We start from the raw sequence: 71,389 nt of genomic DNA, 5'->3' as shown, positions 1-71,389 counted from the left end.
GCAGCAGTTTTCAGGTGTTCTCTGAGCCAGAAGGGTGGGAACACAGTTTGTGCCTCTAAAGGGAGCCTGAAGGGGAGAGAAACACAAATGGAACTGAAGTAAGCAGAGGAACAACAAAAAACAACAGAAGACAGTCCCTTATGAGTGAACAGGTTCAAAAATACTGTGTGGAGGAAAAAGAAGAGTAGAACAGCTCGTGCAGCATTTGGTACCCGTGGCTTTGTGTTACTGATCTCTGTCAAGGGCACTTCCAGCCCCACACAGGTAACAACTGGATTTTAAGGCAGGACTTAACAATCAGCTTTAAGCAGGATAAGGGGAGAGGAAAGGGCTGAGTGAGTTCAGTTCTGTGCAGAGATTTCTCAGAGCAGCATTTTGCTGTTGTGCTCTGTGTGTAATTCTGAACCCTACAGAAAGACCCTTGTATCATCTTGAGTAGAATTATCCTGTGCCTTAAGGCAGCCAAAGTTTCCCGAGGTCATGGAGTTTCAATGGCCTGCTGTCTCCTCCTGAGAGGGAGAGCACTGCCTGTTACAGGGGAAGAGCTTCCATCTCCTCGGGCTGCAAAAGCACAGTGTGGTAAACATGAAATCAGAAATACACCTGTACCTCCTGTAAAGAAGCTTGGCTTCTTTTTGATTCTCTGAATTTATCTATGCTTTAATTCTCTTGAACTTATCTATCATGCATAATACTCTTTCAATTTTCCATCTCTGCCTATAGCCAGGGCTCCTTTAAGTGCAGAATTTTATAATGGAAGCCTCTTTCGCTTTTGGAGGCTAACTGCACTCCATTAAAACACACTTTCTGTCTCTCCCGGTTTAGCAAAAAATTTCCATTTTGAAAAACAGTGTCATTAAAGATAGTTAAATGCTGAAGCACCATAAATATACAGGGCACTTGCATTACAAAGCTTTTAGAAGAGATGTCCTTATATCTAGAAGACACAGTTACAACACTGGATCTTGCATGTGTGTTCCAGGAAATTCAGAAGATGTGAGAACTTTCTTAGCAGTTGGCTGTTGTCTTCCAAATTAAGCTGAAAGATTGAAAGAAGGGACATGGTGGACTTGACAGAGCTGGGTTAATGGCTGGACTTGATGGTCTTAAAGGTCTTTTCAACCTAAATGGTTCTATGATTCTGTGTTTTAATAACATTTTGTTTGCTTTTGATTCACACTCCCTGCACACAAAGAGTAGCAGTGCAGCAAAGGGGCAGCAACAGGACACCGACAGAAGCCTTGAGACTGTGGTCCTATTTCTGTGCTTCTGCCTTATCAAACACTGGTTTTCTGGTACAAAATTCAACATTATTATAAGATTCTTTAACTGATGTCCAGGATGATGGATGTGTTCTCACCACCACTGATCTGTTTGTGTTCAGGACAGGCAGCTCCACCGCAGCCTTTGCAGTGTGGCAGCATTAGTGGGGTACCACCACTTCCAAACTTGACAGTGCAGACCCAGACATAAGTGGCCAAACAGCCCACAGACAGTTCAGCAGGAAAACCACCATGAGCTGACTGACAAGACAAGGGATAAACCTTCAAGTAAAATCCCAGACAAGGATTTAAAGGCTTGCAACAGAGGCACGGTCGGTTCTTTGGCTGGATGCACCCAGGATTGTCTGCATTTACTCACCAATCTTTTCTGTGGGAAGAATCTCAGAAGGAAGAAGGACTGAGTTTGGCCCAGTGAAGTGTAATGGGGCTACAGCAGAGTTTTGATCCCATCTATGCTTTGAAACCAATGTTTTGCCTGATAAAAGAACGCAGGAAAGGCCCTTGGTTTCTGTGACTCCTGACTCTAAAGAGCAGTGAAGCCTCTCTGTAGTACAGACACACTGGCATCCTGGCTTGCTGCACAGATCCTCTGTAAGACACAAAATGAGAGCTTAGAGCCTGCAGAGCACCGACAGGTCTGCTACAGAGCACCGACAGGTCTGCTACAGAGGCCTCATTTCTCTATCCCCTGGGCAGAACTGGGGATGCTGCAGTGTGTGTCTATTCCCACCTTACTTAATCTTCTATAGAGCTGATTGTCAAAAAAAAGCAACCAAAACTTTGACTCTCCCCTGTGCATGCATTTAAAGAGTCCTGGTACTGCACCACTTCAGTAGCTTTTGCCTGCAAAGTGTCACGCTTTTCATCTACCATTTAATTCTCCTAAATGGATGTTACTCTTCTCCCCATTATGAATCTCTATTGCTTCCATGAAACATTATTTGCATAAAAGGAACTGAATAATTGATAGAGGATGTGAGCAAGAGCCAGCAGACAGCTTGGGAGGGGTTTGCTGGTAGTCCCAGTGAGTCCAACACATACCTCCTGGCTCGTTTAATGGGATGGAAGCTGACAGGGTTTCCTTGTAGCTTTGCAGCAGAACTCAGCGCTGCTGCATGACCTCCTTGTACTCAGCTACTTTGCTTGTTGATCTCACTGCTCTCTTCCTCCATTAAGGGGAGAATTCTTAAAGCATGGGATGCAGTCTGCAGTCTGTGCTCACGTACACCTTCAAACACCACTGCAGCCAAGGCCTGGCAGGTTGATTCCATTGCCTTTATAAAATAAAAAGGAAAAAAGTCTTAAATTCATCATATTATTAAGGGCAAAGTCTGGGAACAGCTGTAATTTATGACTTTGTTTGATCCTGAATTCAAACCTGAGTTTGATTTTGGGGCTCAAAAGGTGTGGGTTTTTTCCATATTAAGGTGTATTTTAAAAAAAACCAGAACTCTATTAAAACTCTAAAACTCACCCTATGCAGATTTTTGCTCCTATTCTGCAATGTAAGTCTTATACTGAAAGTCTTCTGCATTTTAGATGTCTCCACTTAGTGAGATGACTGTCAGAATGAATATTTATATTTCTGAAAAAGAGAAAAAGCCATAGAAGCAATACGTCTTGTAAATAAAATATGTTTGGCAGCTGTCTGAAAAAAAATCTAAAAATAAACCAAAATCAAATGATTTTTCTTTCAGAGCTTTTCACATTTCTAAAAAGTACATCTTTTTTAACGATAAGCAGCAGTATTAGGAGAGCCTGGAAACAGCTGGAATGATTAGTATTTTGTTTGGTGAGGAGCCGTTTCAGCTGCTCTGACAAGCAAGCTGCCATTTTCAATGTAATCACTTTTGATTCTAAAGCACTTGCTTTGCTTTTAACTTTGTGCAAATCCCTCTTGATATTTCTCTTTTTAAAGCAGATGCATTTCCATATGTCCATAAAAGTTTCCTTGACAATTCAGCACGCTGCTCAGAATGACTTCCCTGATTCCTGGTGGGGGATTTGTGAAATGAGGCTGCTTTGTTCATTAAGGATACATGTACATAATGTAAAACATATTTAATATCCTCAACCTCTGCACAGATGTTTTTGTTCTGAAAGGCACTCAAAGTTTCACTGATTTAATTAAACTTTTTTCCCCATTTATAAAGCAATTTATTAGTAACTCCTCCTATTCCTGATAGATATATTATTCCATGGTTCAAATGTTACTCTTAAAGAGTTTTCAGTACTCTCTGAAGAGAAACAATTAAAAGATGTTTTTTAAAACAGAAAATCATGAAAACAACTGATCCAGATACCTCTGCTCATTCTGTCATTTTCTGTCCTCAGAATTGTGCCTGATGGTTTTTTTTGGGAAAAGGCTTTCTGCAACAGCAAGCGACTCTCTGGCACATTTTATTAAAGTCTCAGTATTTTATTACTCAAAATGTTTTACACACACTTTTTTAAATCTTATAAAAATAACCAGCAGCCAAATACATATCAGTAGCATTTTTTAAATTTCAGTTCTTATTCCTTCCCACCAATTTGGCTGGAAACAGGTATTTGCAAACACTGGTAGCCTAATTTCTTGTGGCCTTTCATTTTTTATGAAGTGTTTTCAAAAGACTTCAATCAACCTTAATGGTGCGTTTTTAGTTAAGGAAACAGAATGGAGAGAAGTCAATTTAAGCTCCCCAATGAACAAGTGTGTACAGAAAAAAAAGCCATAAATGGGTTTAGAAAACAGAGCCAGTACAAGCAAAATGCAGCGAGCAGAGCGCTCAGGGAAGCCAAGATATAATGGAAAGAGTAAAATACTGCAGAGCTTTTTAAACTATATACAATTGGAACAACGGGCTGGACCCAGACATCCACGTTTAAACTGTTAGGAGATAGGTGAAAAGCAAGCTGCAATTCTGTAACCAGGGCTAGAGAATACGAGAATGGAAGGGCTTAAAGCTGAAGCAAATGAATGTGGGGTAGTTTAGCAGCATAGAAATCAAGTCAAAATTGGCATATTTCACTGTTTAATGTACCATGTGAAGAATCATCTCCTGGCTTTCCGTATTAAAGGACTATTAGTACCAAGCTCCTTAATGAAGCTGCTTTTATGCCACCTGTGAAATAATAATACCTTTATTTGCACACCTACTTTTACCAAAATACTGTAAAAGCACGGGGTAATTAACACAGCCTCTGTGAGAATACAGTATAGATCTACAAAATATCTAAAACAGGAATACACCTGGGAAACTATCACCCAGCGATCGTTTAATTGTCTCTCATTATTTAAACATGGCGTTAATAATGCATAGAACACATTTTTCCAAAGCATCACAACCTCCCTGGTAAAAGGGTAGCTGCATCAATATTAACAAGCCAAAGACTTAAAATAATTCAGCCCTGCTAAAGCAGAGTGAGGCACTCTCCCAGCTGCCTGGGCCCCACCAGCACTGCTTTCAAACAAACTCCTGTACAGGGTCCCGGCGATTATCGCCGCTTGTATCAGTTTATACGCGCCTTTTATGTGTGCTCACAGCTGAGTGCAGTTGTTTTTTCAGTCTCTGCCTCACGGTATGAGTCAATCCATTTGGGTGGCTTAATGCAAAGATTTCGTAATGTACACAGGGATGAGCAGCGCTAAGGCAACGAACATCGTGCTCATTATTCTTTTAACGGGAATGTCAACAAGAAGAGGAATTAGAGAGGAAATCGTTGTAACTCCAAAAGAACATCTGACTAACCACTACAGATGACATGTTTTTTCCTTTTTTATCCTCTTCATGATCCATAAAGCAGGATTTTTCCAAAACAATTAATTTGGTTGCCAAACCCTTCTTAATTCTAAGGAGATTTAAAACTCATCTACTTGGAGTCTGTCTCATGGAATTAGACCCACAACCAGATTACAAGCTATTCCATCATATGGCTGGTGTTAGCCCGGTTGCTGCTACGTGGTACATAATTGGACTGTTTAAAAAAAAAAAAAGGGAAAGAAATATAAACCTCCAAGTCTTCTTTACACTAAGCCCACTGGCAGCTCTGTGTTTTATTATTTGTGTTACTTTCTCCTCAAAATAAAAGCTCAGCAGCCTGAGAGAAAGAGTTCCCAAAAACTTCTTCTAAGTAATCTTGATATCCTTGATATACAGACCCCACAACGAATATTAATGCTCTTTAAACGAGCCAATCGACAGCACTGGGCATTCCAATTCTACAGCAAAAAGAGGTTTAAGTGGTAAAATGGTTCTTCTTTGTGTCTAGTGTTGGAGAGCATATGGCAAATTTCCACTTAACAACAGTCTCTTGGTTTGCAACACAATCTAATTCCTGTGTTAATTCTTTTAATTATTAAGTGTGTGTGTTTGTGTGTACACAAGTCTGTGTGTTATTTTGTTTCTTTAAAGAGAATCAGTGACCTTAAAAAAACCGAGGTGGACTTAAATCCTGATCCCCTCCTTTGTAACATCGACTTAGAGCTGGGGTCATGGTGGTGGCTTTGTCGTCTCTGCTGGTGGTGCACAATGGTCTGTGCTTGATCTTTGCAGCCAAGATAAGGCCAACAGTTAGATAATGTCTCTGCTGGTAGCTGTGGTCTTGGGCCTCTGGTGATCCAAACATCCTGAATACAACACCACCACCTAGCCTTTGTGCATGTTACCTTTATGGGGGAACTATAGTGGCCAGGGAATATGGAGGAATGTCCTGAGATGGCACTAGAAGGGTTGCCCCAAAGAGATGAACCCAGCAATAAATCAGTGCTCTTACTTCATAATAGTCTTCTAATTTATCAAACCTAAACCAATTCCAAAAACTAGAAGCTTTTGCCCTTCATCAGTCTCTTCACTCATCCTGTCCCCTTCTGACTCTGTGACTGGACATGATATTGACTGCATTGGATGCATCATCTTTTTCTTTTTCTTTTTCTTTTTTTTTTTTTCTTTTTTTTTGGTGTTGGCCTTTCATGTCTGTGATTCTCAGGATTAAACTTAAACTGAGTTCACAAGAGTAACACAAACAAGAGCAACCTGGAATGACCCGATTGCCCAATATGCATCACACTGGCAAAAAAAGACATGAGGCAACCCAGGAATTTGAAATAAAGAAGGACTCAATTACAGAAAATGGAATAGAAGAGGTGTTTGACCTGCAGTTTGGACTGATTGTTCGAAAACATAATATGGTGCAGTCCAGATAAAGTATCTGCCTGGGAAAACTCTTCCCCTTTTGCAAACAGAAAGGATGAAATATTGCAAGACAAAGGGATGCTGATGCATGTGAGGACCATCCATTCAAATTCCAATAGAGCAGCCCAATTTTTAGTTACACTTGAATAATTTAATTTAACTGTTTAACGTTTGTTGTGCAAGGATATAAACTGCTTAAACCTAGATATTTAAATTCAGATTAACTCCTTTAAACTATACTATTAAAAAAAACCGAAATGCACTGGTATCTGATTTTCACCTTTGGGTTTCAGTTTGTAATAAAAATTCAAGTTATCCTATGTCTACCCTTTCCCCAAGAAAAGAATTGTCCCCTTGGGCCTCTAACTGGACACTGATCTTCTTGGGAGAGGAAGGCTGAAGTGGGAGTTTATGATGAATTCCAGCTTCTGAATCCAAGCTGAGATTTCTCCTCCCCACTACCAACATGCAGCTTTGACACTCCCTCCGCTGCTCTGCCTAGAATTGTGTGGGATCTGTTTTGCCCTGCCACAGAAACACACAGGGAAATTCTATCCTCATTTCTCATCCTCACTCTCTCCAGGGCTCAGAAGGAATGCCCCCTTTACACTTCCTTCTCTTTGTGCAGCTCAGGCCATATTACGAACATTAAATAACAATACCTCTCTCTATCTCCGGTTTGTTCAGTGTGTAACATCATCCAGAACAAAACAAACTGCAGCATTTCCTAAAACATGAATTGTTTTTAAAAAATTCAGGCTGGCCAGCTGTTTGGAGTCTCCCAGCTAGGAATGCTGCCTTCAGAACCCCCACTTCATGCTCCGGCACAGTCTCTGTTGCTCACCACTGCGTCCATCTGTCTGCGTGGCGTGTCGCCAGCTCTTAAGTTGGCCGGATCTTTATCCAGGGTACCAAAACAACACGGATTTGGACTGACAGCCTCAGTAACTGCAAGTGTCACTTCTTCTGTTCCAAGTCCCTCTGCAGTGACAGCACTGCCTTCCTTGCTAGACTGCTATCTCAGGTTGGTGTATCGCTCCCGTTGGCCTTTCGGCTCTGTTTCAGAAAACAACAGAGCGATATTGATGCGGAGCCATACAGCTACCAGTGAAAATAAAATAATCAGCATTGTATTCTTATATGCATCATTTTTTATGTATATAAATGCATTTCTTCCACCTAGGAGCTATATACTTGAGGTCCATGAATGTAAAAAAAATGTAACTGTTGTATAGCACGAAAACTCAATCACAAAACTCCCCTTGGTCTTATTGTGACAAGAACTTGCCCTAAATGCAATTTTGCTAAAGCTGGTTTAAAACAAGCAGGTCAGGACCCAAATTTGTAAACATCATTTGAGCAGTACTGTGCTCCAAGGAAGTCCCACCAAAATAAATTAATTTCTACTAGAGACATTATCCATTGCAGTTCTGGGGACTGGGATAAAGTTCTGGGTGCAGAGAACATGCTTTTGCAGTATTTTTCTTTCTTTTGCATAGTTCAATATGCAAATGATCTTGCTGGAGGTGCTTTCTGACCCCACACTGTGAAAGGCTTCCTCTTGGGGCCATCAGAATTCATAATTACTTCTAAAATCCCTGGTTCAGAAGCAGGCTATTTCCTTTATAAATTCCTCTTAATTTCAGTGGGCTTATTTGCTCTACAACCATCACAAGGCAACAAAGCATTGCTTTTTTGTTCTGAGATCTGAGTAGTTTATGTTCTGGATTGAGGACAGTAAGAGCCAGATTGTCACTGTACCTGTAATTTATCTCTCAGACAATTGCTATATAGTGAAATGTAAAAGTTTAAATCACAGGCCTGGAGAAAGCTCCCTGTGTTGAAGGAACTCCCGGGCTGTGGAAACATCTGCTATTTTGTCTTTGTCTCAGTGGCACGTGGAATTGCACTGAGGTAATGGAGCACCCTTTGCATGTAAATCACCCTTTCGTACACACCGTTTTTTAAATATTGTTGCTGTTACTGTTTGTTTCTCATCCCATTGCTGTTAGTTTTCAGTAAATTGTTATCTCAACCCAGAGTCTCTGCCTTCATCCCTTTGACACCAGAGGGGAACAGGGGAAGGGGAGCATCTTATTTGGAGCTTAAGTTAAAATCTTTAAGAGAAAATAGTGCCCTGTGCAAAGAAAACAGTAAGATGAGATTGACACAGATACATCCATGGGAAAATTTTTCTAAGGCAAAGCTTGCACCACTTCTATGGCTGCACCAGAGCTCCTCAATTTCACAGCTTCCATGACAGCGAGCAGAGGCGTCAGGGCTGGTTAAGGGAAGGTTTGTTGGGCACCACCAGGGCAGTCAGACAGATGTGGGGTCCTCCTGCTTCCCTCTGCACTCCAACCTGTGCCTGAGCAGCAGCAGCAGCTGGGCCAGCACTGGGTCCCCCTAAGGAGCCAGGGACAAGGGCAGGGCTCATTCCCAGGTACCATCACTTTTGTGGCAAACCAAAACAGCTACAACAGCTGTGCAAGCTCATTGTATTCCCATCTATGGGGAGAAGGCTGCTAAAGTGGGACCACCTCAGAACTTCAGGAAATTTCTGAATCATATACTGGAACACTTCCCATGCTTAACAGAAAGCTCTTTTAAAAGTATCACTGGTGGGTTGTGCTTTCTGTATATGGACAGGGTTATAACTAGACATGGATAACTATTTCCAAATTTCCCTATTTTAATTCTTTCCATTTTTATGAGGGTTTTTTTGAGCTTGCTAGTGTGTTCTGTTCTATTGTTAACATAGGGTCTTGCTGAGATTCCTCATCAGACTAAGCTTTAAGAGAAAACACATGCACAGCATAGAGCAGTTCCTCTGCTGTTTCTGTAGAGAAACAACACAAAATCTGCAGGAGCACAGAGCCATCCTCAACTACCCTCGTGCTCATGCTGGCATTCAGCCTCTGTCAGCCTTCTTCAGGGGCAGTAATAACATTATAATGAGACCAGGAGACAAAACTGTCAAATTCTTTCCAAGACAATCTTCCAGGCTCATCAGCATAGACAATCATTCCTTTCACTTCTGGAGTAATAGGAAGATTTTAACCAATATCTTTTGATTTGAGTTGGACTTGAAAAATTACATAGCTGGGGGCCCTATTTGAAAATGCAATGAGACTGAAATGTAAAGTGCAATTTCCCATGCAGTCTGCAGGGAGAATGAGGCACTTGTCCCAGCTCTCTTAATTGTCTCTGATTGCTGTTTGTGTAGCACAGTCACTTTCTCGTCTTCAAAATCACCTTCAAGGGCCCCAACATTTTTCACTTCCCTGTTTTAAATCAAGAAGGGCTAAACACCCACCCATTCAACCATTACGGCTCTTTTATGTTATTTATGTGTTTTATGCTATTAGGCTTTAAAATTTTGTGTATTTAATGGGCCTTGACAAGTACTTAAGTAACAGGTTTGGGGACACATCAGTTGGACTTGGCACATGTTGATTAAGGTGTGCTTAACCTGACAGCTAATATTTTGCACCATTTTCCCAGCAGCCATGACTGTTATGGAAGAAGTGCTAATTTTCCAAAAATGGTTAGAGCTTGATTATTATGTTGGTTCTTTATTCACATGGCTTCATTATTTTGTTGGCGGTGCTCTGTGAGAGATGAAGTAGTGCTATTATTTCTACTCCCAGCTCCTTTCAATCTCTTGCAATCATTTAGGCACACGTGTGACATTACTCAGATAAGCAATTCTGTTTGCCTTCAGTGAGGCTGGGCAGCAAAATGCACTCCATAAAATGAGCTGCTGAACTTCAGGAGTGACTACAGGATTTTCTGGTATACAGCTGGGGAGGCAAACAAGAAACTGTAAAAATCATGGTTGTATGTCTCACTATGTCTTCTCTGTCTACACAAAGAGCTTGCATTTACAAGGGATGTTCTGTCAGCTGGAAGCCCCTAGAGCCTCCCTCATTTTTTGGGAAGCCCAAAGGAGCCTGGTTAGGGAAGGAGGGAAAGGTCAGGTATTTGAAATAAGTGGAATCCAGAGAGGCCACTTTGTCCTCTAAAACTGTTTCTGTCTGTGGCTGGAATATTAGAAGCTGGTATTCCCAAATTATCCAACACAGCAGAAGTCCAACTTAGCTTTTTACATCAAATTATTCATGGAAGTCAGCAGGAGGTGGAGATAAACTATTCATTCTGTGCATATCTATGTGAGCATCTCAGGAGAGATCCTCAAGGTCCTGCCAAGAAAACAAGTGAAAACATTTTAGGAATGGGAGGGAACATTCATAATTGAAATCACCAACAGCATAGTTTGATTAGTTAATTCTACCAGAATAAAGATTCCACCTTTCCTTAGATGATGGGGCAGCACAGAGGAGAGCAGAGGAAAGTATGAGAGCAGGAGGGAATGTGATTGTCACTCCAACATATTCTGCCAGCCTGATTTTACACACCACGGGACCTGTGTGACCCTGATGCTTCAGACATCCTGACCTGATAGAGGGTACCCAGGCACACCTGACACCTCTCTCCTTCACTTCTTCCCTTTTGTCAAGATAATACTATAATGTCATCATACCACCATCAGGTCCTCGTGGAGATGCCCCTAAACCAACACCTCCCTCCACCTCATACTCACCCAAAGTTTACAAAACCATGTTTTGAAAGGCCTCTGATTCCTTAACACACAGTTGCAAATGAAAGGCAGGACTGCAGACAGAAGCCAGCTCCCTTTTGCCCTTCTTTGCTGGAGAAATAAAAAGTGGAAATAATTATTTAACATTGTCTTATTTTTCCGTGGCTTTTTGTTGTTATTATTCCAATTGCCACAGCAATTCTCTCCAGTCCTGGGTCTGAATGTGATGCTCATGGTTCCTGCCTCAAGGAGCTGACAACAACAGGGGAAGAAACCACAGATGGACAGAGCCCAACAGACCACAAGGAAGGAAATAATAAAACAAGCCAGGTTAGCATGTATTTGGGCTGACTCAGAGCACTTGAAATTTCACCTTAAAGAAAATAAAACTCCATTAATATTAAAGATTGTGCTAGTTTCAGACCGTTTAATTTTTTTTTCTCTGCAACAAGAAAATAAATGCCACATAAAATGTGAAATTTCTTCAAAGCCCCTAGTCTAGCAACAGAGAAGGAAATAAATGATGTTTTAAAAATGAAAGCTTTTTCTTTAAATACCGTATTTAAAATGAAGAGTATTGACTGGTTTTTGTTCTTTAATAAGATGTTAAGAGGTTTCTTAGTGGTATTTGAGGCAATGGGAATAAGTCAGGGTTAACTTGGCAGAAACCCCAAACCACACTTAGCTGTTCCCTATTGTAACAGTGAACAAAGGTTTTATTAACATCTTACTCCTTGTTGAGCCCAAAAGTCCCTTTTCAACACAACCACAGCCTTGAGTCTTCAATTTGCAGCTCTGTGGAGAGGATTTATGCCTTCAGATCCAGCACATTGTTCAGCATTTGTTTACATTTATCCCCATCAAAAGTTATCTATGAATAGCAGAGATGCTTAGAAAAGGAGTATTTTAAATAAATCAGCACCATAGTTTGCTCATCTCTCAAACTGGATGTCCTTGCCCCAAACATTCAGCATCAACTCTATCCCAGCCCAGGCCGAAGCTAATTAATTCACTGCCTTTTCAAGACCCAGTGTATCACCAGTCCTTTCTCCTTGAGGAATTTAAGATGAAGCATTTTTGGAAGGACAATCTCCTGTCACCTGGAAAGATGTATTTCAAGACCACACATCTAATAGTCACATTTAAAAATAAATCAACAGTTTGCAGTCCTTCACAGTGATGTGGTGATGACATCCACATTTGGGTTCCTCCTGCCAGGAGGGACCAGCACCTCATCCACAGACCTCCCTCACAAGAAGAATTCCCTCTGTTTGACTTGAGCCCTAAGGTCAGCTTTCCTCATGTATCAAGTTTCCTAATCCACATTAATATCCAAACACGTCAGCATTTCCTGATGCATTTTGTGCTTTGCCTCAAGGGCACAAGAGCACGTCGTGGGAAATACGCTCCCTTCCTTCATGGAAATAGTCTTTAACCTTGTATGATCTGCTGGCTCATGCTCCAGGGAAATGCACCTTTGTGGCCTCGGGGCACTGCAAAGGAGCATCCCCTGTTCTTTCTGTGTCCTTTTAAGTCCTTGATCTCATGGAAAAGATGGAAACAAAGAGACTGGTATGCTTTTATAGATGGGAATAAAAACCTCCACTGATTTTGCATGGATTTATAGCAACTTTATTTTTTTTTTCCACAGCGGACAGCAATTTTTCAGCTTCCTCACCAGGGTCTGTGTTTCTAGTTCGTGTTGCAGCTGCCGTAAAAAAGGGAATAAAAAGGGTTGCTCTCCAACCTCGAGAGGGCACCACGAGCCAGCTGAAAAAAAGGAATGGAAGCAAACAAGCTTTACCTCAGGCACCAAATATTCCTGTCATGAGGATGTTCAATTACAGTAATTAGCAATAATCACATAAGCAACAGGAGCTTCCCTTACCTCCCTTCACCCCTTGGAAGAATGGAGTCTACTTCATTAAAACCTCTGCTTCCTGCCTAATCCCAGGGACCCGTTCAGGGGTACTTCCTTCGGAGACCGGGGGACCTGGATTCACCAGCGCAGCTTCCCAGCGCTGCTGCCAAGATGCCGGGACAATGTACGAACTGCAGAGGGGAAAAAAACATATTGTAGTGACTCATCTGACTCCAAAATGGAAGTTTTAAAAGGGGAGGGAGGAAGTGTGAAACATTAACAGGGCCTATTACATGCTGTGTGACTGTAGCCATGCTTTCCAAAACAACGCTGACCTACTTATAAGGGATGAGCTCTGTCCATGAAGCAGGATTTGGGGTTTTTTCATAAATAATTATGTTTTCCCTCCTACCACCTGGTATCCAACCAACTTAGTCAGATAGTACCTGATTTGCAGGGGGAAAGCTGAAGTTAGCAGATTTACTGAAGATCACAAGAAATCACATTTGTTTAAAGAAAACAATTTTTTACTATTTTAGCCTGGATGCATCTCAGTCCAGTATCTTAAGCTCAAAGCCATTTTTCCACCCTCCAAACTGAAGCATTCTGAAGAGGAAGCACAGGGCACTTCACCTGCTGGGAATGCAGAGAGCAAGGCAGCCCCAGGCAAAGCACTGGGCTACATCCATCCACACAAGGAATGGAGTTGAGGGGTTAAAATCTGCTGCCCTAATCTCCATGAACACAAAATGATCCATAATACCATGCCATGAAGACCCTCTACCCCAACCTGCTCCAACGGTCAAATTAGGAGTGAGCAGATTAATTGTAAAAATCAGAAATTAATTTTAGCAACATTTCTACTTCTTTTCTCTGCTACATTCCCTTTATAATAGTGTTATTCTAGTGGCACATTTTCTTGACAAATCTAATTTTTGGTGCTATTGATAACTTTGCAGTATAAAACCTGAAAGAAAACAAAGACATTTCAAACCAGAGAAGTAAAACAAAGAAAGTAAACAATGTTAAAAATTACTCAGTGAGTTTGGGTAAAGAAAGGTAGCTAGAGAGTTCTGAATGTGCTTAAATTCCTCAGTGTGGATGAAAGAACAGGCCTGGATTTTCCTGATCTCCAAATGCTTGAAAATACAGGCAGCACAAAGGTATCTTCCATACTGACTTTCCAGAAACCAGGATTGTGCTCTCAATGTCTTCAGTGCATTGTCTGAGCCATCCAATATAGATGGGAAAGTCTGGATTCAAGATATAGCACAAAGTAACAAATTTCACTAATGGCTGTAAATCCATGTTGTGAACCAATGACTGTCCCAAGTAAAAGGCAAAAGCAAAAGAAAAAGCCAGGAATTCAGTTCTATTAGCCTTTAGGTCCTTCTACCCCAAAATAGCATGCAACATGATAAAGGCAAAGAACAAATTGGACATATTCAGGACATTTGGCAATCTGATAGCAATTCCAGTCAGTGACATTTCACAACCAGCATTTTGCTGTATCCTCTGTACTCAGGAAACCAGATGGACGCTCTACATTCTCACCATTGGTAAGCTGAGGGCAGAGATGGGGAGGTCTTGTTGTTCGAAAGAACAACCATGCAGAAAAAAACCCCAGTATACAAAGGAAACCACGAATTTCAGTCATATAAAAGTACAGAAAACAAGTGGTTCATTCATGACCAAGAGGATTCCATTTACAGATCTTTATTTTGGGGCAGCACTGCTGTCATTTAAACAGAAGTGCTACAAATACAACATTTTAGGACTCACATTACAACATGGAGAATTAAATAACTGCAGTTTCTTGTTTCTGTATAGATTTACACAGGTAATCCTCGTATCGATTGGTTTTGTCCTCTTTTCAGACTTCTGACAGCCACTAGAGCTCAGGATGATGATTAAGTCTTACAGGTGTGAGGGCCATGAGTTAAAAAACGATGTGTGGGTTTTGTGGGAACCTCAGATACTTCAATTTCCATCCCTCCAGCTCTATCCCAAGCATTTATTTATAAACACTTCTAAATGGCAAACAGCAATCTCCTCAACGTCAAGTCAGAGAATTGCAAAGTCACAGAACCACAGAATAACTCAGGCTGAAGGGACCTCTGAAAATCATCAAGCCCAACCCCACTGCTAAGGCAGGGCCACCTGGAGCAGGTGACACTGGAATGTGTCCAGATGGGTTGGGAATATCTCCAGAGAGGGAGAATCCATGACCTTCCTGGGCAGCTTGTTCCAGTGTTCTGCCATCATCAATGTAAGAAGTTCTTCCTCATGTTGAGGTTAAACTTATGTTTTAGTTTATGGACATTGCTCCTTGTCCTGTTGCTGGGCACCACCAAAAAGAATCTGAAGACTGAAGGAGCTGGGACTGTTCAGTCTGGGGAAGGTCAGAGAATTACATCAATGTATATAAACCCATGGTGGGAAGGAATTAGAACACAGAGACCAACTCTTTTCTGTGGTACCCAGTGAGAGGACAAGAGGCAATGCAATGGACATGCATTGCAATAGAGGAAACTCCATTTAAATATGAGAAGTTTATACTGGGAAGGAAATCAAACACTTGAAAAGGTTGCCCAGAGTTGTTGTGGAGTCTCCATCCTTGGAGATACTCAAAATCTGAGAGGACACAGCCCTGAGAAACCTGATGTACGTTGATTCTGCTGTGAGCAGGGCTTGACTAGACAACCTCCAAAGGTCCCTTCCAACCTCAACACTTCTGTGATTCTGTGACTGCCGAGCCAGTTTTTTTTCCAAGTTACTGATGTGTTTGGACACAGGAAGAGCCACAAGCTGTATCAACAAACTTCTGCGACTGGAAAAGCGAATTAATTGCTAGAATCACACCAGTCAGCTGGAGAGGACACAAGTTTCTGTTCGATGGCCTGCCAACATAAACATTGTTGTTGCAGAATCTGAGCTCTAGCTGAGGGCTGGGTGCCAGATTTCTTGATGTGCCTCGAGAAATCTCGACTTCGTTAGCCACAGTAGTAGCACCCTGATAAGAGCTGCATGTGATAGCAGTGGGAGGGGACGGCTGAAATGGGGATTGAGCCTGCGCCACCAGATCTGCTGCACCAAAAAGGGTACGGATGCCTTAGCCCAGCCAGAAAATCACCTTGTGGCAAACAAGTGGCAGATATAGGAAGGAACTACGGAGATGGTTCCAGAGCACCCAACAGAGAGGCCTGGAAGAGCTGGCCTTCTCATACTCTGGGAAAAAACTGTCAGCAGCCCCCAGATCCCCCTGTTCATTTCTAGTCTTCCACCCAGCCCCTGGAGAAGTATTTCATGAACATTCATCTCAGCAGAAATACTGTCCTATTCTATGGCTGTAGGTGGAGTGGGAGTAACAGCCAGGCACCAGAGCAGGAAGAGGTAAGGGATAAGCAAGACTGAGCACTGCTGAAGGAGCAGGCTGGCAGCTGAGCTTCTTGGTGGAACTTCATGCTTCTTCATGGATGGAAAACAGGAATGGAAAAAGAATGGTCCTTCCCTTTCATTTCCTGGTTACATGATGAGCTGTTTGATTGTGATAAGGGAGATTTCGTTGCCAGCTTTGCCTTTCTGGCAGAGGGCTCTTTGAAGGTCCAGTTCCTGGAATAAATTTAACCTTTCTTTTTTTTTTCAGGCCTGATGATTTCAGAAAAAGCAATGTAAACATAATTCCTAAAGACACAAACTGAGAAGCAACATTCCTCACATCTCAAAATCGTTCAGCCTAGTTTTTAAGTCCATCATGTAAGTTAGGGAAGAAGGTATACGTAATTATTTAATCTGCAAAGGCAGATGAAAATACTATTTTAAAGTACATCCAGTGTATTCCAAATCCCCTTTTTAGACCTAGCAGTGTGGTCTGTTACATCAAGCATCATAAGGCTGTCTGTTTCACAGATTCAGTTGCAATGCTTGTCTGCCCCCTTCTATATAGATGACATGAAATGAAACAAACTGGAGCTAGATGCTGAGGAATTATTTATTTTGAAAAATGATTGCACATTTTTAATCATGTTTGCCATGGTTAATTACATAGACCTGCTCAGGAACAAAATTAATCTTTAGGCTGGCTTTATTTTTCATTTTGTTATGTACTATGTCTCCAAATGTTGAACTATAATTTATTCCTAACCACACTGGTGTTTTTGTAGCACAATCAATAAACATCCAACAAAGGACGTCCTCTGCATTTTGTTACAGCTTAAGCAATTTTCACTTCAAACCATGTTATTCTTTACTCTTTGCTTTCTTGTCCAGTTCTGCACATCAGATGTCTATAATTGCCATCCTCCCAATTGCATACACAGCCTGTTTATTTCTCACATCCAAAACAGGAGCACAAGCATAAAGGCTGACTAAGACAAGTATAATTACTGTTCACAAGAACAATTCTGCAAGATCCAAATCTAGCAAAGTTTGTAAGCATATATTTAATTTAAAACATGCTTGTATTTCCATTGCCTTTGACAGAATATGTTTTATGTTAAGGCTTCTATGGAAATTCTCACACTTGAACTATGCACAAGCTAAAGACCTTCACTGGATCAAGGTCTGAGCACCTCACAAACTGAGCAGATCTATTGCACTAAATGCAACCTTCTTTGTCTTTCAGAAACCAAATTCCTTTACTGTCTTTACACTGCAATAGACTCACACTTCAATTTAAGATCTAAAATGGAGAATAGAAATATGACATACATATTAAGTGAAATTTCAGATATGAGAGTTTCTAATCTGTAAAAAAGCTTCAGTGGAAGTGGTTCATTCTTAGCAAATTACCTGTGACAAGTCAGAATTTCACTGATCAGCTTCTCAAATACTCAGTGTCTGTTCAGAGGAGTATCTAAAAACTCATCATGCCCAGTCCTTGACGAGGAACAAGAATTCAATTCAAACTGAAAAGAGGCAGTGCTGGGAGAGGTTCTGACATTCAGAAAGGGTAGCAGGATAAAAGAGAGAGAAAAATGACAGACTCAGTCTGCACCATTACTAAAATTAGATCACTTCTTTTGTTCTCCTGAACCTTCTGCTCTATTTGCCAGGAATCATATTAGCAAAAGAAACTGTGAGAATCTGTCCAACCTTATTAGAGAAGCTGGACACAAAGAAATTATGAAAATCTCTTCTAAATGTACTTGCACATAAAAAGAAAAAAGGCAGAGTTTTAGAATTCTGCAAGATTAGATCAAAACCCATGTCAGAAAAACTGGACATCAAACTAACCAAGATTAATTAACAGTATTGCAGTGTGCTGCACATCAGCACAGCACAGGACTTTACCATTTCTGTCTTTCTATATACTGTTTTACTGCTTAGGACAGACCTGGCTCAGAGGTGTGCCCATGGCTCCTGACAACAGCAACCAGTTTACCCAAAACATTGCTGTCTAAGACACAGTTCAATATTGCCACCCAAAAGAGCTGTGAAGGTCCAGCTTTGCTGCTGAGGAGTATTTGGGTGGCTGGCAGGGAATCCCTTCTCCATGTGGAATCTAATAGCCTGTAGTGCTGTAGGGGCAAGAGGTGATTCTGGTGTATACCAAGGAACCATGGCTGAACTCAATATTGTGGGAATTTCACAGGGGAGTCTTTACACTGAGATCTTCCCTCCCTGGCCTGCTTTTTTGAAGACACAATTAGAAACAATAGGTAAGGACTAATTAATACTTTAAGTTGGGCACACAAGCGAAATGTGATTGAGTGATAGGATCAGGCTCCTTCTCCAGTCGGATTTCACTAGAATAGCTGGTAGTGGCTCTTCTGTAGCCTCATGTCCATAGTCTCATGGTAAGAATATCTTTTAGGAGCGGCACATTGAGCTAAGAAGGTCCTTGGCCTCCTTCCTCTTGGGGTGGGCCCCTAGCCCCCCTCAACAAGGCAGTTCCTGACACCAGACCACTGCTTTTATTCCTCCTTAAGCAGGTACCAGCCCAGCCAGGGACACCCCAGTTCTGAGTGGATCAAGGCACTTTTTGCACAACCACAAACCAGCAGCTCAGATCTGCTTCTGGAGAGATGTTTCCTAACAACAAACGTGGAAGCTCTCCAATTAATGAGCATCCAACTCCCTCCAGAGACACCTACTTCATTCCCAATATCGCACAAAGCCCAAATGGTGCACTCTCATCTCTGAATTTTCTTGGTCAAGAGTATTTTTTTAAGTCTTTGAGAAGCTGGATGCCGGACAGTGGTGACCTGAGCCAACTTTTGACAAGTAGGAAGTGTGTATTTGACCATTTTTAATTGGGTGAAGTGCTCAAGGACACAGGACACGCTGCCTCATAGGTGATACAAACATTCCTACTCCACTGGAAGCTACCAAGTGTCCTCTAGCTCCAGCTGTAAGAGGTTGTGTGTCATTGGAGCGGAGAGCCTCCCACATGATCTGTCTCTGTTCATATCCACAACATCCAAGTGGCCACAGACTGGGGTATAAATGACAACTGCGAAGGCTGCATGGCCACAGGACTGTTGCACCCTGTCAAACTAAAGATGCAGAATATCCCACAGTCAATCCTGGGTTGTCACTTACAATTCCAGCAGTACACAAATTTGCTATTTGTAATTCTCTCTCTGTCCCTTTCTCCTCAGATCAGTGACAGATTCTCAAAACACAGCAATTGAAAGAGACTTCCAAGAGAAGTGAGTCTTTCCCAAAACATAGAATATTTAACTAGATTGCGTCCATAATCAAGATGTTTTCAGCTTGAAATGCAAAGGGAAAAGAAGGAAAACATTACTGTGTTAAACAACAAAAATACAATTCAGCCCAAAGCTCCCAATTTTAAGAATATCCTACACAAATTAAACGGAAATGTGCAAACTCAGTGTTTTATCCCTCATCTGAAGAACATAGCTCTCATAAAATCCAAACCACGTTATACACAAACTTAAATTTATGAGAAATACTTTCATGTTTTAATGTTGTAAAAAATAGCCAGGTAGGAATACTGAAATTACTTGCAGCGTATGTTTAGCTGCCACACAGGAAGGGCACCTGAATGGGAGCTGATACTTCAAGTTGCTAAAACTCATTACATGGATGTTACCCTTGAACTCTTAATGGTTGCTCAGGAATGTCACCAAAATCCTTTCCCTTTGGGAAAACATGGGAATCTTCCACATGTAGGAATGGAGTACCTTTTCCTAAAGTTTATTTTAAAGGGATAAAGTCCCCCAGAAAGAAGTGAGCTCCTCCGCGTGTTTTTCCGCCAGCCTACGGCCACGTTGTCAAAAGGCATTACTTCCAAGGGAGCCATAGGAAAACAGTCATGGATAACACACATCCAGCACACATGGTTCCCAGAAACCTACATAGACAGACACAGGACGAGTCCCCTGTAGGATGCAGGACAAATAGATTGAGTAAAACAAGGAGTCAGATTTCACTCTGACATCTTTCCCTTTGGGAATGCCAGCCTGTGGATTGCAATAAAACAATAATTAATTGGGCATCAGGAAAAAGAGAATAAACAATTCCACAGTCTAATTTGAAACTAAACTTTTTTTTTTTATCTAGAACTAAATCTCTTTAAAAAAAAAAAAATTTCCTACGAGCTCTCTCTTTCTTAATAATCAATAACTGCAAGAAAGCATCTGTTTCTCCCACCCTTATAGCTGCACACAAAGATGCATTTCCAAACAGAAATCGCTTTTTTGGTTCATCTTCACAGAGAAGAAAGGTCAGTAAGAAAAATATTTGCACCTGCATCACTTTAAACAAAGTAAATGTTAAAAATATGGAAATATTCATATTATTATTCAGGGAGTCAGGACTAACAGACTTTTCATAAGCTAAAAATAAGCAAGCCAAAACCTAAGGCCCAAATCTGGAAACAGTTTATGTGTATTGTAATTTTAACAGGATCCAGAGTCCTGTTAAATTCAATGAGATAGCTCACGTTTCCAGCTATATATTGTGTGATAATCAGAAAAAGACAGCTGGAGGTCAGCAGAATGTACCTGGAACAGTTTACTCTGTTAGCAGATTTTATTTTATATGACCAAGAAAATTCTTAGAACTCTTAAGAGAAATAAATTACTATGCTCCCTTCACCAGTAGCTTGGAGTTTTCACTGACTGAAATTCTGATTTATTCTTTTGAGCAAGAGTGAAAATACAGGAAATGATTTCTCAGAGTTTTGAAGACGTTTCCTCTGAGTTTTGGAACACAAGTGGCAGAGCTTGCAAAGAAATAAATCCAGTGCCTGCTTCCCTCACCCCGCTGTTGTTATTTATGATTTAAATATTCCAGAAGAGAATCATCATCTTTACAAAGTTGTAACTGAATTGGGAGACTGGGACAGGATGAAACTTGACAACCAAAAAGTAAATACCTGCTACCAACCTTTAGGGAATTGCACAGAGATGCTATTTACCTTGGAATACCTACAAGACATAAATAAATTTAATAGGATTGCAACAGATACATTTGAAAGACAGGTGAAAAAGTATTAGCTCAAGAATACTGAAAAAAATCTTTTTTCTTTTTTCCTTAAATACCAGCATTTATCTTCCAAGAGGCTGGAATCATCTGTGCTACTGAACTACATTTAAAAGAAATTTAGTAAAGATAAATGAGCATTTTCCTTTGGTGGTGCTTCCAAGGTTTTACACTGGATTCCCTCATCTAACTGCCTTTTTATTATCTCTGAAGAATAAAGATTAACAGACCTATGAAAAGGTTATGATGCTTCTGGTGAGAACTGCTTACAGTGAAACCTTTGTCTATCTAAAACTCCAAGCACATGCTTGTGTGTTAAACTAGTTACTCAGATTAAAATGGATATAACTGTTTCTAATTATTTACATGGTGATTGTTCTAACAGGTATTAAGGTAGACATGCGTGCCCTGGTGTTAATACACTGAATTATACATTTTAGTATTATTAGATATAAATTACACTATGTGTGCTGAATCTGTTAAACGTTCTCAATGTTTAATGGGTGTAATTTGAAGTGGTAAGTAGTATTGCACTCTTTGGATTTATATTTCAATTTCCCACTGAATGTTCAACTTTATTCAAAGAAAACAGAATGTATTTGGTTTTACCTGAGGATAAAACCAGTGTTCGTGTCTTGAATTAGACAGCACATAAAAGCCATTAATATTCAAGATTCAGGGGACTCTTAGGGGGTATTTCGGTATTATGTCAGAATGCTGTGGACCTTCTTGCTCTCTACAACTCCCTGACAGGAGGTTGAAGCCAGATGGGGGCCGGGCTCTGCTTCCAGGGAACAAGGGACAGGATAAGAGGACAGTCTTAAGATGTACCAGGGGAGGCAGCTGGACATCAGAGGTATTTATTCCAGGAAGGGTGATTAGACACTGGAATTGGCTGCCCACGGAAGCGGTGGAGTCACGGTCCCTGGAGGTGCTGAAGCAAAGACCGGCTGTGGCGCTCAGTGCCACGGTCCTGCTGGCACGGCGGCGTTCGGTCTTGGGTTGGACTCGGTGATGCCAGAGGTCTTTTCCACCCGGATGGATTCTGGGGTGCTGCGGGGCCCTGCCCGCCGTGAGGGAGCGGGAGCGCCATGGCCCCTCAGCGCTCCGGTACCGACCCGCCGAGGAGGCGCCGGGAGCAGCCCGAGCGCGGAGCTCGCCGGAGCCATTTCCCGCAGGCAGCGCGTCCCGCCGCCTGCCGCAGGCGGGCAAAATGGCGGCCGTGGCTGAGGGGCGGGAAAAAGGGGCGGGCGGAGAACGGGAGCGGTGCGCCATCCTCCTCCTCCGCTTTCTCCCACCGGCGGCTCGGTCGTGTGCTCTGCCGGCCCCTTCCCCTCTCCGAGCCCGGGCCACAGGTAGGTGCCCTCCCCAACGAGGCTCCTTGCCGGGGGTTTGCCCCCTGGCCCTTCCCCTGCGGAGACTGCAGAGGTGTTTTTTGTAGTCGCTTGGTGTTGGGTGTTTTTATTCAGTGCCTGCAGAAGAGGTGAGGGGAGGTAGGTGGGTGGGTGGGAAGCGTGGTGGCTCAGGCGGGTCAGGGGCAGAGCTGCCTCGGGAGGAGGCGGCCTGCGACCCTTCCCGAAGGTGATCCCGGGGTGCTCATCCCCTAACTGGATGGGGTGTGTTGTGCCAAAATGCTGTGTCCATGGAGTCCCTGGGGAATGGCATCGTCACTGCTGAGCAGTGGCCCCCAGCCTGCTTTGCCTGGCTCCTGGCTGGAATCTGGCCTGCAGCACTGTGGGGTCTTTAGCCATGGATGTTCATCCAGGGAATCTTTAATCAGGTGTCCGGGCACACAGGTGGGCACGGGGTGCATCTGGATTTGGTGGGACAGGGGATGCCACAGCCTCCCCTTCACCTCCCACCCGTTCCTCCAGCCTGTGCTAGCAAGGTTACAAGCTGTGTAACCCTTACTTATCCTCACGTGAAAACACCTGTAAGACCACCGAGGTAAGAATTTTTGAGCCCTGTGTGTTTCAGCTGCTTCGGTGGCAGAAAGCTGTACACATATTGTGTGATCTGCTAAATATAAAAGCAAACCAAACTGAGCTAATCTAACATCAGCCCACATGAAGGATGGTGTTCATTTAGACAAAAATTCGTGCTCTCCTGTGAATTCCTGCCTGAATTTGTGGCAAGGTTTGCTTTGTTTCCCTTCATAATAAGTGCATAAAGAGGTTATTGCAGCGAAAACTTGTGAAGTGACTTTATGGTGTTTAAGCCCTTTTTCCATCCTTGCTGTGATAGTGTCCAAGTGGCACGGATCCCCTCTGGTGATGACAGACTGTTGTGCTGGGGGTTGTTTGGGTATCCAGGCAAGTTGTCAAAGTGGGGCCAGGCCTGTATGTCAGGAATGTGTATTGAAGCCAGGTCCTATAAACACTCACAAATGTGTGGAGCCTTGTTGCTAGGGCTTTGCACAGGAATACAACGTGTACGAGTCCCTCTTTGAAGTCCTGATGTGCTACCTGACTATTTGGAAGCCGGGAGCGTAGCAGAGGGAAGAGTTTCCATAGTTAGCAAGCTTCAGCCTTGGGATTTTCGTTTATAAATAAATTCACCTCTTTTTATGGCTCATTTTGGAGCAGAGCCAAGTGGAACTATATTGTTTATGTGCGTAGATTCTTGTGTCTCACACAAAGATGCCTATTGTTTACACAGAAACTGTAAGAGGAATGTTTTGTTAACATTTGGTTAGCAATATAAACTGACAAACACAAATGCAGACTGGAACTTGAAACAAAAATAGCCCTTCTCAGAGGAGAAAAACACAGCTGCCCAAAAACTGTTTTTCAGCGAAAACTGTGCACCTATTGGTTCTATGTGTTTTTTTTAAATTCAGCTTCTATGATTTCAATGCCTGTGAATCTTCTACTGCATGTAACTATCCCAGCAACTTAAGCTCCATACCCATGTACCCTCTACACAGTGCTTATTTTTCTAAAGAAGATTGACTGAATTGTGATACTTTTTAATTACATTTGAAATTTGGTTTTAGTTGGGTGTGTCATTGTTACATTTTTAAATTCCTGAGCTGACTAGGATGAATTCCCCTCTCCATTGTCAACATGTGTCTTTTCCATTAGTTCCAGTAGGACTGACTGCTGCCTTCTCCTTACTTTTAGGAAACTTTCAGCAGCTTGAAATAGTATGACCAAAAAACCTGTGTTTTCAATATTTTATTTAAAAAAATTAAAATCCACAGCCTACATAAAGAGTAGTTACAGAGCCTGTGGGGGCCTGCTTTCCATGGTGGAATGTGTTGACTTAGTGGATGCAGAATGCTAATTTTCAGTGGTGATAATGCAAAAAATCTCATTTGCACTGTTTCCAACTTCATTCTCTAATGACCAACATCTACCTACAGTCAAGTGACTGATACCTGTTTAAATAAAAGGGGTGAATGGTTCTCAGAAGGGCTCAGAAATGTTTGATATTGTAGGAGAAAGGGATCCACAGTAGTTTGAGGACTGTGGCAGCCAAGTGTTTAATTTTTAATGTCTCAGCAGCGATGGCAATAGGTGTTCATCAGATCATGCAGATTCAGTGGAAGAAAGTCAGAATTTCAGTCCTTGCACATCTCCTAAGGCACACCATCTCCTTTTTAGAATTATTATTAATGACATGGTTTGGCACTACTTTTTTTGTGCTGGTTTTTTCACCCTGTTTCTTAGCTTGAGTATTTCTACCTGTCACTCATAGATTCTTGCTTTCATGATTAGTAGCATAGAATTATATTTGAATATCATAGTTGCCACCTTACATTCATTGTTTCTACATTGCCTGATCCTCTCTAAATGAGTATTTGCACCTATTTCTATTTGATGGGTTATTGTAAATGTCTACAGGTATCTTTTTTTCTTTTCTTTCAGCTTTCTCTATTGGCATAAAGAAGAATATATGTGCTGCTTCTTTGAGAACTCACAAGTATTGTGTTTATTTTTTTATTTTATAAGTTTTAAGAAGCAAAAAGTGAACTGTTTATTTTATTGTAGTGCTCATTACAGTGAGATCCTGTCCTGCAACTGGGCTGTGTAGGAAGGGCAGTACCAATGTGGGAAACAATTTGTAGTACTTCTACTTATATTCTTTAACATATTTATGTAGAAAAAGCTTTATTCCATAAAACTTTGATTTTTTACAGGGACCACTGTGTGCCTGTGTCCTTGCACTTGGGTGGCTGTTCACTGAAATCACTGACCCTTCTGTTTGTATACAGAGATCCTTAACAGGATTATGTGGAATGGGAGGTCTGTGGCAAGGTGTGATTGGAATCAGATCAGGTGGGGAAAATGTCAGTTTTAGGAAGGTGTTCTGGTCTGGAGATGAGTTGGTTTTATCATCTCCCAAGAACAGGTTATATATTTTTATTTGCAACCTTCAGATGAAAGAATGTGTTCACATTTTAAAATAGATGTTTGCTAAGTAGTTGTATTCTAGGAAATTCTAACAGCAACATGTCAGAATTCCACTGTAACTTGGTACATAAAAAGAAGAGAAAAGAATTCCCTTGGTTCTGAGTTCCAGAATCAGTAATGTGTCTGTATATTCCTTTCTGTTCTCTCACAGGAAAGATGATCCCCAGGCAGCATTCCTGAGCCACGAGGATGGGGCCAGATGTACCCCTGCTCAATGACTACAAACAGGAGTTCTTCTTGAAGCGCTTCCCTCAGACTGTGCTGGGAGGTCCCCGGTTCAAATTAGGCTACTGTGCCCCTCCTTACATCTATGTGAACCAGATCATCCTTTTCCTGACACCATGGGTTTGGGGAGGAGTGGGAACACTCTTGTACCAGCTGGGAGTGATGAAGGACTACTGCACCGCAGCGCTGTCGGGAGGACTCATGTTTGTTACTGCACTTGCTCTTCAGATGACAAACCTCTATGCAAAGCAGAAAACAGTGACTGTAGAAAGAATGCAAATTCAGAATACCCTAACAGATGAAGATGAGTTTGAATTTTCCAGCTGTGTAGGTTCAGAGACAGTAAAATTTATTATTCCTGGCAAGAAGTATATAATCAACACTGTATTCCATTCCCTTCTGGCAGGGGTGTTATGTGGGCTGGGAACCTGGTATTTGCTGCCAAACAGAATAACCTTGTTATATAGCAACATTGGAGGAACTGTTGTGATCTTTGTGTTTGGATGGGTGACCATATGTATAGGAGAGTATTCGTTAATCATAAACACAGCTACCGAAACAGCCACTTTCCAGGCACTGGATACTTATGAAATCACTGCTCTGATGAGACCTTTCTACATTTTTGTCTTTATTGCAGTGGATCTTGCACACAGGTAAACATAATAATGTGTTTTGCTACTTAAAGTGATGGTTATTCTGTGTATTTTTGATGGGAAAGGTTAAATTGGTCTTCCGAGGAAAATTTATTTTGAGATTTTAATCAACGTAGTAACTTCAAAGAAAGAAGATTAATGCATATATGGTAAAAACTGAGGTTCTATGTTGTGCATAAATGGTTCTTAAATTTTTATAGCCTTCCACGTAAAGTAGGAAGAGCAGTTTGTAAGAGATAGTTTTACCTGTCTTCTACCATGTCATTTTTCATAGTTTTGTATTGGAGCATTTGCATTTATGTCCTTTTAAAGGATGTGTTTTGAAAACACATGTTCCTGACGTGGAATCATAGATCTAAACACTGCAAGCTTCAGGATTACTGGATTTATGTCGAGATTTCATCCTGGAATACTTTCTAATGTAAGCTCTGTAAAGTGATAGCAGCGGCTTTTATACAACAGACAAAACAAAAAAACACCACCTCTGAATTTGGTTTTAATGAATGGGTAAGCAAATGTGAATATTGCTGTGGCTTTTTTATATGGATTTTGAACTTGGATTTTTAAATGCTTTTGCAATACAAAAGAGCTGTGTCAGTCTACAAATTAGGAGAGTCACATACTGTTTTTCAGATAAGTGTCTTAGCTAAAGTATTTGTAATACCACGCTCTTAAAACAAGATGCTTTTAGATTTACTCTCTGCACTCTTTCTCCCTGTCAGGTGATACTTATATCACTTTGTCACATGTACATGTTTTATGGTTGGGGTACTTCAGATACATTTTAAAAAAGCATGTTTGATTTTGCTAGTTTTGCACTGGAAGGTGTCTTTGTTAGTGATTTACCCTAATAGCCGCTTCAGGAAAGGTATGAGTATTATACATGTGGATCTTGGACTCCAAATTCTTCTATTTAATTTCCTGAGGAGAAAATTAAGACATTGTCTAAATTCCTGATAAAATTCCTCTGAGGCTTGCTTACTTATTAAAAAGTAGAGAGAAACCAAATATCTTGGCAGTCTAACTGGTGAACTACATATGGGTTAGAATTTATGCATATTTCTAATACTGATCTTTGTAGTTTTGCAGGAAGATTTTGACACTTTTACATAAAAAATAAACCCTCTTTAGGAATATACAGTAGTATTTGTAGGTGTACAGGCAACATGCCAGTTCTTCCAGTGTTAAAGCTTAAATCTTGGGCCTTGAAATTGCAGAAAATTTTGCTTTTGTGTTTCTGAAAAAAAAATACTTCGCAATTTTTGTTTAACAGTTGAGGCCTTGGAGCCTTTGGACCTTTCTTTTTTGCACAAGTATTTCTTCAGTGTATTATCACAACAGTAACAAAAATAATCGGGATAATTGCATCACTGTATTCATCTGAAGGCTTCAAACCTTTTACATGAAAAGTTAGTCTGTGTTGTGGTGTTCTAATTAATGTGTTACTGCCCTAAGCATAAACGTATGTCCTTATTTTTCCTTTTAAAAGATACTCATTAGGTTTTGTAGGTTGAATGTGTAATGGTTTTACTTTGGGATTTGCTGTAGTAATTAAACAGAAAGTCTTCCCAAATGGAAGTTATTTTTCCCTTCACAGAAGTCAAATCCATTTCTTCTTTTATCCAGGTTTGCTCTCAACGCACCCATTCTAGAACAGACAAACCAGATCTTGCACATCCTGTTTCTTTTTCTGCCATTCCTGTGGGCAATGGGAATTCTGCCCCCGCTTGATGCACTTTTTCTCTGGGGAATGGAACAACTGTTGGAGTTTGGACTAGGAGGTTCACCTATGTCAAGTAACACAAAGTAAATGTTTATACAATTGTAAAATATATCAGTACTGTTTATAACCTTTTTCTTTTCAAGCAAATCTTCTTTATTTTCTCCTTCACAGGTTGTTAGTAATGTTTCTCATTTCTGCTGGAACAGCAATAGCATCGTATTTCATTCCCAGCCCCCTCGGTGTGATCCTCTTCATGACTGGATTTGGGTTCATACTGAGTCTTAACCTAAGCGAGATTGGGTTTGCCTTCAAACACACCATGATCAGCCATTTAGCCTCCAGCAAATCTAAAAATATGCACAGAGGTCTTAGAATACAATTTGGGTGGAGGGAATTTATTTTCTATGTGACCGTGTTGACATTTGCTCTCACAGAAGCCAGCCTGCTGCATCAATTTGCAGGCTCCTCATCATTTTCCCAAGCCAGTCCCCAGGCCATAGCAAGTTACATTCTGATCCTCTTGCTTGTAATTATGTGGATTCTTAGAGAGATTCAGAGAGTGTACTTGTTTGGAATCTTCCGAAACCCCTTTTACCCAAAGGATATCAGGACTGTGGCTGTGTTCATGGAGAAGCAAAGAAGGCTAATGAAAGTTGGTGTTGTCAGGAGGATTTTACTAACACTAGGTAGGAATACACCACTGTCTGTTGTTTGTTAGATGATGCTTGTAGGGAGATTGAAACTCTAGAATTACTGTGTGTGCAAGATTCTGTGAATGAACCAAGGGAAACCAAATGGCTGGAAATATTTGTTGATGTCTTGTTAAATTGTGCGTTGAGGTCAAAGTTATTGGTCCAGAATATTTGAAAGTGATTTTATTTATTTCTTTTTTAGGGGTGAACCTAAAAAATTGAGCCTTTTAAAAGCCCAGCTGAGAAAGCAGGGCGTTTTAAAGGGTTTTAGTTACAACTGCAGTACCCACTTTTGAAAAGGTGTCTCTTATAGATCTTTTTGAAGGTACTTGGAAACAAAATGAGTTGAAAGTGTTCAAGCTGACTAAATATTTGGTTCTTACAGCTTGCTAGGAAAGGGAATGTCTTGGTTTGAAAAAAAACCAGGAGAGCTCCTAAAACCCCAACAGGGAACAGCCTCCTTTCTGGTAGGTTAGAGACAAATGCATCTACTTCAAGGGAATAAAAAATTGATTTAAATTATTTAATTTTGTAAAGAAGCATCAGTTTGGGAAAGTAGATTGATGACTGCTATTCCATGTTTATTTTTCTGAGTATTCTCTTGGAGAAACAAAGGACAAAAGAACTAATAGCATGTAAGAACTAAGCATTGCAGTAAATATTTGTTGTCTTGGGCCGTTAGTGCAAATAAATTGTTTAATATCCTGGGAGTGTAATACAAAGAGGAGTTTGTGATGTTGAAGGTTTCTCTTTTTATGCTAGGATTTCCATCCTGCAATAAGACTGCTTACCTCTGTAGACTTTCGTTATGTTTTTGGAAGGAGGTCAATGATTCTTTTATTTCAATTGCAGTATCTCCGTTCGCTATGATAGCGTTCCTGTCACTTGACCATTCACTACAAAGCCTGCATTCCGTGTCTGTTTCCATTGGATTCACAAGGATATTTAGGATGGTAATTTGAATTTTAAATATGTTAGCCTTAGAAGTGCTCTTCTACATGACTCGAGTACCAAGGCGACCTAGAAGAAGTATTCTAGGTCATGAAAGCAGAGATAAATAGATATATTTTTTAATGTATTTCTAACATATCTCTATTTTAGGTCTGGCAGAATACAGAAAATGCCTTACTAGACATGGTGGTTGTGTCAGCAGCACAAATGTTGGTGTTTAATCCAGACATCTGGTGGAACAGGAGCCTTGACACAGGAATCAAACTCTTGCTGGTAATGGTCATAATGTAAAATTAAGCAGATAGTTGTTACCTGAAGTCTGTGTTTCCTTGCCCTCTCCTATTGGAGAATTACAGAGCCCAGGACCCAGCAGACAGAAGCTAAAAACTGGGTACTAAGATATTTTCTACCACCAAGCAATGTAATTTTGTTAAAGTTACTGTAGCTGTCCTGAATATGCTGCATACAGCGCACTTCCTGCCTGTCTCCTGCAGGTTGGCCTCCTGCGGGATCGGCTGTTCCAGTTCATCTCCAAGCTGCACTTTGCCATCGCCATCCTCCTGACGTCGTGGACAGAGAAGAAGCAGCGCCGCAAATCAAGCGCCACCCTGATCGCGCTCAACGTCGCCTTCTTCCCCGTCCTGCTGGGCCTGGTCGCCGTCTCCGCGCTGCTTTCCTCGCCCCTGCTGCCGCTCTTCACGCTGCCCGTGTTCCTGGTGGGCTTCCCCAGGCCGCTGCGGAGCTGGCCCGGCCCCGTGGGCGGCACCGCCTGCGTGTGCTCCGACACCGTCTACTACCGGCAGCTCGTGCCCAGCCTGGCCGGAGCGCTGCAGTCCGCGCTGGCGGCGGGCGGCCTGGGTAGGTACAGGCAGCACTGGAATTAGGTAGCTGAGTATTTCAGGAAACATGGTTTTGCTGGAGAACAGGAGAATCTGTAGTTGGAAACCGTGTTTCGCAGTGTGGGTTAAATCTGATATTCAGGGATTGCTCAGTTGAGGAAAAAGTGGTTGCTTTTATACTTCTTGTACAACCAACTATAGGGCAAGAGGGAACGGCCACAAGTTGCAGCAGGGGAGGTTCAGGTTGGATATTGGGAAATATTTCTTCATGGAACAGAGGGTTGGTTAAGCATTGGAGCAGGCTCCCCTGGGAAGTGGTGGAGTCACTATCCCTGAGAGCATTCAAGAAACAAGTTGATGTAGCAGTTTGTGATACAGTTTCATGGACATGGTGGTATTCAGTCAAAGGCTGGGCTTGATAATCTGGGAGGTCTTTTCCATCCATAAGGGTTCTCTGATCTCTACTTGTTACAATCCGGTAAAAAAATAACTCTGATTTGTTACCTTTAAGGAGAGACTAAATGGTGATGAAACAGTATCAATCCTAATCTTTCTGTACTGAACAAAAAGGATGGAATACATTCATCCCACCTAACTGGAGGCAGTAAATCAAGTTCTTTAGCCAGACAGCATAGAGAAGGGTGTGTGTCAGACTGGCTGTCTAGGTCTGTCTGTCTCTGCATCAAACCCATTACTCAGCATCCAGAAGGTGACTTATGCTAATTTGGCTGTGTTAATTGGCTGTGGTGAATATTGACTGGGTGTTTGTGAAATACATGATGTAGCGTAGCTACCAGTAAACAGCTGGGAGCAGAACCCGTTGATAAGACTTAATATCGTATCTTATGCAGGCAGTTGGGGTAGGACTGTAGCAGCACTTGTGGGTTTACAGCCTGTGAAAGGCATTGTGATGGGGTTTTCATAGAATTACAGAGACAGAGGTGAAGAAATGCCCAGTCTTTTTCCCAGCTGGAGAGAGAGTAACTGTTTTAAAATTGCAAGGTCATTTTCTTGAGAAACAGCCTTTGTGTAACCTAAATAATCAAAAGATTGTAGCCCTTAGACAAGAGGCAAATATTTACATAAGCCTCTTAGAAAATGGCTTATGGCTAGAAAAAATGGCCTAATATTAGAAGGCAGTGGAAGTTAACCTTAAACATGCTTTTCTGAAGAATATATCCAGGTGCTTTACTAGGAAACATTTGCTGCACTTTCATCACTGGTTAGAGGGAGGTACTAAATAAAACTGGGAAGTCTTTTTTCTCTAAAGAAGGATACTTCAATTTGTCTGCTGCATTAGTCCATCTATGTTTTATATGTGCAGTAGATGTATTTATTACATTATTATAATATATAGCTATCATATATATGTTATATATTTCTCATATCTTTTTATTTTATACCTATACATATTTTAATAGGGTTTTTTTCCCCATTCCCATCATGACTGTGGTGGCATATATGCCTCAGAATAAATAATTTAAAACACTAGTCTTGAGGGGTAAAAAGTCTCTTCTTTAATGTGAAAATCTGTGAATGAATGTCTTCAAGCAAGAAAAACTGTGGTGTTCTCAGTTGAGTTCAAAAGGAAGCGGTACCACTTTGTGTGTCACTAATTTAAACCCATCATTTTTTCTGTGTAAAGGAGTTTTAGTAGCTTTAACAGCTAGCAAGAAAGGAATTAAAAACTTTGCAAAATGTTAACAAGAAAATGCACTTAATTAGCTCAGTAGGATAGAAAAGGTTACTTAAATTTTAACTACAGCTTAATGGTTGGTTTCACTGATTTCATCTTACAACATTTTAAAACTAAAATTAAGTAAGTGAGTGTAAGTGAGTGGTCACCAGACGTGAGTGACAGTAGAAGCTGGTCATAAATTGGCAGCAAATATGCTTAAGAATAGAACCATTATGGCAGGAGGATTGACATTAAGCTATAGTTCAAATACACTATGACCACTAGTTCTTAGGAAATTTGGCATTGCTCTTTTTGTGAAATAGGTAAAAAAGAGGAAAAGTACCTGTTTGGGGTTTTTTTGAGTACTAATTTGATGTTGTCCAGGACCTGATTTTCAAATTCCAGTTCAGTTATATTTTTATTTCTCTGATAACAAATAAACTTCCTATTCCACAGAAAATTGGCCCATTAAGAAACGCTTGTGCTATATCATCATTCTTTAATGCATTCTCAGTCAGAAGGATTTTAGGTCTCCAGAGAACATCAGTGGGAACTGTGTGGTTGGAAATGCAGCCAGAAATTATCTTTAATCATGAAAGTCATCTCTGCAAAGGGAATTGAGGGTGGAGTTGTTTAACCCTGGTCCGGAGTGAATAAAGTAGTCCTGCAGTTGTGTGAGGTTTCCCAATTTTCCACAGCTTTTTCAAAGCTAACACTGCAATTTCAAGATCCAGCTTCGCAGCCAGTTTCTTAAAGATTCTAAGGTGCTACTTAGCTAAATGATTGTGATGTTGATGCAGAAATATTTTGAGTTTGCAGTTGAATTCTTATGTTGGCATGTAGAAAAGGTAAGATGTAGTTTTTGTTTGGTTTTTTTTCTTGTCTAGGTCTCTCTCTGCCTGGATCACATTACTTGTGTCGCTTTCAGGACAGGCTGATGTGGATATTGGTGCTGGAAAAAGGCTTCACGTACTGTGGTGTTAACATTAAGGTAACTGCATGCTGAGCACTGAGATGCTGATGTTTGGAAATTGTGCAAAGGTTTTGCTGTGTAACATTTCAGCAGTGTAACTGATTTACCTGATGTTACAGTAAATTTTCTAAGATGAGTGTTATACTAATTAGTCTTGCAATTGACACATGCAGCAGATGTGAAATTTTTTGTCATTTAGCTTGTGACACAATATCTTTAATAAGCTGGCTAATAAGATCTGCATCAGGCAAAGGTTTATTTAAGACATTGATTTGTGTCTAATATTGCAGTGAATACTTTGTTATTGCTGTTATCTCTAGTTAGATTTGTAGGGTCAGGTGTGGAAATACTGACAATCATTTTGTTCAGAAAAATTCTGCTGCAAGCAAACAGCTAGCATGTCCTGGTGATGACTAACAGGAAGCTGTTTTCATGTGTGCTTTAGGGGCTAGAGCTGCAAGAAACATCCTGCCATGCTGCTGAAGCTCACAGAGTGGATGAAATTTTTGAAATGGCCTTTGAACATCAGGAGCACACAAGGATTCTGTCTCCCAATCCCCATTTTGGACACATCCTGACTCCCTGTACTGTTGTTCCTGTGCGGCTGTATTCCGACGCCAGGAATGTGTTATCTGGAATAATTGATTCCCATGAGAATTTAAAGCACCTGAAAGATGATTTCGTTAAAGTGCTTGTATGGATGCTTGTCCAGTATTGTTATAAAAAATCAAAGATGTGGGAAAGCCCAGGCAGTGCCAACAAGAACAAACAAGGATCATTTCTGGAACATCATACTGGTGCAGTAAAAGGATCCAGGGCTCTGAGGGAAGAAGACAGCTTTAGTGTTGATACAGTGGAGGACTGGACTGATGATAGTGACATTTTTGATTTTGAACCCAGTAGCAGAACTAGAGACAGAAAAGAACCCGGGCAGTTGGGACTGACATCAAAAGTGCACCTGTCTATTCCAGGGTCTGTAGAAACACAAAGCCAAGATTTCCTACAAGAAATGTCACCAGAAGATAAATTAAACAGGGCTGTGGTGCTTGGGCTGCCTGCTCTGGACAAAGGGAAACAGCCAGAAGTTTTACCTCACATAGAATTTAGTTGCTCTTACTCAGAGCTGCTGAGCATCCCAGAGGAATGGAGAACAGCGCCAGTGCCTTCTTCCAAAGTCAGTGAAATGAGGCAGAGGTTTCCAGAGGAATGGTACCACTTTGTTTTGAGCCAACTGGACTTTTTTCATCTGAAAGAGAAGCCTTCCAGTTTACTCACAGACCTTATGCAAGATAAAGCTTTGAAGGACCTGTACATCCACGGGGTGCTGTCATGTTGCTTTGGTCTGTTTGGCCTGGATAACGCCGTGCCTGCCCCAAGCCACGTGTTCAGGGCGTACACTGGTGGCATTCCCTGGTCTGCTGGCTTGGACTGGCTAACAGGCAAACCAGAGCTCTTCCAGCTGGCATTAAAAGCGTTCAGGTAAAAGAAAACCATTTCCTGAGATTAGAAAAATTATGTAGAGAAGTGTCACTTCAGTAATGTTTTGTTAAATCTATACAGTTTAAATATATTTGTGGGTTTTTCCTACATAAATATTGCCCTTGCCTCCAGGCAGTGAAGCCTGTGTGTTTTCTTCTTTCTTCCCACAGCAGCTGCCTCCAATCTGCTCTGTTCAGTGGGGAAAAACAACCTTCTTTCATTGTCCCCAGACCTAGACAGTTGTGCTGAATTTAGGTATTTGGCACTATCCATTATCAGGCAGTGGGGAAGTGTGGGAGGTGAATGAGAGATGTTTAAGCTGATGTGTTTTACGTGTGGGTGAGCTAAAAGCACACCCAGACCAACTGGCAGTGACTCAGCTGACAAGCAGTGGCTGACAAGTGTTTGGTGGAGACTCTCTGTGGCCTGAAGAGCCTTTCTCCCTCCTGTCTTTGCTGCACAACTGACTGTGTGACGTTCTGCACCTTTCAGATACACCTTCAAACTTATGCTGGACAAAGCCAGCCTGGGCCCAGTAGAGAACTTCAAAGAGCTGGTGAATTACCTGGAAGAATACGAAAGTGATTGGTACATTGGGCTGGTGTCAGACCTGGAGTGGCAGCAAGCAGTTCTGCAGGAAAAGCCATACCTGTTCTCACTGGGACATGACCCAAGCATGGTAAGGAGAAAAATTACTAGGTCAAAGTTTGGGTTTCTTTTAAACTGTTCTTTTTTTTCCCCCCTTGTAATTGTATTCTAAAACAGCAAGGCTCTGCAAGGTTGGTTTGCACTAAAGAGGAACTGGCACCACTGTTGTTGAAAACCCCACTGCACTGTTCTTCAGATGCAGCAGTATTTCCTGATTATATTCCAGTGGAAGAAGTGAACTGAGGGGACTGGTTTATACACTTTGCTGTGTTTAAAGTGTTCATAGAGCGTACCCCCAAAGCTTCACTCAGTGCTTTGTAACCAAAATGCTCGTGTGTCTTCTCGGAGAATGTACTGGACATCTTGTTTGTTCTCGTAGGGAATTTACACAGGGCGAGTCCTCACTCTGCAGGAGCTGTTAGTCCAAGTGGGAAAGCTCAATGCCGAAGCCGTCCGAGGCCAGTGGGCCAACCTGTCCTGGGAGCTGCTCTATGCCACCAACGATGACGAGGAGCGCTACAGCATCCAGGCACACCCGGCCCTGCTGCGCAACCTGACCGTGCAGGCGGCCGACCCGCCCCTGGGCTACCCCGTGTACTCCTCGCAGCTCCTGCAGCTGCCTCTCTTCTAGACTGTCCTTTTTGTCATTATGACTGTTACTGTTTTGTCTTTTTCGTCTGCATGTTGGGAATCAAATGCCCGTGCTCCCTTCATGCGCTACAGATCAGGTGTTACTCTCAGGGTGGTGGTGCCAGGCCAGGGCACGTCCTTGGCACAGAGATGGTTCTGGCCAGAACCTTCAGCAGGCAGGAAGTTGGGAACTGGTTTCTTGCTGCTGGAGACACCATTGCCTGTGTGGCTGATGAGCCAGATGCTGAAATCCTCTTCTCCAGTTTAGAGAAGAGCACTATAATTCTGATCATTACCATAATTCTGATCACTAACATAATTCTGATCATTAACTATTATTGGTGCATTCTGATTTATTTTTACTTTTTTTTTTTTTTTTCTTGGACAGGTGACTTGCACTGCCAGTCAGGTTACAGCTCCTTGTAGTATTGTCAACCCCAGAGTTGGCAACAACCAAAGTGTACATTGGACTATTTATATGGATATTTTTATTCTGGCCATTTTGTATTGGACTGAGTTCAGTTCTAGCATTTGTTATATGACTTTCACTGATCTTCCTTTAGTATAGTAAGTTATCAGCCATGCTTTAACTAAAGTAAATTCTAAGGGACAATTTTTACCAAAGTACTTGTCCTGGTAAAAAGAATTTATGGAAACCAGTGTGTGCTCTGACACAGTTAACCTGGATGACTTTACTGATGAAAGAAGTAAACATGTGTAATTAGGGGACAGAGGAAATTTTAAGAGCAAATGCTATGATTTCATCTCCTTCCAGTATCCATATATATGATATATATAATATATTTATATATGTTGTTACTTGCAACCTCTGTCTGCCTCACTAACCAGTCTTCCACAAATGCAGTGAGAGCTTGATGGGGGGTTGGGTGGAAATCCAGCTGTCTGTGCCAGAAATGATTAATTTTTTTTAACCTCACTACGGGCTGAACAGACTTGGGCAGCTGGTTTGTAGTGTTACAGGTCACCTTGAAAACAGGTCCAGGCCCAGTTTCCTGTGGCTCATTTATCCTGTTCACTACCACCAGTCCTGGCACATAAATGTGTGTTCTCAGCAGGTCAGTGGTTACACTGTAGGCAAATGCTGTGCAGGGAGTAGGTAACTAACTGTATTTCCTAATCCTATAGAATCAATTTAAATCAGACCTGCCCCATAACTGAAGTAGTATTGGCTTAGAACACCATGCCTTGTCTGATCGGGAGCATGTTTATGACTTCTCACCTTTAAGACCTTTTGTCTTAGATAAAATTTGTCACAGAATCACGGACTTGGCTGCTGGCTGTTCCTTTTGATAGTGGCCAGAAATGATTTTTAAAAACTATGCAAGTGGTGTAGTGGAAATTCAAAGCAAGCTCGTGCCATGCTGGGCCTGAGCTGCAGCTGGACATACAGAGCCATGGAAGTGATGCAGAAGGGGCTTATAGAGAGCATCTATTTCAGCTCCCTCTCAGAAGGAGCTACACTGGCACGTGTTTACTCTGATCTAAAACTTCCAATGCCAAGAGTGTCATGAACTCCTCAAGCAGTTCACTCCAGTTCTATGCTGCTCTTGCAGCAGCTGGAAAGTTGGAGTTATTTCATAAATCTAATTAACCCTCCCTTCCTCATTGTAAACCTCTTACTACTTGTCTTCTGTATGGTCACAGAAAATTTAATTATCTTTTTTTGCAGCACTCCTTATTCAAAGATGGCTGTAATTTCTGCCCTCATCCTTTGTCTTTTGTAAACTGAATAAACCAGTTGAGAAAAAACTGCAGAGAGCTGTGATCCTTTTCCTTTCCTTTCTCCAGGTTCTCTCCATCTGGTCCTTGGCCTTGAGGAGAACTGCTGATAACCGGGCCCAGTGTTCCAGCAGAGTTCCTGATTGGCACCAGATGGAGGAGCACAATTAGCAACGGGCGGAGTTCCTGCTGGAGAACGGGAATGTGGAGCTGGGCTGTGCTGCCCTGCCACATCCTGGCCCCTGCTGTCACAGGCAGCATGTCCCACACCCCCACTCCGGGCTCACGGAGCCCCTTGGCACATCCCAGGATGTTTGCAGTCCTGAGACCCTGATTCATGGTACCATCACCTTAAACCTGTCTGCAGTCTGGTTTTGGCAGAAACGGGGGCCAAAGCTTCTTGTTCTGTCCCACAAGTACAGCCACGTGCCCCTGTTCAGCTGTTGGTTTGTGTGCTCTTGAACTATGGCCTGTTTGGTTTGGAGCATTTCTTTGATTTATCTGGAATTCAGGAATCAGAGCACCTTCAACCCTGGCCTTGTCTGTGTTCAGAGGCTGTTTGGATTACTGATGGCATCCTGGTACTGCACTCGGCAAAGGGACTAAGCTTAGGACAGGCCACCCCCTTGTTATCCCATGGGGCCCCTGAACTGCTCTGTTTTCCAGCCAGGTGTCTGCAGAGCTTAATTTAGTTCTTCCCAACACCTCCTTGCTTTAGATTGTGATGTTCATCACACACAGGGAAGTGTAAGTGCAGTGGAGCTGGGGAAGGGTCCTGAGCGTGAGTCCTAATGTTGTGTCAGAAATGAAGGGATTTAGCCCTAAACACACATTTTGCTAAAGGGGCAAATCCCAAGCACAGACCAGACACCCTTACCCTCTATACCACACCCTTCTACTTGTGGGGGTTTTTTTAATCAACATGAATTAGGAATGAAAGTGAGGGAAACAGGATCCTGGGGTCTCTAATTTTAGGCTGCTCACCAGGTATTTGCCTGTGTCAGAGCAGCAGACAACCAAGCATCAGAGCAGCCCAGCCTCTCATGGGTCTCGGTTCTTGTAAGCTTAAAACTTCAGCCTATGGGAGTTTAAATAAAAATCTCTTTCTAAACACACCTGTTTCATGTCAATCAAGTGTATCATCAGCTTCATCGATCTGTCAAGTTACAGGATGACAAAGACATAAGAAAACCAAAAAAAAGCTGTTGTTTGCAGTCATGCAATATGAAAAGTTTCTCAGCCTTAGCACAAGAACAGCAGGATTTTTGTACACGCTCGTCCTTACTTCTTCTTTCTTGAATAAGAGGCATCAGCATCCTGGAGGGAGAAGACATTAAATCAGAATTTCCCCACCCAGCTTCCTGCTGTGTTAAGTCTTTCACTCATAGTGTTGTTTTTATTTTGAAACAGCTTGTGACAGTGGGCAGTTACAGTGTGAAAGCACAAAGTTTTAAGCTGCATGTGCCGCACTTATTTTTGCATTTCCTGCTCTTGCAGTACTTTAACAGGGTGAGGTTTTGTACCAAATTCAGCAAAAACAAAGTGAGAATAAATAGCATCTACCAGGGAGCACTTCAGGAACAGAAAGCTGCCCTGCATATCAGGGCTGTAAGTGTGAGTGAGGAGCAATGCAGTTCCAACATTCCCACAGCAGGAGAGTCAGCAGAGCGAAACAAGCAAGCAGAGGAGACAGGGACACACTGCACACTCACAATTCCACTCTTGAAGTTCTGTATCCTCCTCTTGCCCATCCTGTTCATGAGCCACCAGGCCCAGGTGGGCGCGTACTGCCACAGGTAGCACACGGCCAGGTAGGGGTGGTCGCTGATCCAGGCCTCCTTCACGTCGTTGGCCACACTCACCAGGGTGAGCCGGGCACAGCGATCCGTGGGCATCTTGTGGGACTGGTCCCCACTGTTCTCGAGGGACTGAGGGGGGAACAGAGCAGGGAGGGGTTAGAACTGGATCCTGGGAGTGACAGAGGGAGGAAAAGGGCCAAGCTCTATGTGACAGACACACTCCTCCCTGTTTCCCCACAAGCAGAACTCATCCAGAGACTGGGGCAGAGGAACCCATCCCTCACTATCCTCTGGTTTTCAGTGTGGGAACACTTCCCACCTTCCTTCGGCTCAAATAAAGCACACTTTTAATTAATGCCTCTATTGATGGGTCAAAGGTTTAAAAAAAAAAGGTTCTCCAGGCTCTGTCCTGCTTTAGCAGGGCTTCCACTTGATGGTGTTTATTGAACAAGTTCCCCCATCCGCAGCTCTGAGGAATGGGAACTCTCCAGTTCCCAGCTGTGCCTGCCCCATTCTACCCTAAAAGTTACTCAAGTAACCAAGTTAGTAGATGAGGTCACATTCCCCATTAACTTAAATATTCCTGCCAGTTCTCTTCATCTCAACCAAGAGAAAAGCACCCAGCTGCTTTGGAGTAGGGACATCAACCCAAGGTCTTGTCCCCGTGTATCATTTAGTTAACATAAACCACAGCCCTGTGGACTAGTGCACATTTCACTCCAGTAACAACAGGCTGCTCTAGCAATCTGTCCTTCTGTTTCACAGGGAAAAGCAGTTCTGGTCTAGATTTGCTCCTCCTCCCTGGTCTTCTGCCACACCAAAATCTGAGGAATATGTTTTGCAAGCTTTCACCATTGTTCAAAAAGAACATCTTTTCTTACACGCCAGTCAGAAGTTTTGCAACACAAAAATCATTCCAGAACACGATTCGGCAACGAGAGATCCCCTTCCTGTCACTGGTGGGTTATCCCAAGCTTCAAATCGATTAAATTTAGGGCAGATTACAGTCTGATGTATCACAGTAGCAATTTTTGCCAGCTGCTTTGTCAGACAGCCTTTACTAAAAGCCATTGTGCTGTTGGAAGGTTTTGCTTTTCCTCCTGGAACAATCCCTAACAGGAAAGGAATGCACAGCTCGTGTCAGCTGAGCCGGGGCTGTGCCAGCAGCAGCGTCACCCACCAGGGCACAGCGTGACCAGGGCAAACAAAACCCTACCTGTGCAGCAAGGACAGCACTCCTAGGCAGAGCTGTATCCAGAAAATCCTGGCTTTCCCCCCAAAACTGCAGCACAGTGGCTGTACAATATATTTTACTATACTTGGGTTGTATGTGTTAGAAGAGAGAAGGCATAACCATTATCAAACTCAATTTTCATTTGACAGAGACTTGATACCACAAAGAATGACAAGACTATAGACAGTTCTGCACCACTCAAAGGACTTCTTGGTAAGAAGACGAGGTTAGTGTTTGCTAGGAGGACAAAACCAGACAAAAGTACCCCACAAAAGGATCACTGGCCCCACAGGAAAAGTTGGGTTTGTCACAACAGAACTGAGTCCTTACCTTTGCAAGATTCTCAGTAAAGACATTTTGGATAATCTGGGACTGTACAGGCCCTGGGCAGATTTGGATAATGCTTATCTCAGGGTAGTCAGTCAGCTCGGTCCGCAGAGAATTAAAGAATCCCTAGAAGACAAGAATATAGTGAAATCTTCCTCTGCCATGTTTTCTGCAAGGTTTAACTGATGACACCTTTTCATAAAAATTTATGCTACAAAGAAAACAGCATTCCACTAAAAGCAGTTCCTACTACTTTCTGTGACTTTTCACAATCAATGGCTAATTTAGCATTTTATCTGCAGTTACAGACATTGATATATAAAGCAGTGAGGAATCTATCCTCATCTTACCAAACACACAATTTCTCTAAACTACAGCCACATTCTGCTGTCCCTGTACTGAGGCCAGGCCTTGCTGTTTGGCAGTAGAAATGCCACCAATCCTAAGAATTGCAACATCATGGAAATCACCCTTTTGCAGGTGAATTGACACTTGGGGTAAGATTAAAGAGTTTACACAGTGTCTATGAAGTAAGTGAGGAAGAAAAGGAGGAAAATTTTCAGCATAGCAAAGTCAAAAATGCACCCTGACACTTCAGGGGTTTAATCTGCAGCACTGAATCTACTGCAGAGTTTGAAACTGGCATCCACATTGATAAAAATCTGATTTCAGCTCAGGAATATGCTACCAGTGTATCCAAGTTAAACTAAAATTACAAAAATTGCAAGTACTTCTTTTCTTTAAGCTAAGAGGATACAAGGTTTTCCGAATCTCTGTAGCAATTCACATTTAGACAGCAACTATTATGGGAAACACGGCCAATTCAGAAGGCTGCATTCCACCAAAGCTGCTGGTCAAGCATTGTGCAAGATGATTTAGCCAACACCCCATCATGTCTTATCTCAGACATGGTTACCAACGGTTCCCTGTATCTATTCCAACGTGTAATTTTGTGTCACAACGGAGACACAGAGTGAGCACAGGCTGATAAACTTCTCCCACTGTAGTAAAATTTTATCACTTTACTCCCATCCAGCTTGGGAGGAGGGCTGGCTGACCCAGAGCTCTTCCCCGAGCTGCAATACAGGCTAAAACCAGTCAGATATGGGCCTGTGGTGACACAGAACCATCACCTGGGACAAGCCACCAAAGCTCAGCAAGGAGCAGCACACTCTGACCAAGAACATGGGCTCCAATTGCCCAGTTGCTGGTGGCTAATTTTAGTTCATGGATTTCCTACAGGCTTTGCAGATCAGTTCCCTAAAAACACTGAGCAGGAATTTAAAGGCATGAGTACCTGCTGGCCCCAGATCTGGGGCTGGATCTTCACAGCATGTGAGCAAATCTGGAGAGGACTAAATTCTAACATTAGACACACTTATGTGCCCAGAAATCTGCTCCTGGACAGATGGGAATCTGCTGGCCTTCCAGTTGTTTTGGATTAAAAAGCAGGCCCTCCCCTGGCTCCTCCACCCCTGTGGGCACCAAAAGGGCTGTATTCTATCCACCACTCCAGGCTAATGCTATATCCCAACCTGCATTTTCCTCACCCCTTCCTTCCCTGAGCCCACTTCTTGCAGAAAAGCCTCAAAACCCCCAAGTTGTGCAGTCCTGTCACAAAGGCCGTGCTGTCAGTCCAGCTGAGGATAAAGTCACACATAACAAGACACTTAGACCACACTCCCCCACCACTCCCTGTCCATTTGAGGTGAGGAACAGAACTGGCTCCCATTTTGCCTGAAGGGAACACACTCAAGATGCACTTCCAGGAGTCAAGGAGGTAGAAGAGAGTGTGTCTGGGAATGCTGTGGTAGAAGGGAAGCCAGACCATGGCTCAGTCACTTGTGATAAAGCTCCTACACCTGCTCAGATGGTGAGATGCTCCTGGGATCCAGGCTGTACCTAAAACTGGGCACCTGAGCAGCCACACGGAGGCACACAGCAGCAGCCAGCTCTGTGGGCACTGTCGAAGTCAGGGTGATTTCATTAAAGGCTGCACAGCCTGTAAGCATGAAATGTGAGCAGCCAGAGATGCCAGCGAGCTCCTGCTCCTGCTCTACAGCCATTCTGCTGCCCCACATCCTTGCCTCATGCTGCAGCTCTGAGGTTTTCCACCAGAGAAGAGGCACACACTTCACCAGCAACACAGGAGGGCCAGGACACTCAGTCAGCTGAAATCCTGGCTGATGCACACAGACAAGAGCCTCTTGAAAACCAGAATCTTACAAAGACTCAGTCCCCTCCGGAGGCTCTGTGTACAGTATGTACATGTTTTCTAATTCCAGCACTTATCCTTGATATTCAAAGACAGCTGGCATGAAATACGTCTACTTCCTCCCAGAAGAGAAGCTTTCAATTCCTCAGAAAGAAAAGTAAGTGCTCTCTCTTCTTGAAATTCAGACAGGAACAAGCCCAGATTTGGGAGCAATAAAGGAACTCCAGTGCAAGAGGGAGAACCCAAGTGTTTCCACCAAGCCCAGACTGAAGGCAGCTCTGGCATTCAGGCACAGAATGTGTGGCACAGGAACTTCTTTCAGCCATCTCTGGGTCTTTCCAGCTTAGTGACAAATCCTAGAAGATGCTGAAGAAGGCAAGGCTGAAATAACTGCTACCCTGACAGAAGTACTTAGGAATTCCACTCATGACCAGACAGTGAACAAAGAGAGGAGCTGTTGCTGCTCAGTGCAGTCCCTGTGCTTCTCAGACAAGCTCCTGATGAAGGAACATTTTGAAGGCCACCATTTCTGATCCACTCCCCATGGCACCAATTAGATGAATTCCAACTGGGTGAATGGCACATGATCTCCACGAGCATCATCCCTCCAGGAGAGAAAATGCACCAGGCAGATGCAAGCTCCCATGGACTTGACTCATGCTCTTACAGCACTCCCAGCACTGAAATAAAGGGTAATTTCATCAGTAGAACATTGTTATGAAGAATTCCAGTTGGCATGAATCAAAGCATGATTGTTTCAAGAACAGATTCTAATTCTAGGCAGAATTCCTTCCTTCCTCCTACAACTGCCATTTAAAGGAATTAAAAAATAACATTAAAAAAAATGGAAAAAAAAAATCACAAGCAAAAGGAAGGACTTTTTTCAAAAAAAGGTGTAATTAAGATTGCAGCATTAAGGGTGTCAGTTGTGATATAGACTCCATGGCATGAATTTAAAAAAGCAACAGAACAAGCCAAAAAACATGACAGATGAATCTGTGTCAGATGGGCTCACATGTTTAATAACTGGTGGCTTAAACACAACCTTCAGGAAGATCTCAGAATACAGGTGAATATATTCTGGGAAAGCATCACTTTATGCTTTGGCTTATTTTTCCCTCCCTTCTTCCAGTCTCCATTTCTTCTTGGTCAGCATCAGAAATGGGCTACAGGGCTGTCTGAGGAGGGCTGCCATTCCTACAGAATTCCTTTATCTGAAATGCACTGGAAGTGTGTTATTTCAAAAAAGTTTTTCCTAGTTTTTGGGGGCTTCGTGCCCTTATCTAGCTGTAAGTCCTGACCAATAAAAGACTCCAGGCAGAGTATTTCCAAAATCTGTATTGCAAGTCGTGTTTCAACACCTGCAATTAGTGTTTGTAGAATTACTGTGAAAGAAACAAGGAAGCAGGTTTGGAGTCTGGCCTGGTTATTGAGCAGAGGTAGAGCTAATAGAGATAGAAGCAGTTCAGTCAGCTTATTTTAATTAATTTTAGTAAACCATGTCTTCAAAACTTTGTCTGTCCTCTCAGTCTTAACATGAGGTTCAGAATTCTGAGTTATTTTTAAAGCAACACGTGAATTCCTTGTGCTCTGCAATTAATTAGCCATGCTTGGCCCAACTGCACCACACCCAAAGATAATTTAACCGAAAGAACATTTAATAAATAAAGGAGCATGAAGGGAAGTCAGCCTTCTGCTCATTGCATTCTTCTAATTTAAATCTACCAGGCTTAACCCAAAAGCTGGCCTGTAATGGGCAATTCCAGCATTCACTGCAATGAAGAGCAGCAGATCTCTCCCCATCAGTAACTGAAAAATGTTGTTAGCAGAGACCTGTCACCATCTTCTACATCTTCATCTTTTCAAGAGGCTTTGCAATGTCAGCCACTGGTTACATTTTTGTTGTCGGCGGTCAAATTGTCGAAAAGATACTGATCCCTCGGCTTAAGCAGCTGTTTGCTCTGTTCATGTGCTGAAATGCAGCAGGGAGTAAGAAGTTGCCAGTTTTTAAACCATCACTGAGCACAGCTGAAGTTTGTTTTACTGAGATCAAAATGTACATTAGCAGGAGGCCAAGCAGTGGTGAAAGACAAATATGTCTAAACAAATTCACTAGTCAAACAAGTGATTCCTCAATGATACAGGCAGAAACTTTTCTGAGCTCCTCTTTTATGTTTTTCTACTCAAGTGACACCACTTTCAAAAAGTTTTTCCAGGCAATATTAAATGCTAAGTGTCAAGCAGAAGATAACTTCCTACGGCACTGGGAGCTGCCAGTTCTTCACACCACAGAAAGACACAGAACTGTTGGGAAGAGTCGTTCAGCTGTTCCCAGATGGATCAGGAATTCTCATTTCTCTGAGTACTCTGCTTTTCCACTCACTGTTCTCACTTCACTGTCCTAAAGATTTCCTCAAGTCTTAAAACTCTCACCAGTGATTCTTTCTCCCTAAACGAATTAAGACCATTAGGGCTCTATATGCAACAGAATAATCCTCTCATAGAGGTGTTCCCTCATCTGAAGGCCAGAGGCTGAGGTCTTGTGTTACACTGCAATTTAACCATGTAGTGGTTAGAACCAGCTAAGCTGGCACTTGAATTCCAGTCAGGCAGATATATCTACTGTGGGAGCTGAGTTATTTCACATTTCAGAGCAAATTAATCTTAAAGGACTTCCAATACCTGAGGATGTCGCATGCACGGCGTGAAATTTCAGGTGAGACTTGTGTTTTCTGCACAGAACAAGGCCCTCTGCTACAGCCCTGGTACTGGTCCACTTAATTAACTTAATTAACTTCCAGACTGTAACTCACCTGCAGAGCGTGCTTGCTGGCACAGTAGCCAGTGGCAAGAGGAGCTCCCATGATGCCCATCACACTGCTCACAGTGACAATCTTCCCTTTCTTCCTCTGGATCATGTGATTCAGGACATACTTTGTCAGAGAGATGGTGCCCAGGTAGTTGAGTTCAATGATGGCACTGTAGACATCCAGGTTTGTATCCACGAACAAGGAGCGTTGGGAGCGCCCACCATTGTTGACCAAAACATCAATCTCAGGAAAGATACAGAGATAAATTAATATAAACACAATTTCCTTTAATATTTGTGGTTCCTCAGGCAATCCAGTGACATCAAGTTGGTGTTTAGACCTTGGCAATGATTATTTGGCACTTTTATAATCATTTGGCAGCGATTATTTGGGTTTTGCTGAAATCCAGAAGCAAGCGGCAGAAGGGACAAAAATTCAGGTACTTTTTGGTGAGTTTAATACTGAAACTGAATAAAAATATAGACACTGCTGAATTTATCACACAGTAAAATAAAAGTGAAATATGAGCATAAATGGAGGTCTAGGAGACAAAGTAGTTTAACCCAGAAGCACATCTTACCTTGCCAAAATGCTTGAGCACACTGTTGGTTGCAGCTTCATGAGAGGATCTGTCAGTCAAGTCGAGACGCAGAACAAGGATATCATTTTCAGTCAGGCTGCTAATCTCTGAAAAACAACCATGAAGGGAATGGGAGCCAGTAAGATTCCCAACATAACAACTGTGGGCAACATAACATGCTTTTAAACACCACATTTTCACAGACACCAAGAAACCATAACATCAAATTGGAAATAAAATGCTTGCTTTGTTTCCATTTTGATCCCCACGTAGAATCTATTTTTAATCTGTTCCTACCAAGTGTTTTCCCATCATTGGTTTTTGTATGTGAAAAGCTTGACTTTATTAAACAGGCTTGGTAGCACAATACAGAAGTTTCACTTCTCCAAATAAATTGCAATAGTTGGGAGTAAAATCCAACAAACTTTTCACAGAGGGATTCAGAAGCACATCGGGAGCCCTGACACTTTGCTTGGATGTCAACAGGTCAAGCCTGTTTATTCCTGACAACAGGACTCACACATTCAAACCCAAAACACAACACACATACCTGAATAGCTATGAGGCAAAGTCTATAGAAGCTGAATTATTGGGGGCTTTTTGGGAGGAGGTAGAAGGCTTTTGTTTAACTGACAGCTTTTAATGTATCCATCCCCTGAAATAAAAGTCAGCTGCCATCAAGTTCCAGCCTTTTTGTTGTGTTTTTCCCCCACTGTCTCTTCAGAACAACTGACCTTTTCCATAGAAGGCATTTCTTGAGCAGTGATTTGTTACCCTGGTGTTTTGGGGCAGATGACTCACAAAAACAAAATCTTCATCATTTCAAGCTTTTTTTTTAACTACATCTAACAAGAATTTTTACATTATTTGTATTAGTTTGTTGGTGTTATTTTTTTTTTTCCTAAATCAATTCCTAGCCATATCTAAGCGCAGTTGCTCCCCTTTAAGCAGCTGCCCTCTTCAGAGAGCCTTAGGCTTTGATTTTTTAATTACTACTTCTTGCAAATACAGGGGAAGTTGAACTTTGTCTTAACAGTGATGTAGAAATATAGAAGTTACTTAAACCCATGAGTTGCCTCTGTTCAAAGGTCAGTAGTATTTAAGATACTGGTTAAAATAAACTCATCTGTCTGGTTTAAAGTTAGTAGTATTTCCATTTATTGCTCCCTCCATGTGCATTTTCTCCTCCATTTCTTCCAGAAATGCAGCAGTAAAATGTAGTTTAAGCTGCCCTCTCAGGGCCACACCTCTACCTCTGCTGCTTGAAGCAGATTTGCACAGCTGAAACCTGTTGGGGTGTGGATGTTTCTGCCATGGATTAACAAGACCACATGGTCAGCCCAGCCATGAAAGATACACAGAGGAGAAAGCAAAGAGCAGAGGAAGAGACACAGACTGCGGGTAAGGAAGGAAGTGCTCTTTTATAAGATGTAAGAAACTTCTGACATCAGGAAATTTCAAACCAGAAACCTTGTTTTGGAGCAGTCTGTTGCCCAGTTTGATTTCCACCCCCCAAAGCATTCAAACCACACATCTCTAGCAGCTTCCTTAGTTCTTTTCTAGGCTAAGGGATCCTTACTTCAGGCACTCCTCACAGACAGCTTTTATAAAAACCAAGCATTCCTGTTACCCTTTTCTAAACTCCTTCTCCCATTCACTAGCCCACTGTTTTCCTGGCTGATGACCAGCACTGTGCCCACTGTAGAAGGCACATATATGTCCCAATTTATACACTGCCAGAATGGTGTTCCTCATTGCTTTTACTAATAAACCCTAATATTCCACTGCCCCTTTTGCCTGCTACCAAAGTGATGTTTTAAAGGGAACAATTTCTGGATATCCAGAAAAAATACTTGGTCCCAAGTGGGAGACCTTAGTTTAAAGTTCATTGCTCAGGTTTCAGATCAGTAACTCTTTCCAATACATGTTGATCCAAGGTAGCAGTTTCTCGTAACATCATAAACACTATATCTCAGAAGTATTTTCCAGCTCTTCAGCATTTCCTCTTCTGCCTTTTATTTCTCCCTTGTATAAATGCCCTTCAGCAGAGGTTGAGCTTTCAGCAGAGGCTGATCAACAAGACCTCTTGGGGTCCATTTCAACCTCAATTACTGTATAATTCTTGAACTTATAGATGGCCTGTCACTCATTTGGCCTATCCATAATTAAATCATATTTGACCTTTGCCAAACCGAGAAACATCCCCTCCCACTCCTTTTTTTTTTTCCTTTTTAGGGCTTTTGAGAGAAAACAGCCTCCAGCATTCTGACAAAAGAAAGGGAAAGAGTGGTTGGGGAAAATAGAGAAGCCTCTTGCAGGAGCTGTGTGAGTTATACAAGTTGTTTTCTCTCCCTCCTGCCCAAGTGCAATGAAGTGTTGAGTTGGCATATGCATGACTCAACAGGTATTACCATGGCTCTCACAGTCCTTTCCCTCTCTCTCTTTCTCCCCCTCAGCTTTTAAGCAGTGTAGAATGCACAAACCTGTACCACAGGGTGGTGTCACTAAACTTTGGACAAGATATATGTGCTTGTTTCTGACACACGGCTCAGTTGCTGCTGCGTTCAACCTCTACAGCAGGCATGGTGCAGTCTATGAGCTCCAGTTATGCCCCATAAATCAGCCAAATTCATACTGATGTTGTTCATTGCAGCTCACACTTCATCTACCCCACATCACTCAAACCTTACAGGACAGTCTTGAACTCAGCTGCAAAGACAAAGCATGCAGGTGGAAACAGGGACAGGCTATCCAGGAAGCACGTGGACCCACTGGACAAGCATGCAGGGATGGAATCAGGAAAATCAACACCCAGGTGGAGTTGAAACTGAAATTTCCATTGGACTTGAGGAATGTGAAAGGCAGCAAAGGCTCCACAGGTATAGCAGCAGCAAAAGAGAGACCAAAGACAGGGTGAGCTCACTGCTGGATGGGGATGGTGAGGAAGAACTGATAAAATGCACAGGAAAACGTGAGGTACTTATTGACTTCTTTGCTTCAGTCTTCTCTGGCAAGATCTCCTCTCAAGTCTCCCACACTCCTGAGGCTACACTCTGGGGAAGGAAACACTGCCTAGAGTCAGACAAATCAGGGACAAAATGCACATACAAGCAGGACAATATATGCATCCATGATTTACAAGAGCTGACCAATGTCACTCCTTTTTGGAATGTTCTTCTAAGCGGAGTAGCTCCCCAGGGACAGGAAAAAAACAAGTGTCATACAGCCTAACTTCAGTCCTTGGGAAAATTATGTGGCAATTCCTCCTGAAAGCAATTTCTAAGTAGGTGAAGGACAAGAAGGAGTGTGGGAAAAGCCATCATGGATTTAGCATGGCCATATACTGCCTGACCAACTCAATTGCTTTTTGTGATCAGCTGTGGTATCCCTCCATGATCAATATGTTTGAATATATTCATTAATGAACCAGATGATGGGGAAAAAACCCACAGGTTTTCACAAAATTTTGGTTTAACATCAAGTTCAGAGGAGCAGCTGCTGGAGGGAAGGCCTGCCATGCAGAGGCCCCTTAACAAGCTTTAAGAATATTCTGACAAAGCTCATTAAGCTCAATAAATTAAAATGCAGATTTTCACACCTGGGACAGGACGATGCTCTGCAGTACTGCAGGCCAACACTCAAAGGGTCAGGGATCAGCTCTCCAAACAAGACCTGGGGTCCTGATGGAAGGACAGCAGCAAGCTGAGTGCAAGCCAGCAACTGGCTCTGGCAGTGACAAATGCTAATGGGCTGCACTAGTAAAAGCAGACTGAGGGAAAGTGATTTTTAAGAGCTTCTGCACAGCATTCTAAGACTGCACCTAGAGCACTGTGTCTAATTTTGGACCCCGTAGCTCAAAACAAATACTGATGAACTGGAGATAGTGTAGCAAAGGGCCACTAAGTTGGTTAGGGTGGCTGGCACACATAACAGTCAAGGAAAAGAGTGGAAGACAGATTTACACAGCCTTGAGAAGCAAAGGATAAAAGTGGAAGTGGGTCCAGTTACTACCTTCCACTGCTCAAAAGCTGGCTGTGGAAAACATGAACTATCACAGAATCACAGAATGGTTTAGGTTGGAAGGAACCCTAAATATCACCTTGTTCTAAAGCCCTCTGCCATGAGCAGGGACACCTTCCACTATCCCAGGTTGCTCAAAGCCTCATCCAGCCTGGCATTGGACACTTCCAGGGATGGGGCAGCCACAGCTTCTCTGGGCAACCTGTCCCAGGGCATCACCAGCCTCAAAAGCAAGAATTTCTTCCAAATATCTAATCCAAACCTGGTTTCTGTCAGTTTAAAGCCATTTCCCCTTGTCCTGTCACTTCATGCCCTAGTTTTGTTTCTGTGTTACTGAAGAGTTTCCAATATTCCTACTGATCAGACCGTCGGTTAAAGTTCAGCAGTAAATTTTGCAAAGCACAGGGCTACCTAAGACTTTCAAGCTTGTATATGGCACAGCTCAGACATTCACAGGGTCACTGAAAATTGGCAGAGGCAGAAATCGTCTCTGATAAATCCGTGCTCTCGGTCCCATCACTTGAAATAGTATTTCTGCATATTCCTTAGCACATCACACAAGTATTTCCTGAAAGTGCCTGTCCAGGACTGCAGCTGCTGCCAGCCTGTCTCGTGTTAGGAGTTTTGCAATCACAACAAACAGCCACAGACGCAAACGGTGTCGCAGACTTGTGCTGACCACTGCGTCACACAGCACTGGGGTTTTGTCACGATTGCCACTTAACCACACCATCATCACATGTCCCTCACTTCTTTTCAAATATTAAACTGTTTAAGTGACAGCTTTTTTGAGCCCTCAGACAATAAAACTAAGGAGTGGTGCATTTTTGAAAGTTCCTTGAAAGATTTTCTGAGTAGGCTGCTGCAACTTTCAGCCTTCTAGGCATGTTTGGGTGCTAATCCAAGGAAAACATCTGATTATTCCCTAGCACACCTTCCAAATAGACTGTGGACATTCTGTCAACATTTCTAAGACTGACCTGTCAGTGTGATAATACATTCCACATAAAATACTCCATCCTGAGCTATAGAGGATAAATAGTCTGAAAAAAATGCATAATGTTAATAATGTTCAAACCCTCTACTTACCAGTGTGAATTAACTGCCTGTTCTGCTTGCTGCCAAGCCAGAAAACATGAGAGAAAAAGAGAAACAGGAGGAATGAAGCCAGACTACTGGCTCATTGGGCATATGAAAGCTAACTGGAAGATAACTGAAATAGTTAAATATTTTGCTTCATATTTTTTCCTCTTGATTACAGGAGATCCTCTTCCTTACGCATTCTTAGAACAACTTTTTCTGAACATTTTTATTAGTTCATTGTAGATCCAAAAATGCTGCTAGCAAGGATTTTCTTGCTATTTTCTAAGTACATGAGAGACTCTTCTCTCTCACAGAAGAGGTAGCAGAGTATGTAAACAACCAAGCCACCTGCAACCTTGGAAAGTCTTGTTTATGGTATAGTAGAAAAATATTTTGACAATGGATGTTTTAGGATTTTAGCCAATTCCCCCCAAGGGGTGGCTGGTCCTTTGTCCAATTAGACTATGAAGAAAAAAGTCTATAAAAGAGTTGGTAAAATAATTAAATAAATCAATCTTGCTGCAGAATTCCTGCCTGCTGGATCTTCTCTCCTCCCTCTGGCCACGGGACACAGTGATATACCCTAGGGCCCAGGCCTGCAGTAATAGTTCATTTTCCAAAGAGCAAAGTCGGTTGTCTCTCTGCCTGTAATGTGCACAAACCTGAAGAAAGAATATTTCTTAGTAGCAATCACCTACATGGTTTGGTTCTTTACAGGATGATACCCCTGAGATTGTTTCCTCCATTCCCCACAGCATTTTTTCCATTTCTTAATCTAGTACCTTACAAGAGCACTTGCAAGTGATAATGAGATTTTTAGGTAACAGTGACATGTAGGCAGTTGAAATGCACATCTATACAAAGGCTCCTCACTCACAAAAAGAAGATACCAGTTCTGTATAAAGTTGACTTTCATCATTAAATTTATTGTTGTGATATGTGGGTTAGTGTTCCTGTGAAAATTCCAACCCAGCAAGGGTGGGATTGCTTGCATGAAATGCTAAGTTGTACTTACGAAGGCATTTCTTTTTCACTCTCTGCAGTTCATCCTCCCTTCTGGCAGAGATGGCAAGCAAGGCTCCCAGCTTTGCCAGCTGGTAAGTCAATTCTTCTCCGATGCCACTTGAGGCTCCTGTCACCCAGACAACCTTGCCACGCAGTTCATGTTCTATCAAAAGAATCAAGACAGCAGTTCACACATTGCCAATGCTAGGATAAGCATCTAACTCACTGCAGGGGTGTAATCTGGTGCTGTTTTTAAGAAATATGCTCATTTTGGGGGGTATTACAAAATCCTGACTTCTTTATTTTTTAGTCACATGCAGTTGTGAAATTGTTCATAGTTGTCCTGTTGCCATTTGAACTTTGTTCCAAGGCTAATCTGAATAAACACAGGTTATTTACCTGATGGAAGAAATCTGATTGCATTTCTGCAGGCCATTCACTCATAACAATTCCACTAACCTCATCAAAAACAGCTTCAGAGGAAAAGAGAGAAGAGAATTCTTGGAATTGACAGGAAACCGTTACTGTATTGCAAATACAAACAAAAGCCTAAGCAAATCTTTCCAAATAATGTTTTCATCCCAAAAAATGTTCCAGAGTAGTCGCTGCCAGAGTAAAATTCTCTGAACAAAGACAGCTAATCACAAAAACCCCAATGGGTGTTCAGGCACTTTGTTTTGTATCTGATGCAGGTTAGCTCCTGCACTGGCCAGGGCACAGTACACAGAGTTCCCAGGGTGCAAGTTCATGTGGGAACTCCCCGTGTTCTCACAGCTCCTGCCCTGACACGTTTTTTTAACCTGTAGTAAAAATAAGAGCATCTTGCTCCTTTTACTCCTCTGCTGATATGCCTGTTCCCACTTGTCTACAATCATTCCCACTCCGTGGTACACCTGGGCACTGGGAAAGGCCTTAGTTTTCCAGACATATGTCCAAAATCACCAAATCCCACAGATGGTTGGAATATCACTCAATTAATTCAAGAACATGATTTAGGGAAGAAGGATCACAAATATCAGAGCACTTCCCAGAAGGAATCATTGCCTGACACGTGTCACTGCTCCTCAAGATCAGCCATAGTGAGTATCAGTCTTGGGGAAAATCTGACTCAGAGAACTGCTGACAGGAGCTCTTCTCTCTGTTTCTCAAGTTTGTGCATTCCAACATCTAGCCAACCAAGAAAGATTTCATGGCATAACTCGAATAGCAGAGCTAAATGGAGTTCCTGAGACTTAAAGCCAGTTCCCTTCTGGAAAGGGTCAGAACAGCATTTTTCAGCTCACTGAGACTTAACCGCTCATTTCATTTAGTGAAAGTGCTCCTTTTCCACTGTGGCTGGCGCTGCTTTTACTTCCTGCTCTCTTCGGTGATCAGTTCCTGGTTCTCTCTACACTGTGTTTCAAATTTCTGCTTTTGGAGTCTTAATGACACAAATCCCACAAAGAGACCAGCACCAAAACCCTTTACCTTCAGACAAAAGCAGCGAGCACTCAAGACTGACTATCAGAGCTCAGCTTGACTTTGTGGGGCTGGCAGTGATTATTATTTGTCTTTTCTTAAGCTGACTGTATTTCAGCCAAAGAAAAATCCCTCCTAAAGTCAAGCTTTTGTGGTTTGGGATTGTTTGGAATGTTTTGTTTCTAAAAACACTTACAGCAACAGGAGTCACTTCCCAAAGGAGAGATGTATTCTAAGGTTATGAACTAGGGGGGTGGAAAGAGATGTTCCTGATGGTGTAGGAATATCCACTGTGTTCATCATTAGAACAAATGGCTGCTGTCTGTAAAGCTTATTCACACTCTTTTCCTACAGTTTTATTCCAGTATATTCCAAATTTATTGAATTAATCACAAGAAACATGGGAGTTTGCCTCTCCTATCACATTTTTTTCCTGCAGAAAACCCAAGCAGACAAACACTGCGTGAACAAAACAACACATGGACGTAATTTCAACCCTGCTTACCACACTCATTCCTCTTGCTACTCAAAACAAATCCGTTTCCTCCTACCACTTAGTTTCCCTGTTCCCAACCTGTCTTGGGCAGCTTCACAGCAGTTATTCAGGATCTTGTTCTGTGAACAGAATAATTAACTGAGATAAGGAAAGTTTTCCCACCGATTCCTTAGAGCTGATCATTACCAAGCACTGAGCTACTGAGAGTTAACATAATGGGAAACCTCAAATGCTGGTGTAGAACAAGTACCAAACCATCAGCTTTGCTCCAGAATAAATGTCCTGTTGTTGCTGGAAATAAGTTTAAAAATTAACCGTGCCAAATTAAAAAATAAAAGCAGATTATTCTATTACTAACCATTAACTACTGTGCTACAAGGCATAACAAATGAGAGGCTGAACTGAGTAGCACTGCAAGTAATCCAAAAAGTTGTTTTGTAGCTCTGTTTGGAGGCTTTTCCCAACATTTTATAGCTCTTACAGCACAAGGTTGCCATTTCTTTCAGGAAAAATATTTCAAGTGCTGAAGTTTAAAACAGAACATCCACTCCAGAGCCCTAAAGAATCATACCATTATTCCTAAATTTATGAGCAGGGTTTTCACACATGGAAGGTTCCGTCTTAGCTTGATGATATTAAGCTGCCTGTGAAAAGCAACCAGTGTTTAGGGTGACTTCTATCCACCCAATGAAACACAACACGGAAGGAAAGGCAACCAGCAACCAAAAACCCTTCTCTCCTGACGACACACATATTCAGAGGATGGGAAGCAATCCAGCACCTGCCAATGAATAAATCCAAAAGTCAATTTTCCCTATAGAATTGAATCACTGAATTAGAACCACTCTTACCTACATTAAGGCCTTTCTTTGGAATTATAGTTTATAGCACAAGAAACACTGGAGATCAGTCCACTTTCTGCTAAATACCTTAATCTCCAAAAACTTCAACACCCATAACAATGTTGTAGAAGTGATAACACAATATAATGACTGCAAGAGTGATAGCTCTAATAACAGCTTTAGTTAAAAAACAAGGAATCCACACTTTATTTTCTTAGGCACCCTACATTACATGCACAATATGGAGAGAAGGAAAAGGGAGAATATATCAAATGAAACATCATTTCTAGTGTTTGTCCCTTCTCTTTTTCTACCTGATTTGCTGAATGGTACCATTTCAGCTATGTCTTTTACTTAATTACAAGCACAGAGGCTAGGGGGCAAGGGGATGTGGCCAAAACAAAGCCTACCTCTTATGCTGACAAATTTCTGCCTGATTCTTCTTGTATTACACATTAAAGCAATTCCTTCACAAAACTACTACATTGGTCTTTACATGGGAATTTTTAGAGACTACTTAAAGGGTTTCCAGGCCTTCAGTAATTCTGAAGGCTACATTCGAATAACACTTTCTCTACCCAAGAGAGCTCCTACATCTTGATGTGTATTGCACACAGATGCCTCAGGATAAAACTCCATTTCTATTTGGACTAGTCAAGATTTATCTCTTTTCTCTGCCCTGATTCTTTCTATGTTCTTTACAAAGTCCACACCCGGAGACTTTGCAGTTTTTCTTGCAGCAAGGAACTCCAACCTAGTTCATACAAAACTTTGGGCTGAGTACTCAAAGAGTTACAGGAGATTGTTTGCGCTGATCTAAATTTAGTAATTTTTACAGCTTTATTACTTGTGCTAATCCATCTATAGAGAACAGAAAAGCATGCACATTTTCAGGAAGCTTCTACTGAGAGCAAGAGAAAAGGATGTCTCAGGTTTGTCCTACTCTTCTCTCAAGCCGCTCCTAATGCCAAACTTCACCTGTGCCACCATCCCCTAAGGAATCATGGTCCCAGGCTCAAACCATCACTGCACCATTCCCGATCCACCTTCATGCGATGCAGTCCCTTATCCCTGTCTCAACCCAACAGCCCGTTTCAATTCCCACATGGGACATCTTACACTGTCTCTCATCCCACCTTTTTTCCAATCAGCTTCTGTCCCCACTCTCCACTTCCACCTCAAGCACCAGCAGCTCACAGCAGCCACGAATCCCCACAGCAGGTGGATATTCACAAATTTGTGCCTTTTCTGCCCAAAAACCTCTATTAAGCAAACAAAACCTAGATTTCTAAAGATCTTTGTCCAGAAATAGGGAGAATTGCAGTCAGAATAGAAAGTTCAACACGAACAAGAACTGAAAGTGCCTGTCTAACAGTATTTTATTGAGCTTTTGTCCCCCTAGGTGACAAAGGCAGCACCTTACAGAGATGCAGCGTACACGGGACAGCATCGCGTGCCCAGGCTGGTCGCTGGCGCCGTTCAGGGTACAATTCACGGAAGAGGAAACCCAGACAGCCCCAGCATTAACAATCATGTTTACTTCACCGTAAACACTTTCGACACCCCTGTGAACACAAGATCTGCTTGAAGATGTCAGAACAGGCTGGACCAGAACCTAAACATTTAGGCTACAAAGCCACTCGTCCCGGCCACATGGGCCACGCACCCTCCTCCCTTTCCGAGATGTCTTTCCACACTGTCCCTGTGCCCAGTGCTCGCCGCAGCCTCAGCTGTTCCGCGGGGCCCTGCGAGGACCGGGAACCTGCCCAGAAACTCTGCAAAACAAACAGGTTTGGGCCAAACAAGCCAGCCCTCGGCACAGACCCGCGGGAATTCACGGGTGCGGCTTTTTGGGAGCTGCTTTGCCGGCACGAGGGGCACCACGCGCCTTATCCAGGTAAAAGGCAGGTAAATTACACTTTTGGGGTATTTTTATGGATAACCCCACGGGACACCTGGTGCCACCAGCACCTCTATGCTCCTCGCCACCCCGCTTGCGGAGCGCCCCGCGCCCGCCCCCGGCGCCACCGCGGTCCCCTGCCGGGGCTGCTGGCGGGCGGCATTACCTGGCTTCTTCCCCCACCTCTCGGCCCAGAGCAGCGTGAGGTCCCCGTCGGCCCTGAGCCAGCGCAGCAGCTGCACCAGCAGCGCCAGGAGGGCCCCTCCCGCCAGCACCAGGCACAGCGCGCACCCCCACGCCATCGCCGCCGCCGCCACCCACCCGCACGGCGCCCCTTTATCGGGAGCCGCCCCCGCTGCCCGCAGCCAGCGCCGGCCTCCTCCCCGCCTCCCGCTTGCCTTCCACCCCCGTCCCCTCCCTTCCCCGTCTGCTCCGCTCCGCTCCGCTCGGCCGCGCTCCCCCCGCAGCGGGAGGCGCTCCCCGCCCGGCCCCGCGGCGGCCAAGGCTGCGGCGATAAGCGCGGGGTCCGTGGGGCAGAGGCCGGGCGTGCGGCCGGGGGGTGAAGGTCGGTTTCTGGGAGCGGAGCCCTTTGTTTCCTCTCCTCGCCGTGCCCCCAGGGCAGCCAGGGCTGCGCGGCCTTTCCTCGCTGCAAAGAGCGCTGCCCACCGCACGTCCCGGGCAGCGGAGCGGTGTCCAGGGCTCGGCTTCGGTGTGCAGAGATCGAACGCTGCTCCGAGAACAAAAACCAGTGCCTGGTTTCCTGGAGAGCCTCGTGGCTGTCTCTTCGAGACACCGGCGATTCCTTTGTCTTCTGAAGCTCTCCGAGGGCTTCAGCCCAGCTGCAGCCGCCCCTGGCTCCTGTGACAGGTCGCATCCTTTCCCGGCCAGGTTCGTGCGGGAATAGACATACCTCCTGCTTCCCCATCTGTGAATGCAGACCCATTTTTCACATGCACTCAGTCTGGCCAACGTTTCAGACCTTGGGCTCCAAAATTTGTGTTGGTGGATACCGACAAGTGCTAAAAATACTGGGGACTGCAAGCATTTCTGGTCATCACATCACTCATCTACAGCTCTTCACCACGGATTTGTTAGTGCTTATGTGCAGAGGTGAAAAACTGTTCTTACTGCTTTGATGTACCAAAGTATTTCACGAGAGGAGGTACTCCCGTAAAATAGGAGGCTAGAGAGGGACTTTTTTCAAGGACATGCAATGATAGGACGAGGAAATGGCCTTAAGCTAAAGGAGGGTAGGTTTAGATCAGATGTTAGGAAGAAATTCTTTCCTGTTAGGGTGGTGAGGCCCTGGCCCACGCTGCCCACAGAAGCTGGCAGTGTTCCAGGCCAGCTTGGATGGGGCTTGGAGCAACCTGGGATAGCAGAAAGTGTCCCTGTCCTTGGCAGCAGGGATGGAACAAGATGGTCTTTGAGGTCCCTTCCAACCCACACTGTTCTATGATTCTACGAAAAGGGAAACCCACAGTAATTCCTAGCTTCTAACCAGATATGACACAAATGCATGCAGGGCTTATGTGGGACAGGACATACATCCTGTTCCCAAAATCTCTCAGGCTCAAGCCCCTGATCTGCCAGAAGGTGTAGCACAGGATGGCTCTTTACCACACGCAGCTGCTCGGTCTGTTCCAGCTCCACCAGTGCGCAAAGAACTCATGAATCACCTCCTGAATTACCATAAAATTTGCATTACAGCTTTTTGAGGCAAAACACAGCCATGGTCTACCTTTGAACCCTTAGGTTCTTATTGATTTTTCAGCAAATCAGTCCAAACCTAATCCACACGACAAGAGAAAGGTGACAGAAAATAAAAATATACCATATAAAACATACTTTGCTTCTGTAAATAGCCCCAGTCATCAACCATGTCCAAACTAATAATTGTAAATTCAATGGTTGTGGTGGTTTACAATAGAAACAGGCCTCTGAAGGTTATGAAGGAAATCACAGAACTATGATTGTTCACAGTTACACAGCTATAGGTAACAGCTATTTTTATACTCCTCTGTTTTCTCCTGTTTTACTGAGTTGAGAACTATTTATCTTATGTTAGTGCAATGGACAGTGTAATGGAACCTTAATGTCATAGAAAATAGAAATAATATAAATAAATAGCAAGTAACTTAAAGTGTTTTCTGGGTCTCATTTCCTCCTTCTGCTAAATGCAGGGGGTGCACACACAATCCTGGAGCTTTGCGCCACAACACACCCAAAGAGGCAGCATAAAGCTGGAAAAGGATATACACTGCAGCTGCACAATATATTCCCAGTCTGGGTTTTCCCAGCTATCCCCAAAGACACAGGGATGCAGTAGCTGGGGCTGAGCATAGAAAAGATGAGTAGGAGAAGCTCACAAGGTTCCAGCACCTTGTGATTGGTTAGCGGTGAGAATTTATCCTGTTAACTCTGTGCTTCAACTCTTCTTTTACAACAAAACTGAGTAAAATATATTTCTCCTGTTAAAAAAAAAGGTAAAGTTATAGAGGTTTTGTGAATTTGTACACTTGCACAGTCTCTATCAGTAGGGATTTTATGTCCTGTCCCTGAGACAGCCATGACGTTCCTGCTCAGTCTCAACCTGAGCTTGGGAAGGAGAGTACTCGGAAAATTTACAGTGTCCTTTACAAGGTAATGCCCATTCTTGCGGTTTTACAACTTATAGAAAGTAAATATGCTCACCTCATTAGTATTCTCTTTATGATAGGTAAGTATACTTAAGGAATTACCTGTTCAAGTCAATTCAAAATATTTATTTTGAGATCTCCACCAGCAGTGAAGCTACCACAGGCCACAGCTTTTACACATGGCCGATCTAAACCATGCCAGACTGAAATTTCTCCTTAACCCCAAAGAAACTGGCAAGACATTGATGGGAGTCCAAAGCTGCCACTTCCAGTCTAACCTTTATGGCCAGGAGTGCTCTGACATTCCTTGCTGGAAGTGCAACTTTGAGAGCTGAGAGTAACAGAGCTGCCTCAGAGCCTGCAAGTACTTAGGAAAGAGATGTTTGACAGAGCACCAAAGTGAAGTGAAACATCTGGCCAAGAAGGCCAATGGCATCCATCAAAAATAGTGCAGCCAGCAGGATTAGGGAAGTGATTGTCCCTCTCTACTCAGCACTGGTGAGGCCACACCTTGGAATCCTGTGTCCAGTTTTGGACCCTCAGTACAAGAAAGATATTGAGGTGCTGGAGCCCCCAGAGAAGGGCAACGGAGCTGGGGAAGGGTTTGGAGGGTCATATGAGGAGCAGCTGGAGGAGCTGAGGTTGTTCAGCCTGGAGAAAAGGGGGCTCAGGGGAGACCTTCTTGTTCTCTACAACTTCCAGACAGGAGGATGTAGCCAGGTGGGGTTTGGGCTCTTCTCTGAGGGAACAAGGGATGGGACAAGAGGAAACAGCCTCAAGTTGTGCCTTGGAATGAGGTCACACATCAGGAAAAGTTTCTTCACTGAAACTGTGGGTAAGGATTGGAACAGACTGCCCAGGGCGGTGGTGGAGTCACCATCCCTAGAAGTGTTCTAGAAACAATGGGATGTGTCACTCAGTGCCATGGTTTAGTTGGCAAGGTGGTGTTTGGTCAAAAGTTGGACTCAATGATTTTGGAGGTCTTTTCCAACCTTAATGATTCTATGATTTCTGAAAGGATCACATCATAATGGAGCCCTTGGATTTGACCAATATCTTAGTTTCCAAGGAAGACCAAAAAAAAATTTCTCTTTATAATGTCTGAACTTAGTTTCCACATGAAAAGCTAATTTTCACTTTCTGAAGAGGCCACTGCCAACAGCTTTTAAAAGTCAACCAAAGTCAGCCTGAACATCAGCAGCATGAATGACAGCTCTGCTGCACTTTGCCCTGTGGCTGGTGCAGACGGCACTTTGGAGTTCAGCAAACACATTCTGATACCTGCACAGAGCACTTAACTGCCGCTGGGAAGTGCAAGAGCCAAGATAAATCTGGAGTACAAGGCTCTGAAAAAAAAATGACAGGCAGTTACTAATGTGGGAGGTCAGAGTCTTGCTCCACACCCTCTGTGAGCCTTGCTGAGGTTCCCATGCTGTCTCAGTGGCAGCAGATAACAGGTCGATTAAACTCAGCACATAATATGATAACGAGCCTTATTCTCAAGAGTTGCACAAATTATATTGACACAGTGTAAATAAAAACAAGATAAGCTGCCTTCCATCTCTAAAGCAACATGGCAGAAATTTGGTTGGATTGCTTCTTCTATATATTTTTGGTTGTCTTCAGCTGTGCAGTATTGAGGAGACCTTGTGCAGAAGAGGAACTGTGGGATGGAAGGACTGAGAGCTGTCTTGTGGAGAAAGACTTGAGGATACTGAAGGGTGAAAAATTGGACATGAGCCAACAATTTGATCTTGCAGCCCACATTTTCCCCCTCTACTCTGCACTGGTGAGACCTCAACTGAAGGTCTGTGTCCAGTTTTGGATTCCTGTGACAAAAACAGTGTGGACCTGTTGGAGCAGTTCAGAGGAGGACCATGAAAATGGTCAGAGGGTTGGGGCTCCTCTCCTGTGACAAAAGGCTGAGAGAGTTGCAATTGTTCAGCCAGGAGAAGAGAAGGTTCCATGGAGACCTTGTTGTGTCCTTTCAATATATAAAGGGGTTTATAAGAAACATGAATTCAGGTTAGCAAACATACAGTGACAGGACAAGGCACAACAGTTTTAAACTGAAAGAGGGCAGGGTTAGATTAGATATTAAGAATAAATTCTTCCTTCTGAGGATGGTGATGCAGCCCAGAGAAGTTGTGGATGCCCCATCCCTGGAAGTGTTCCAGGCCAGGTTGGATGGGGCTTGGAGCAACCTGGTCCGGTGGAAGGCGTCCCTGTCCATGGCAGGGGGTTGGAACTGGATGGTCTTTCAAGTCCCTTTCAACCCAAATGATTCTGTGATTCTAAAAAATTTTCACAGTACATTTTTCACAGATTTATGGGTGAAGTGCTTCCTCTTGGAATGTTCACAAGGTGGGCCTCACATGACTTGCTGCCAGCCCTGCTAATAATACTCTGACAAGATGGGTGTGAGTATTTTCCACAGTGCTGTGATGCAATTTCTTTGATCCACATTAGAGTGAATAAAGCTCCAGTGCAATTATCTGAGATTATTTCAGTGTCTGCATAAAACATAGATTTGAAAACCACTATTACTTCACTCAATTATTTATGAGAGTACAATAACACTAAAATGAACAGCAGTAAGTACAGCATCCTTTTCCTCTATTTTCTCTTTCACCATGAGCAAAACAGAATAATTTGTAAGGAGAAAAGCTCTTTGCTTTGTTTAGGAAGGCAAAACTTCAGGGAGAATCTGTCATAAAATGAATGTAAGGCCATGCCTTCCTCCTATCTGCGTCAGAATGTTCCCTGTGCTGTGTGGTTTAGTGTTGCCTGAAGAGGAGACAAACAAACACACATCCAGGAAAAGACAGTCCCATGTAAATGTAACAGAGTGCCAAAAATGCTTCTTACATACATCTGTCTGATCAAACAATGGATATATACCTTCCTCCTATTGGTTTTATTTTATACCTCGTTTAACCGTAAATTACTATTTCAGAAAGTGTCATCTCTTTTGTAATAGCATTTACTGAAAACCTAAAACTGTATCCTAGGTAAGAAACATCCATTTGAGCCCTTTAAGTGTGGCAATCATTGTGATCTGATGCTGATTCGAGGTACAATTCTGCTGACACTATGTCAATGAAATTTTTCCTGTTGCTTGTAAACAGCAGAAGCTCCTCTGTTTTCAGCATCCAAGTTACCTTCTTGAGTTCAAGTCTCTGAGGTTTTCAGCATTTAAGCCTCTGCATTCCTGTCTTCCCTAATTGCCTCTCATTTCAGCTTTTAGCATGTTGTTCCACCTTCATGTTTTTTCACACACAGCCCCTTCTGCCTGCTGCCTTTCTCAGGCATTTTAGAGACTTGAAGAAAATAACTCCCATCTTTTCTTCCTTCAAATCATTCCTTAATTTTGCTAATGACTTGCATCCATTTCATTTCACTTTGTTTAGTTAAACTTTTGTGTGTGAACTCCCATCAATTTAAAACTCAAAGTCTAGTTCTAATTATCATAGAATCATAGAATGGTTTGGGTTGAAAGGGACCTTAAAGATCACCTTGTTCCAACCCTGCTGCCAAGGACAGGGCCACCTTCCACTGTCCCAGGTTGCTCCAAGCCCCATCCAGTCTGACCTGGAACACTTCCAGTCATGGGACAGCCACAGCTTCTGTGGGCAGCCTGTGCCAGTGTCTCACCACCCTCTTAAGGAAGAATTTCTTCCCAAAGTCTAACCTAACCTCTGTCAGTTTAAAGCCATTCCCCCATAAACTGTCGCTCTGGGCTCTTGTCCAAAGTCCCTCTGCAGTTCTTTTGGAGCCCTTTTAGGCACTGGAAGGTGCTCTAAGGACTCCCCGAAGCCTTCCCTTCTCCAGGCTGAACAATTAGGACAAGTTGAAATACTGTGTCTTCTATCCATTTGCAAAACAGCAAATACAGCTGTCTGCCACTGTTTTATAGATTAATACAACCCAAACAATAGATGGTAAACTAGAGAAATTGCACTTTTTTGCCAGAGTAAGCTGCATCTGTACCAGTCAGTCAAACAGGGCCAGGGTGTGGAGCTGTACACTGGCCTCGGATCATCCATACTTTCAATCTGTTACTGAGGTTCCCGGTATGGCTTTGCACACAAACACTGTCCCAAGGAATGTGGGGTATGTCTGAGGGACATCAGCTACACGCAGAAGCCAAGTCAGTCCAGTTTGTCTCAGTACTAGAAAGCTCAAAGATTGCTTTACTGACTAGCAAAAATGGAGCAAAGGTGATTACACAAGTCTTTGCAACTGTTTAGTTAAGCTAAGTGTAACTGTGAGTAAATCATTCTCTTCTCCTCTCCCCTCCTTACATGCCACTATTTGCTCCCTCAGAAAAAAGAAATAGAAAAATATGTAGAAAAACATCTTTTAGCAACAGAGCATCACAGAAAAATACAGAAGAGCAATGTAAAATACACAGGGGTAAAACAATACCTATTTAGACAGCCAGGACAAAAATAGGAGCATCTTCAGACACAGAAGTAGATGATTCCTGGTTGTCGGTCAGTGAATTTTGTGGCCTACCCTGGGCAGGATATCCTCAATATAAGAAGCAAGAGCCATTTTCCACCTTGTACCTGGTGTGACACTTGTGTTTGAAGCACTAAAACTCTGCAGTGATCCCAGCCACCTGCAGCTGCACTTGACCCTGCCCTTCTTCCCAATTTCATGTCCATGACTTTTCAATTTGGTTATAAACTTCTTGGCTTTGGGTTTTGTTTGAAAAGTGCTCTGTGAGCATTCACTGACACCTGCATTAACAGTATTTGTTTAAAAGAGGCACATTACTTTTAAAGGACAACATTTGCCTCCAGACAAAGAACTCCTGCACATCAAGTTTCCCTCCCCAACCTAACTGGGTATTTTATTGTGACTTAAGTAATCCAGATGTATCCTTCATATAAGGGTGAACCAAAGTCAGGTCTGCCTGAGACCTGCACATTCCTCCAGACCACTCTATTTTGACTTCTTTCCCTGTTTATTGACATTAAAAGCACTTTTACTCAGAGAAATAATAAAAAGAGAAATCCAGAAAAACTCCAACCTTTTCTGCAGGAGATGGGCCATCTATATGAAGATAAGATTTGTTTATTATGATGGGACAGTGATGGAACCCAGAGTCCTTGTTCCATATTATCCATTTCCTTTTCATAACATACTTTTTTTAGTTTACCTTGGGGTGTGACTAAATCACCTGTGTTTATTTAAGTAACAGAAATACAGAACATGTTCAGGTGAATTGAAGAAAATCCCATTTGATGAAAATGGCATTTTGTTTGTGTAACATTACTTCTATGTTATTCTTTATGATTATTCAAATGAAACATTAGAAGTCAAGACAGAAATTCTTGATTCTGTTTTGCTTTAAAGAAACAGATTTCTGCTTTCTTGCTTCAGAACAAACCATCTTCTCATGGTGTAGAGGCAGACAATATCATTGTTATTTACATTTCTGATTCTTAGATCCCTGTTCTGTGTCTATCATCTTGGGGCGGTTTTTCCAAGGTCACCAAATTCAATGGAAAGATCTGCATTCCCTTTCCACATCTGGAATTTTGTATCTGTATATATCTCTCTCTATACATGTATATACATGCAATATTGATTCCATTTAAATCTGCTGTGATGAATCTGGAAGGGTTTCTTTCCATGTGAGCTGTCTCAGTGCACTAGAACTGAAAGGACTACTCACAGAAACAGGGAAAACTTTCTCTCCTGCCACACTGAACACTGTGAGGAGCAGGAGGAGGAAAAGGAGTATTTCCAGACAGCTGATTCTGCAGAGTTTTGCCTCCCTGAGCACCTGCTGTAGTCAGCAGAAAAAAATTCCACCGTGGGGGCGGCCAGGGAACCTGAGTTGGGAGCCTGCTCTAAATCCTGCACTGAATTTTTCTTCCTCCATCTCCTGACACAGAGGTAACTTAAGGAGTAGCTTGTGGAGGGAATGTCTTCCAAAAGTCATGAAAAGTTACTTCAGGGAACCATCTTTTAGAGGCTGCTAGCCAATGACAGAGTCATATACTAATTGCCAATTTTTTTCCCCCTTAATAATTAGTACTACTTTTTGAACAGCCTCTTAATAGTGCAGTTTTCCTAGGACAGCTACTTTCCCTTCCTTTTCATCAGTGTATTCCTCTTTGGTTTTAATAGAGAACTAAAATAAAGTGGGCCTGTTTTGGGTTTTTTAGACTGATAATGTTCCCAATTCCAAATCTGGGACGGGGTTTGCTCTCTGGTTTAGGCCCCCTCTGCTGGTCTTCCCAAAGCAAAACACAAAATACCAGGGATTTTTCATTAGCAACAAACCTTCTTAAGAGAAAAATCCAGACTTCTCTTTCTTAACTTTTTACTATCAGAATATAAATCACAAGGAAGATCAGCTTTGGGGCTGTCAACTCAGCATGGGGGAAGATTTTTAAAAACTGAATTCAAGAAAATAATTGCATAATCAAGCATGTGAACCTGTGGAATTTCTCAGGCAAAAAGTCCAAAAGTGAACATAGCCTAAAAAGCTGATCCCAGCCTGATCTGGCTCTTAGCAGCATCCTGTGATTGGCATTTTAATGAAGATATTATGTAAGGAGCTCAAGAAGCATAGGCTGCTGGGGATGGGGTTTTTCTGTGTATCTCAGCTAACAAAAGCCAGAGGCAGTAGTCCTGCTCAGACAGCACACATTTGAAGGAGATAAACAGGTAAGGAGGTACAATGGCTAAATATTAGCACCAATTCCAGCAATATTGTAAAACAGAGATCTGATTATCTGGGAAAATCCCTGGGTGTCAGAGAAGTGAATTAAAGCACAGTGCTTTCTTAATCAGGTGAAGGACAGGACATGCTGGCATTGGGAGAAGGGAAGTTTGGTGTACCTGGTATTCCAGCAGTTCCTTTCTGGTATCCAAAATAAAGCAAAAGAAGGTCTGAGACTGTTCTAATACCAACACCTAAAAATGTTTCCTGCCCAGGACCAGACAGAAATGTGTGGTAGCACAGTTGTTAACCCAGAGAGGTTCAGGAGAGTCACAAAGGACAAGAACGGTCTATTTTGCATGGGTGGGATTTTTAATGATGTTAAAAAGCATTTCACATGTCACAGCAACAGGCAAGTTACTGGCCACAGGTATTTAAATCAAAGCTCTGTAAGCAGCCTCCTGTTACCTGCCCTGGGTAAATAAATTCCTGAACACACTGGAGAAAGTGCAGTGGAGGCCAACCAAGGTGGAGAGAGACTTAGAGAACTGTCTTTGCTCAGCTGTAAGGGGAGAAGGATAAGGGAAGGTTTTATTTCTGCCTTCAATCACAGACTCTTTTCAGAGAGACATAGTCGTAAGAGACAACACAAATTATAACACAGGAAATTCTAATGGGAAACACAAGAACAAGTGCCCAGACAGGTGGGATCTCCATTCTCAAAGATATTTAGGTTGGATGTTAGGAAAAGGTTTCTTCACCCAGCAGGTGGTTGGCACTGGAACAGGCTCCCCAGGGCAGTGATCACAACACCAAGCCTGACAGAGCTCAAGGAGTGTTTGAGCAATGCTCTCAGGCACAGGGTGGGGTTCCTGGGGGTGTTCTGTGCAGGGCCAGGAGCTGGACCCCATGATCCTTCCAATTCAGGATAGTCCATGATTCTATGGCTCACCTGGACAAAAACCTAAGCAACTCCTCATTGGACCTGCTTTGAGCCAGGAATTGAACTGGTTGACCTCCAGAAGTCCCTTCCAACCAAAATTATACCATGATTTTATGGTAAATGACTACTGTATCATTAATTCAGCTTAACCTGATGAAAGTTACTTTGACAGTTCTAACGCTTCCCCGAGCAAATAAGAAATTTAAACCCCATCCAGACTCACTGAAGTCAGTGGGAATCTTGAGCTTAACTTGAAAGGCACTGGATCAACTTCAATGCTTTTAGGATTTGTGTTCAGAAAACATACTAAACTTTATTTTTGTAGGCGACACTAGGAGTTGCTTTTTCTTAACTGTGAGTTTCTCAATAGGTTGTCTCTGCAGTTAGATGAGAACTGCTCTCTTTGGAGTAGTCACAAATCCTGCTCAGAGATTCACCCAGCAGAGCAGGGGGTGTGTAACTCCACTTTTCAGTTTGCACTTGCAGGAAAATTCCCGTTTGCCAAGTGTTATTGGTAATGAGCCTCTTGTCTAACGTGGGTTCAGCTCAGGGCAACTGCTGCTTTCGCGTTGAGACACTGTCTATAATAATTGAAATTTATGTCATAGAATGGCAATCCTGTGACCTCTGTAGAGTGAGCTAATGGTTCCAATCTTGTTTTCAGCAGGCTGCTGTGAATTAACATGGCCACTGCCTTCTCTTTTTCACCTCATCATTTTTCTTTGTAAAACAAGCTTTTTCTCTCTTATCTTGTCTCTTACAAGGGATCCTATTATTTATCTTCAACATGAAACAGAGTAAAACAACACAAGGGAGTAATTACTTGACAATAAATGTCAAGTACTAGCCAATTACTTTGATGTTTCCTATGAAGGTTAAAAAATGCAAAAAATTCCATGAATTTGTAAAAATATAGTGAATTCTTTCATACACGCAAAGAGAAGGGAAACACAGATTTATCTTAATAGGTATAGGAGTTATATACTACAAAGAAAGAAAACAAACAAGGAAACAAACATATTTAAAATCCTTAAAAAAATTCACATTCACAATCCCTCAAGAAGTAGCTGTCCTCCTAATCTCTTGGATTAACTGAAATTTCCTGAGAAGGAAGGATACCTTTCTGGTTAGGGTGGAGACTTGGATTATCTCCAAGCAGCATCCATGTTTTGAGTCATCCTCTGATATGAAGCTGCACCACGTTACTCTCCCTTAAATGTACTCCAAAAGAACATATGCTAATGTGACCTGCAGTATGAGATTTTCCTTTCCTGATAGGCTTCTTCTCCTCAGATTCTGGGCTTGAACTGCATAACAAGCAGTTTCTTTTCATAATGGCCCTTGTTGCTTTGCTAATCTTTGGTTTTGCACCATCTCCAAAGAAACAGAACACCGTCATTGCAGGATGAGAGATATCATAAAAGTGCTAAAAATCCAAATTACTGCTTGTTTCACTTTCCTAACAAAGACAACACATGGAACTCATGATCTCATATCCATTTTTACCATGTCCCTTATGCTAACAAACATGAAACAATGTCTTTACTTCTTAGTCATACCCCATAAGCACCTATGTAATGAAACTAAAATTAAACTTTGGTTATACTGTCAAATAAAAAAAGACACAGGTGGCAAAAATCCAACTCCACACCAGGATTATCTTTTAAATCCAGAACTCTCCAGAATCCTTGGTGCTGTGGAAAACCTATTTTGCAAAATACTGAGTAATGTTTAGGTTTCAAATATCTCCATGCCTTGGCTATTTGATTCTGATATGTTGCTTTTAGCTTAATTTAACTGTTTAATTGACACAAAAAAATTCATCTGCTCAGCTGTGTCCCAGCTAACAGCTTGTTAAAAGAGACAACTGTTTAAACACATTTCTATGAATGAATATAGCAAAGCGTAAGTTGTGTTAGGTTGTACAAAGAAGATGACTACGTGCAACTATTGAAAGAAGAAAAGGACTGGTAAGACAAAAGAAAAAAAAAAGGGAGTTTACAGAATATAAATCTTATCCTCTCATCCGAACTAATCTCCCTCACATCTGGAAATTCCAGTCTTTATCAAATTTCAGAGTCTGTTGCCTGGATGTTCATAATTATAAACCCCTTAAGATCATCATAAGACTCTTGATGACTCAGGATGAAGTATTCTTATGCATTGACAGTCTGACATGTAATTTCAGCTGTGATTGCTAAGCTAATTTTTAGGTTAAACAACCGACGGCTGTGGGCAGGCCCATTACAATCGGCTGGGTAAGAGCAGTTTTTAAAACGTGCTAATGACTGAGGGATTGATCCTGAGACGCTGAGGTCAGTGGCAGCTTTGTCACCGACTGCGGTGAGGACACAGCGAGGCCTCCCTGCACGGACCAAGAGCAAACAAAAACAGCGACTTCCACGTGCCTTCACATTTTGAAAAGAGAAGAGCGTCTAATGAACGGAATGGGCGAAAGCCTGCCTGGTAAAATGTTCTGGGTGTTCTCTACACTTCGCAGCTTGTCTTTTAGGAAAAGATCTTGTCAAGAGAATCAGACTTTGAGAAATTGAATACCAAGACACAGGCATTTCTTGGTGTTCAGTGATGAAGATTAAATGAAGTGTATCCCTCCACGCTGGAAAGAACTGGGGAGGTATCCCTGTTGGAGTCCTGTTGAGTATTAATCTGCCCCAGCCTTTAAAATACTTCAAATCAACTTATGTTGTCTCCCAATGTGCCTTTAAGATGATTGATGGTTTCTGTGGTGCAGAGAAGCACAGATGGTCCCAAAGAGACCATATGCATTGTGCTGCCGTGAAACTGGTGGAGAGCTCAGGGACAGGGGCCAAAATGAATTGGCATAGCCAGGCAAGCCATGCCAGCACTTCTTCAAACATCAAACATGGTTGTTTTGTCCCTTTTTCCATAACAAGTTCAGGACACACAGACTCCAGCAAGACTTTTCCATTTCAGCTACCAAGGCAGCAGAGATTCTAAAGGGAGAGGGGAGAAAAAAAAAAATCATTGTTTGTCCTTTTCCCCCTCATTTTTCATTTTCTTTAAAATGCCTGTAGACTATATTGACATTCTTTTTTAATTTCCCCATTTCACATGAAAAGCAAATTTTCCTGGCCACGGGGTCTTCGGTGACATTTTGCTACAGATAGAAGGAACCATGTGAAATGCAGGTGCTTTGCAGATGAGCTCTGAAAACCTCAATAAACTGCATTTCTCTTCCTGAGTTGCCTGGATTTTTGTCATCTTTGGGCTTTTGAAGAAATTGGGAGATGCCATGCTTTTCCCATATTTCATATACAAAGAAGAGAAAAATGGAGGGATGACCCCTCCCCAATATT

At 42.5% G+C, this 71,389-nt stretch overlaps 2 protein-coding genes across 3 annotated transcripts; one reads left to right on the top strand and one right to left on the bottom strand.

The window, feature by feature from the left end:
- The first annotated feature begins 22,605 nt into the window (after window positions 1-22,605).
- On the top strand, window positions 22,606-38,194 carry PCNX4 (pecanex 4). 2 transcript variants are annotated; one of them, XM_082282999.1, is made up of 12 exons: window positions 22,606-22,727; window positions 25,242-25,296; window positions 25,939-26,665; window positions 28,292-28,471; window positions 28,560-29,074; window positions 29,933-30,033; window positions 30,182-30,304; window positions 30,526-30,889; window positions 33,436-33,539; window positions 33,967-35,000; window positions 35,493-35,679; window positions 38,088-38,194. In XM_082282999.1, exons 3-12 carry the CDS (start codon window positions 25,977-25,979, stop codon window positions 38,187-38,189), a joined length of 3,399 nt encoding a protein of 1,132 aa, XP_082139125.1. In that variant the 5' UTR covers window positions 22,606-22,727; window positions 25,242-25,296; window positions 25,939-25,976; the 3' UTR covers window positions 38,190-38,194. The 2 variants fall into 2 exon arrangements, with proteins under 2 accessions (XP_082139125.1, XP_082139124.1); XM_082282998.1 differs by lacking the exon at window positions 38,088-38,194 and adding an exon at window positions 36,028-38,039.
- Window positions 38,195-38,375: 181 nt separating this feature from the next.
- Window positions 38,376-58,109, bottom strand: DHRS7 (dehydrogenase/reductase 7). Its single transcript, XM_082283000.1, has 7 exons — window positions 57,954-58,109; window positions 53,102-53,254; window positions 46,984-47,090; window positions 46,407-46,646; window positions 41,382-41,504; window positions 39,731-39,946; window positions 38,376-39,335 (listed from the first exon to the last, which is right to left on the bottom strand). The coding sequence occupies exons 1-7, from the start codon at window positions 58,087-58,089 to the stop codon at window positions 39,300-39,302; spliced, it is 1,011 nt and encodes a 336-aa protein (XP_082139126.1). The 5' UTR covers window positions 58,090-58,109; the 3' UTR covers window positions 38,376-39,299.
- Between the last annotated feature and the right edge of the window lie 13,280 nt (window positions 58,110-71,389).

Source organism: Coloeus monedula (assembly GCF_965178545.1).
Source record: "Coloeus monedula genome assembly, chromosome: 6".
Classification (NCBI taxonomy): Eukaryota; Metazoa; Chordata; class Aves; order Passeriformes; family Corvidae; genus Coloeus; species Coloeus monedula.
Note: the sequence above shows the minus strand (reverse complement) of the source record. Positions and strands in the feature narration are given on the sequence as shown.

Excerpts from the sequence above, each read along its gene's own strand:
- PCNX4 (XM_082282998.1), top strand. The coding sequence starts at position 25,977 with ATGGGGCCAGATGTACCCCTGCTCAATGACTACAAACAGGAGTTCTTC. Across the intron at positions 26,666-28,291 it reads GCAGTGGATCTTGCACACAG|GTTTGCTCTCAACGCACCCA; the intron begins GTAAACATAATA and ends TCTTTTATCCAG. Across the intron at positions 28,472-28,559 it reads CCTATGTCAAGTAACACAAA|GTTGTTAGTAATGTTTCTCA; the intron begins GTAAATGTTTAT and ends TCTCCTTCACAG.
- DHRS7 (XM_082283000.1), bottom strand. The coding sequence starts at position 58,089 with ATGGCGTGGGGGTGCGCGCTGTGCCTGGTGCTGGCGGGAGGGGCCCTC. Across the intron at positions 53,255-57,953 it reads GAGGTGGGGGAAGAAGCCAG|AACATGAACTGCGTGGCAAG; the intron begins GTAATGCCGCCC and ends TTCTTTTGATAG. Across the intron at positions 39,947-41,381 it reads TTACTGAGAATCTTGCAAAG|TCCCTCGAGAACAGTGGGGA; the intron begins GTAAGGACTCAG and ends TTCCCCCCTCAG.